This window comes from Thunnus thynnus, chromosome 1, assembly GCF_963924715.1.
Source record: "Thunnus thynnus chromosome 1, fThuThy2.1, whole genome shotgun sequence".
Classification (NCBI taxonomy): Eukaryota; Metazoa; Chordata; class Actinopteri; order Scombriformes; family Scombridae; genus Thunnus; species Thunnus thynnus.
Window position 1 is genome coordinate 5,186,701 of NC_089517.1, and position 72,089 is coordinate 5,258,789.

The 72,089-nt window shown below is 38.5% G+C and overlaps 3 protein-coding genes and 2 long non-coding RNA genes across 5 annotated transcripts in view; 2 read left to right on the forward strand and 3 right to left on the reverse strand.

Annotated features, from left to right (window-relative positions):
• Positions 1-1,780, reverse strand: part of drd4b (dopamine receptor D4b) — a 15,735-nt gene extending 13,955 nt beyond the window's left edge. The window contains exon 1 of the mRNA XM_067607054.1: positions 708-1,780. Coding sequence (XP_067463155.1) covers positions 708-956 — 249 coding nt within the window. The 5' untranslated portion in view covers positions 957-1,780. The remainder of the gene's footprint in view (positions 1-707) is intronic.
• Positions 1,781-9,775: 7,995 nt separating this feature from the next.
• Positions 9,776-10,719, forward strand: LOC137189112 (uncharacterized). The gene is made up of 3 exons (XR_010929588.1): positions 9,776-10,019; positions 10,099-10,195; positions 10,323-10,719. It is a non-coding gene; the product is annotated as an uncharacterized lncRNA (long non-coding RNA).
• An 11,301-nt stretch (positions 10,720-22,020) lies between these two features.
• Positions 22,021-34,642, forward strand: cdhr5a (cadherin-related family member 5a). The gene is made up of 14 exons (XM_067607095.1): positions 22,021-22,429; positions 23,823-23,995; positions 24,162-24,221; positions 24,396-24,485; positions 24,570-24,656; positions 25,883-25,987; positions 26,072-26,257; positions 27,620-27,710; positions 28,705-28,802; positions 28,938-29,144; positions 29,248-29,361; positions 29,481-29,547; positions 30,505-30,665; positions 31,705-34,642. Exons 1-14 carry the CDS (start codon positions 22,339-22,341, stop codon positions 32,293-32,295), a joined length of 2,121 nt encoding a protein of 706 aa, XP_067463196.1. The 5' UTR covers positions 22,021-22,338; the 3' UTR covers positions 32,296-34,642.
• Positions 34,643-35,848: 1,206 nt separating this feature from the next.
• On the reverse strand, positions 35,849-45,991 carry ctsd (cathepsin D). Its single transcript, XM_067607195.1, has 9 exons — positions 45,830-45,991; positions 43,016-43,172; positions 41,194-41,317; positions 40,343-40,461; positions 40,054-40,253; positions 38,617-38,739; positions 37,901-38,045; positions 36,742-36,840; positions 35,849-36,424 (listed from the first exon to the last, which is right to left on the reverse strand). Exons 1-9 carry the CDS (start codon positions 45,889-45,891, stop codon positions 36,263-36,265), a joined length of 1,191 nt encoding a protein of 396 aa, XP_067463296.1. The 5' UTR covers positions 45,892-45,991; the 3' UTR covers positions 35,849-36,262.
• A 20,581-nt stretch (positions 45,992-66,572) lies between these two features.
• On the reverse strand, positions 66,573-69,939 carry LOC137189119 (uncharacterized). The gene is made up of 2 exons (XR_010929589.1): positions 69,097-69,939; positions 66,573-67,081 (listed from the first exon to the last, which is right to left on the reverse strand). It is a non-coding gene; the product is annotated as an uncharacterized lncRNA (long non-coding RNA).
• Positions 69,940-72,089: the final 2,150 nt, after the last annotated feature.

The following is a 72,089-nucleotide window of genomic DNA, read 5'->3' on the forward strand; positions in this document are numbered from 1 at the left end:
ATCCTCTTGTGCTTTCACCACTGCAGCTCACTGTTAAGACAAACATTCCTCCTATGAAACACAACTCTGTCTCTATCCGGCCTCTCTTCTCTTCTCCTTCCTTTTTCTTCAGGTGGCAGGTGTTTAACTTTCAGACTGACTTTTTTCTAATCCAGTGAGTGCATGTGGACAAACCACCGGTGTGACACTCAGTACTGTGGCCAGATTAACTGGCTGGCACAGGTAACAAGATCACAAAAGCGGCTAATTAAGGAGGATTTGTGGGGGGGGGGGGGGGGGGGGGGGAGGGGGAGCTTCAGCAGGGGCATCTCTGCGCCAGAGATATTTAGACAGGCAGGCAGGTGGCTTTTAATACCTTAATGAGGGCCAGGTTACAGCCTTTAGGCCTTTTTTATTGCCTGGAAATATTGTGATTTATGAATCATACCTCTTCTATCACCCTCAGCGTCCCTCATGTCATTAATTACTCCTTATTAAAGAGAGACAGGCTGGCCTCTCCTCTATGTTGTGTCATGATGATGAAATAGTTCTGGTGGGTCTTACTGGCGACCGTCCCTGATCAGATTAATCAAAGCGTTGATCCTGTTTATAATTACAACCAGGGTGAAATAGGCCTAATTGCTTTTTCTTGAGAATTGTGCAAACTTACGGTTTTTACGCACGAGAAAAACACCACTGTTAGTTAACATCTCCGCAGGTGTTCTTACCTCTGCGTAAACGAAGAGCGGCAGAACCAGCACCGCCAGCAGCAAATCCGCAAACGCCAAACTGACTATGAAGTAGTTTGTTGTCGTTTTTAAAGCCTTCTCCAAGTACACGCTAAGGCACACGAGCACGTTCCCACCGGCGATGATCACAATCAGTAAAATCCCGAATATAAGCGCCGGGAAGTTGTAGTGGGTGACCGCAGCCGAGGGCAGCGTGTCGTTGGTGAAATCAGTGAAGTTGTCCGACATGGTCGCCGGTGTTGCGCCGTGCGCCGCAGACTGACGGGCTCCTTGTCCGACGGAGAACCGCTCTCTCCGGAGCAGCTTTCATCTATGAGCCGTATCCAGCAGCTCTGATAAGTAGGAGCGATAGAGGTGAAGTCGGTGTGAGTTTTCCCGCGGGGATGAACATCTGAAGCGGTGGGTATCCGCGCTGAGCCCCGTGCGCTCTGCTCTCCAAAACGCAGCGGATCCCTCCTCTCACTTTTTTCTCCCCTCCTTTACATTCAGTGGACTGTTATTACTGCCAGATGTGGATCCGTTTCCCTCTCTGCAGTCCTCTCAAACTGCTCGTTAGGGAGTAAGGTAACAAGAGTGGATGAATCAGAAGGCAACAGCTTAAATCCATCCGCACAAATCTGCTTACTGAAGCTCTGCTGTTCGCTTTGTGTCAACAGTCACAGAGGCGGCGGTGAGCTGTTTGACCAGGACGACACACAATAAATCAATTGCTTTCAGGAAATAATCTCTGAGGAATATATAGAGCATATATATTTCTCTAGAATAAGCTATTGTATATTGTCACGTGACCCTGCTCTGTCAGCATGGGTTTATTGATTCGCAGGTTATAGGCGACATGTAGTTGGCAGGTGTTTTGGATCAAATTGGGCTAAATTTGGATGAAAGTTTACTTTTTTTTTTACCTTTACATTACATGATAACCTGCTGTTTCAACTTTATTCCAATTACATGTCATTGAGAAGCAGATTACACATAAAAAATATACTAAATATATATGAAACATGACTCATTTAACTACACACTACACTCTTCACCTGCAAATTGCCAAATCAGTGCTTGAAGGGTGGGTAATAATAATAATAATAATACTAATAATGATAATAATAGTCATTTTTACTCATATAGCACTTCTCAAACAGGTTACAAGATGCTTTACAAACACATAAAATACCAGATCAATGTGGAATTAAACTAAAAACATCAATTCAAACAATTTTTAGGAAATATTAAGAGAGATTTAAACATTATTGGATGTAGAAATGTTTAAATGCATCTTATGCTACATGCAAATATGGTCAGTGGTGGAAAATGAATCATGATTGGGATAATTTTAGACTTTAAGTTGAAACAGTTTTTTTTTGTTTTTTTAAAGATGGATCAGTCGTGAGTGAACTGGTTCTTGGCTTTGAGTTTTATGGTAATTTTATGATGTCATTGTTGTTTGTGTTTTGTGCTGTTTTGTTAAGTTTTTTGTCTTGGCACCAACATCACAAACAAGCTGGGGGTATAAATGCTGTGTATGTGGTTCATACTGTAGGACTATACCTTTAAAAATAAACTTTAATAATAATAAGTATTGACATCTTTTCCTTGAGTAAGAGATCACACAGCAAAAGTACCCAATTAACTATTTAGGTTTATTGACAATATTCAAACACAACATATCAGACTTTGTCAGGAATAAAATGATAAAGTCATGGACTCATATATTTACATAGATGTCCTTGGTAATTTCACAGATCATAAAGCATATGTCCCACATTTGCATTTATTCATAAAATATCAAACAACAATAACATCTAAAAAAAAACCCAAAATGTCATCAGTTCAAACTAGATGAAAAAGCAGCCGCATAAATACGTAAAGACAGATTGACAGCTCAGGTAATATTTCATTAATAGCCTGTCATCATCTTGTTTTTGTCAGCTTCATATTTAATGTCAGGTTGTTCCAGCAGCACAGCAGCAGTATTAAAAGCAGAGCTTCTACTTTTATTATTTACTACGCAAACACATTCCTGCCCTTCTGTTCTTCTATCCTCAGCTGTGCTGGAAAATATCACACACTTATGAATTTATCACCACCAAGATGAACTCAAGATCCACTCAGTAAATAAATATATTTTGCATATATATGTTGGAAAATTATACTTAAGTACATAAGTATTATCAGCAAAATGTTCTCATTTTGCATAAATGCTTTTCAAGAGTGTTACTGTTATATATTATTGTAATATTATTGATTATGTTTATGTTCATTTTGTAGATGGAGCTAATTTTATTTCTCCTATACTGTTGTGCATAATATTTTATAAGTTCTTATGTAGTTCAGCCTGACCTGCAAATTAACTACTAAACAGAGCAATAAAACAGTAAAGTAAAAAAAAAAATCCCTAAAATGTAATTAAATTGCTAATTGATATTTGTTTTTTCTTTGTTGCTCAGATGCAGTTTTGAAGTTAACATATTCTGCACATTTCCAGGTCTATATTTATATTCTGGGGCTCTACTGGAATATATTTGCATGATTTACAGTTAAAAACTCCTTATTTATCTTCTACTGGTCCTTTATGCAGCCCCTCAGTTCAGCCTCTGTCTGAAACAGGCTCCTGATGAGCCCACTCTGTTCTGATTGGTTCAGCTTCAGGAAGTTTCCTCCCAGCAGACTTCTGTTGGCTCCAGAGGCTACACGAACAAACTGTAGTAGCAGGATTTCACTTCTTTTTCTCATTCTTGACTCGAAATATAAACTTCTCAAATACATCCGTTGGAGCTGGAATCTGATCTGAAATATGTGAGTGGACGACGCAAACAACATTGCTGGGCTGTATAATCACAACTTCCGGGTCTGTCACGTGATGCACACTGGCCCAAAAGGCAGTTTTCCCCACATACAAACATTAGAAGTGGCTGTAAAATGGTGAATACATTTTTCTGAGCATTACAACCCCTGCAAAATGATTCATTTTACTATCAGAATTTGATCCAAAACATGTGGAAAGGCTAAAAGATACACATGATTACATTATTTTATTCAAGTGAACGAGGAGCCAACCAGAAGTTGGCCAGCAGAAGTCTCAGACAAGCCAGAGAAGGACTCTAGTGGATGTGCTGTTTGGGTCTGAAAACGTGCAAGTGTGAGGAAGCAACATGGAAGCACAGATGACTTTTGGAATGAATGGGCGTTATCTTTCTCGGTATCTAGTTCTCCTCAATTCATCCATGAGGCGGCTCGAGTCCATCATATTTTGGAACTTGAACATGTTTAACATCCAACATCATCACAGTATAAAAATAATCCCCCTTTAAGACAGCAACCTTCTAATGAATCTACTGAAATAAAGCCTTCTCATTCTTCTCTGACTTTTTATTTTTTATGAGACGATCACATTAAAAATTCCGTTTGCGATACATGAAACCCAATGACTGCACAGATTTCCCTTCTTCAGCTCTCAATACTTTCAGGCTTTTTTCCCATTTGAGGATAAATCTGTTGCAGCTGTGGACTCATTTATGGTGAGTGAACATGCAGAGGTACAAAGCTTTTGGTTCAACAAACAGTATGAATTTACACATAAAGTGTTGTTCACGTTGTTCACCTACAGCGTCAACAAGGGCGGCCGAGGGAGTGAATGTGTGATTGATTTGATCTTTATTTTGGTTTATTAAAATATGTGAAAAAACAACAAAAGAAATACAACAAAGAAATAAAAACAGAAAGACGTCTACATATGTTTACTGCAAACATAATATATCTTTACTCATAATGCACAAATGATGATATGCAACGTGTGAGAGGCAGAGAGAGTGAATGTCACTGTCACTGTGATTCTACTACAGTATTAATACCTTGCAACCCGGTCGCCAGAACAAAACGTTGGCATTGAACGTTTCTGCAAACCACAGAAACATTGAATATCTATGTTTCAACACGTGTAATACATAGCATATTAACATTTCAACAAAACGTGTCATCTCAAAGTTTCTACAAAATGTAGCATATTAACATTTCTATCCGTTGAATAATGATGTTTTATGGTGTGACAACGCTGTGGTTAATGTCTGGTTAGGTTTAGGCACAAAGACCATTTGGTTAGGGTTAGGGAAAGATCATGGTTTGGGTTAAAATAAAATAAAAAATAAAATGAAAACGGCTGCAAAGGTCCTGATGTCGCACTAAAAAAATCCACTTTTGTTGGTTGAAACGGGAAGCGGACATTGGTTTTGAGGACGTCTCGAACCGTGTTCTCTGCTGATTTCCGACTTGCTGCCAAGAAACTTACTAACCATCCACCAACCCCTCCTCCCAATAGGAAAGTCAGCATATGAACTATGTCACTTTAGAAATGTGTTTTAGAAATGTTGATTTGATACGTTTTGTTGAAATGTTAATATTCTACGTATTTCACGTGTTGAAATGTAGATATTCAACGTTTCTCTGGTTTGCAGAAACGTACAATGCCAACGTTTTATTCTGGCGACCAGGCTGCACCTTGTGACCACTGATACAACTACTACTATGACTACCATTCTTCTACCAATGCTTCCGCTGTTGTACTACTATTATGACTACTGATACAACTGTACTACTGCTACCACTACAACTTCTACTACTACTGATACATTCTACTAGTACAACTATTATGACCACTGATAGTACTACCACTATGAAACTGACATTACTATGAGTACCATTCCTCTACCACTGGTTACTTCTTCTACTACTACAGTAGGAAACTGCTACTACAACTACTACTGCCACCATTCTACTAATACTAACCCTGCTAGTATTTTACTACTACTACTATTAGTACTACTATTCTATTACTGTCATTCTACAATAGTTCTTTTATTACTTCCATTATTATTCTACTACTATTTTACTAGCTTTACTGCTACTTTTACTACTGCTATGCTATTAGTAATATTCTACTACTACTAACACTATTTTACCACCAATGCTGCTACTACTATTCTATTATTATTGTGACTGTTACTACTTGCACTAAAACTAGTATTACTTCTACTGTTACTTCTACAGTATTACTGTATACTGCTAATCCATCTTCTTTAACTTCTTTCTTTTACTACCACTATTCTGCTGCTACTGCAAGTACTATTACTTCTATTACTACTAATACCACTACTACTACTACTATTCTACTACTGTCATTCTACAATAGTTCTTTTTTTACTGCCATTATTATTCTATTACTATTCTACTATCACTGCTGTTACTATTCTACTAATATTGTGACTGTTACTATTTGCACTACTACTAGTGTTACTTCTACTGTTACTTCTACAGTATAACAACCGCTAATCCATCTACTTTAAGTACTTCTGCTGGTACTATGACTGCACTTGGATGTAGTTTTCTGTCAGTGAGTTTTCATCACTTTTTTCAACTCCCTCAGGGACAGAAAGACATCCTCCATCTCTGAACGCCTTCTGGTGTAAAAAGTAAAAGTGTCTCAGAGAGAAAAATGACACCCGGCTTCACTTTGATCCACAAAACAGTCCTTAACATCATACTATAATTAAATATACCAGAATGAAAAGTGTCACACACAACTTCTGACAACTTCTCATCAAGTTTGACAGTCGTGAACCAGCTGGTTTTGATGTGACAGCGAGGAAGAGGAACTGAGAGGAAATGAAGTTAAAATGTAAGATCATCTTCACCAGTGATGAGTAAGTTTCCAATGAACAGAGTCACACAGAGTCAAGGTGATAATTATCAAGAGAGCTGCGACGATTAATCAATATGTTGAAAACTATTAAATTAATTGCCAACTATTTTGATAATCAATTAATCGTTTGCATTCATTCTGTAAGAAAAAAAAATGGTTGCAGCTTCTCAAATGTGAATATTTTCTGGTTTCTTTAGTCTTCTAGTAAGTAACACTTTATTTAGCATCTTTTGTAATGCAGGTGCTTCACATTGACATTTGCTCACAAAGAAAAGAGGAGAAGAAAACCATAAAAGACACGTTCAAGAACACAAACAGACATCAGGCACATACGAACACAGAAAGCGTACAATCATCACCCAGAGCACACATTTGAATTTATCAAATATTATCAAGTGTTTCTATGACAGTAAACACTGTTGCTGTGGAGCCATCCAGTTTGAGTCTGACAGCCGCTCTGTGGACGAGGACCTGCTCCCTCTGTAGATATAAAGGACTCATTCTAATGTAATAAAAACATAATGATTGTTATTTTCAGGTGATTAAACATACTTAAGAATATTATATTCCATTTCTGCCAATCCTGCACACTTGTCCTTTACGAGTAGGCTTAAAACTTTCCTTTTCGATAAAGCTTATGTTAGGGCCGACCAGGCTCACCTTGGACCTCAGACTGCCGGGGGACTTCCCATGATGCACTGAGCTCCTCTCACCTCCTCCTCCTCCTCTCCATCTGTACACATTCATTAACGCATGTTACTAACTCGGCATCTTCTCTCTCCCGTAGTTTTGTGCCTTCTCATCTCTTTCCTCCTGTCGGCTCTGCAGGTATTTCTGCCTCCAGACCTGTAGAATCTGGATCTATGATTGCAAACCACCTGCTGCCTCTGTGATCCTGCTCAACACCCACTGCTACAATTATTATTATTATTACTATACATTTCTATGTGGAACTTATATTCTGCTAGGCTCTCTTTCCTCCTGCTCTCTCTCCCCCCCCCCCCTTCTTCTTCTTCTTTCTCTCTCAACCCAACCGGTTGAGGCAGATGGCCGCCCACCCAGAGCTCGGTTCTGCTCAAGGTTTCTTGCCGTTAAAAGGGAGTTTTTCCTTGCTGCTGTCACCAAGTGCTGCTCATGGGGGAACGTTGGGTCTCTGTAAAACATATTGTAAAGAGGGAACTTCTATATAAATAAAATTGACTTGACTTGGTGGTAAATGGACTCAGTCTGCTTCTTGAATGCAACAAAACTTATGACAATGAACAAACTAGTATAACATCACCCAAACCAAATGACGATTAGCCCTGCGGTCCTGTCAACTAACATTTGCAGTTTACGTTAGCATACAAACACACTGTTAAATCCATTCCTTACAAATCAGCCCTTGAGTTTTTGGATTTGGAAAGCACCTCACAGGGAGCAGAAGTCCTGGTGTCATATCCAGCCAAGCCTTCTGTCAAACCAAGATGGTCAAGGGCTTGTGGGAAACGGGGTGTGTTAAAGGGTGCTAAACAACTAAATATGGACTAAACAACAGTATTAAACCATTTTTAAAACAAATACCATCCTTGTTTAAACCTATGGAGTGAATAATGTCAATTGTCAGTGGGATTTCAGAGGATAAGGCTGACAATTTTCTATATTTTTTCTGTATTTTTTTCTATATTTTTCATCACATTTTGCACAAACTGTTCAACACCCACATGTAGCAATGAACCTGACACTGGATAACCTGGATAAAAATAATAAGAATAAAACTATGACAGTAATGACACTTTATTGTTTATTCAGCCAAACTCATGGACTCAAAACTTCAAAGAGCAAATATTTTTATACTTCTGAAAAACTAATCTTAGCTCTCGAATTTGGTATCAACTGAGGGCAGAAATGCTTTTTTATTCCAGGTCTAGTTTTCACCCCACAACGTTATAATCAGACATCACATGCAGCAAACAGCTGACAAGTTTTCTAACAACTGTTACTTTTGATCTCAGTGTAAAGGTGTTTGTGCCACGGCTGCTCCTGTGGCATGAATATCATTAGAATAAAGTCAGCAGCAATTAGCTTTTCACACATTGTCACAGAGCCTCAGGAGGAAAAAGAGAAGAAGAATAGCACACGAGTTTAAAAATCACAGCGCAGATGTTTAACTCGCCCTAAATCCCTTCAGGCAGAAGATACATAAAGACATAAGGGAAGATCACTGTGAGGTATCATCCCTCGAATGTGAGCTGCTCTTCTTCTCCTCCTCTTGAACTCAGTGATTAAATGAGAGCAGGGAGGTAAACTGAATGGAGTCAGCTCTTTCCTCTGAAGCACATATTAGTCATCCTGAGATAAAGCTACAGCTAAGACTTCCTGGCAAAAAGTTGCTTGTTATCACAGTAAACAGCATGTGAGCATGTGATTACAGGCCTGACTCAGAGATGAGATAAGTGTTCGCCGTTTTAAGAAATCGGACCAAAAAGTTGTGTTCAGAACAACATTTAGGAGAGATACAGTAAAGATCTAATTTGATAAAGATTTGTAACATCCTCATGGTGAAATGTACTCAAAGATAAAAAGCGTGAGGTTTTGGTCTTGTTGCTACATCTCATCATGGATGTGCACAATGACTAAAAGCCGGAGCTTGAACAACCCGATCGCCAGAACAAAACGTCAGCATTGTACGTTTCTGCAAAACACAGATACGTTAAATGTCTATGTTTCAATGTCGGCCGTTATCCGTTGAATAATGATGTTTTATGATGTGACAACGCTGTGGTTAAGGTCTGGTTAGGTTTAGGCACAAAAACCACTTGGTTAGGGAGAGATCATGGTTTGGGTTAAAATAAAATAAAAAATAGAATAAAAACGGCTGCAAATGTCCCGACGTCTCACTAAAAACACCTGGTTTTCTCGCCAGGAAAACAGGAAGTGGGCATTGGTTTCTGACAACAAACTTCCAAATCATCCACCAACCCTTCCTCCTCCTAATAAGAACGTCAGCTCAGGTAGATGTCATGTGAACTACGTCACTTCAGAAATGTTGATATGATACATATTACACGTATCTGTGGTTTGCAGAATCGTACAATACCAACGTTTTATTCTGGCAGGTCGGGCCTGAAACAAACTATGGAATCAAATAATGGTCATTAATATTTTGGGCTTATGAAATTGTTTGTGAATATGTAATAAAGTTTTGCAGCTGTAGAAATATTTTGTGCTTGTGTGAGAAAGTTTCATGTGCACAGATATAATTTGCAAATGTATAAAAAGTTTTTGTAGCTGTAGAAATATTTTCTGTTTGTGTTCAAATTTGTGCAGGAATTTTTTCAACAGTGAGGTTTCACAAAGTCTGAGAGAGACAGAAAAACAAATTTCCTTCCTTTGTGTGCGACACTGAAGTTACAAGCTGCAAACTGAAAGTTATGAGTTACGAATTTTGATCCTGTTTTTATAACTGAATCTGATTGGTCAATCAACGCAGAGTCAATCTGTCCAATCAGAAGGCAGATGGTTCCGTTGCGTTCGTCTCCCTGCAGGTCCTGAATTTTCGGACTTTCCTGCGACCTCGGTGGGTTTAATTGGACTTGAGGATGCTTTAGATAATAATGGTAAAAAACAGAACTTTATTACACATTCACAAACTGTTTCACAAGCTCAAAATATTAATGATGTTATTTGTTTCCATAGTTAAGGGCCAATATAATCCTTCAGAGGCAGAATACAGCTGTCTGGAACAGTTGAGCCGACATTCACACCAGACTTCACACAGCGCTGCTCTGCAGAGGTGAGAAAGAAGCCAGAGGTTCATCTTCTCTCTGTAGCTCTCCTTTTCACTCTTCACACTTCAACTATTTCTGTCACTTTTATTTGTGAACAACAAAGTGCGACACTAACACCACGTTTCCTTTAAGCCGGCTAAATGCCGTTTTCGAGCAAAGACGACACGCGTCCGCAGCAGGAGTTTCAGCTTGTTTCTGAAAATACTCCTCCTACTGAGCATGTGCAGAGGACAGACGAGCAAGTCAGCCACAGAAAACCAGTGAAGAAGAAATGATGTACTGTTTCCATTTTCGCTGTAGCTTCCTGACATTTTGTTTATTGCAAGCAGATTAAAACAATTTCAGTGAGAGAAATGTGGAGGATAGTTACGTTAAACCCTAAACAAGCTGTCAAAGTAGACAATAAAGAGAACAACACTTGCATGAAACCATCCGCCATCGTTTTTATTGTTGTTCTGTTTCTTCTTCTTCCTCTTCCAATGAAATGCAATGATTTACACACTCTGGAAAGCTCCATTTTCGGGGGAGAAAAACACCATTTTAGCCTGGACAAAAGGCCAAAACAGAGAGAAAAAGATGCGTTTACGAATGAAGCCGTCTTAGTGCAGACATGGTCTAAGAATGTCTTACAGGAGAGACTGTCTGAAAACACGCCGTTAGTTCTGTATTAAAACGAAAACCCTCTTCTATGAAAGTTGGCTTTTACTGCACCTTTGAGTGTTGCGTTCAAAACAACTATAAACACATTTGATTTCCGATGTGGTCGGTCAGCATGTTGTATGATCCGGTTCTGATCGACCATAAACCAACTCTCTTATTCTACAGCTAGTAATCAGACTGGATTTATTTACTATCATTGTTTAGTCTGACGTTGGGTCCGATACAGGAACATGCTGGGATTATTATCCTCTTTTACTTTTTTCTGAGATTTGCTTGTACAGGTTTTCTGAGTCAGATTCACCAAACTCTCTTAACTGCACAAAATTGTTCATTTTAACTTGATGAATTACACCTGTTCACGAGTAGGTGTCCGTTAATGAGATGTAATTATAATAGCATAATTAACGCCAACCCTTAACTGCTATGAACAGTAGTTGATATAACACTGTCTGTGCAACAGAAGAGGCTTTCTGTGCTGAAACTTTGCAAATAAAATATACAGAGTATTTTTTTTTTAAAACTTTGAAACCCCTTAGAAAGCCATGATGATGAGAATACGGTGAACAGGTTAATCATTTGGCATCAAGCTTATTTTAATCATACATACATCATTTAGCTCCAAATTTGTTCAGATGAAAGCAATATGATTCTCAAATGTTTTTACCCTGTTAAGGAAGGTTAGGGAGTGTTCATGACTTGTACGACAGGTCTGGATCACTCACACAGAAAAAATTAATATGACAAAATTGGTGAATGTGACAAGTTAACTTAAAGGTATAATGTGTAACTTTTCTGCATTAAAAATGTCTAAAAACGAGTGGGCCAAAGTTGTATATTTTGTTGAGTTGTGTGCTCACATTATCCCAAATGTTTCCAACAATTTTCAATCCCAGAGAAATCTGTCATTTTAATCAAGGTCTGTTTCAATGGTGTCATACCCCCTTTACACATGCATCAGCATCATGGCTGTCCGCCAGAAACTGTTGTAACTTGACTTTTTATTCAGTTTTAAGCCACATTTTTATGATAAACCTTTTAGATTTTGGTCGTTTTTAACTGTATCTTTTAACTGGATGAAGGATTTTAGTCATCAGACGTCTGGATCTTAAGTTATCAGAGAAACAAGCTGAGCTAACGCTAGCAGCCCCTCGGCTAGCAGCCCCTCGGCTAGCAGCCCCTCGGCTAGCAGCCCCTCGGCTAGCAGCCCCTCGGCTAGCAGCCCCTCGGCTAGCAGCCCCTCCGGACATCCTGTGTCTGCTGAACAGCGTCGGAGAAACATTAATCATTAATGTAAAACTGCTTTATTCAGTGTTTTATGTGTCCAACCTCATTAAACTCCGTCTTTTGTTGTTCTTTTGAATGAAAGTGGCAGAAAATTACATATTTTGCGTTTATATCTCTCGTCCATGAATGAATCTGTTCTTGCTTGAGACCCAGTGTGTCCATATTAGCCAGTCTCTGTTGTGGGATGTGGGTTATTTTGCCGTAACCGAGCAACTGGTCAGAAACAACTGATGTATCCGTCCTCTGTATCTCTGTTTCTGCTGAATCAGTTTTTTATCTAAGTCTAATTATATATTTCCTGTACACTGTGGCCTTCACACAAACAGATACTGTATCTTCTGATCACTTATGCAAACACAGAGTAGAAACACCATTTGTGTGGTTGTTTTTACATACATACAGTACACACGTATGTCAGAGATATGTGGAGAAGGAGGAGAGAGGCATCTCAAGGATTAAAATTGACCAGTGAACTTGTGCAGATGAGGGAGATGGATAGAAGGAAAGATGAAAAGTATTGTACCTTCCCACCCTTGATAGAACTTTTAAAATAAAGCATAAGCTCTTTGATCATGTTATCATTTTCCCACCAAAATGTCAGCAAAATCTGTTCTTTGACATATCTTCATAACAAAAACAACAGAATACAGTAGATAACAGGATAAATCACTGAGCCTGGGTTGATTTTTCCCTCTTTTATGTTTTTTAGCAGAGATATAACTTATCTCAAATAAAAGGCAGTGACATTTTATACCTGCATGGCGAATAAATGTTCACATGGTGGTGAAAATGTGACGAAAAAGACTTAAATTGTCCGTAACACCCGGTGAGATTTTCTTTCACCTTAAACTCGGCTGGATCCTCTTTAAGTGCTTCTCTGCCACTTGACCACAGCTTTTATAGGTCAGTCTGTCCTTAAATGAGCCTCTGATGGCTTTGTAACCCTGCAGGTAGTCTCACACACACTCACACACACACACTCACACACACACACACATAAATGAAAGATAAGCCCTTGATAGAGCGGTAAGAGTGAATGGCAGCTCCCTCGGATTTCACCGCGGTGTTTTAAGAAAAGGTGGGAGCTCCTCGTTCCATCTGGTACTTTTTGGAACAGGATTAAAAAATTCATAAGAAGACAGGAGTGCTTTGAGATGTTGCTGATTGATGGGATAAGGCTAATTACTGAGGGACAGTGTGTGTATGTATGTGTGTATGTGTGTGTGTGTGTGTGTGTGTGTTTGCTTCCCAACCTAAAAGAGGAGTAAAAGAGTGATGCAACCTGACCATCTAATGAAGATTATTGATGCAGAGTGGCTGCAAAGAGAGAAGAGATGAGGATAAATAAAGAGAAATAGACAAAAAGTGATGGATGAAGACATAAAAAACATAAAGACAGAGATGTATACAAGCAGAAAAAGTCAAAAATAAAGACAAGAGCCATGTTAGAGGTAGATAAAGACACAAACAAGAGATTTATAAATGTTAATTAAATACAGAAGGCAGCACAAGACGACTACATCACCTCTCGTCGCTGAACATTGAACTCTTGACATTTCACATTTTCGCTGCTTATCTTTCCTCCTCCGGACGCCTGTAGCACCGTGACACCGTTATTTTGCCAAAAAGTGTTTTAGCAGCAGCAGCAGCGTCGACTTGGAGCTCGCCGCATGACGAAACCCGTCCAAGCTCACTTTCACAAGGTTTAAAAAAAGAAACCATCATTTATTTATGACTTCAATTTTATGACTCAGCCTTTATTTTAGAACTTAGTTCTGTTGTATAGACGGCAGGTTTGGATTTATGAGACTATCCAACTATCCAACCACCTGGAGATAAACTACCACCCACATATAATCTGACACCCTATAATTTGTCAGATTATGGGAAATAGAGCTCCTCCATAGAATTATATATATATATGATGATATATCAATTATATTAATACAACTGGATAATGTTTAATAATTATTTATATTGTGTGAGATCACTTTCTATGGCAATTTTACTGAAACTGACTCAACAAACAAACAACTTCAGTAGTCATATCAGCAAAAACTGAACTAATAAGAAAAGTAAATATTATTTATTGCAGTTCAGTTTGCATTACATCACCTTGTATAATATTAAAATTCAAACTGGACAGTGCAGCAATAAATACAGAATCAAACATTCATTTTTAGCAGCTTTTCTTCTTTCATTAAATTATTGTGTAAGAAAGAAGTTCTGTAAGTGAAGTCAAAGCTAATCACACAAACTCAGCAGGTGGACTCTGGTTCAGATAACATTTATAACAGTTTAATCCGGACGGGGAACAAAATTTCACTGCGACTCGACCTGAACTGCTTTTGAGTGACACATCGCTGTCACATGACCTCACCTGTCTTCATTCAGCCGCCTGCTAGTCGCCACAGATAGCAAGGTTGTTGTCAGCTGTAGGAGCTTTATCTGCTTTATCAAAGCTAGCAATTACAAAAAGAGAAAGGTTGACAGTTAAAACAGTGCAGTGAAGTATTAGTCGACTGAGAAATATGTGTTAATTTGAAGAGGGTGGTGTGAAACACGACTACGACACCAAACATGTCAATTTTGAACAAAACTAAACAGAAAAACCACAAAACTGAACCAGTTGAGGTCGTGATATCGAGCCTCCTACAGAATAAATGTAAAATCAAACATTTTCAACAATGAATACAGTGAAGAATTCATTCATCAACACTTACACCAGTGTTTCCAGTGCTCTGGTTTAATGACCTGGTCATACAACGGAGATGCCACTTCTCCCATTAATAGAAATACAGTTCATGTAGAGTTCTGGAGTTTTTGTACAGAAATATCATCATTTATTTCAACTTTGCTGGACATTTGATGCAGAGAAAATTTGGTAAGTGAACCTTTAAGACTTGTGTTTGAAAACCTCTGAGGTAAGCTAATAGTTAGCATTTGAGTTTCTGATGAAACCAGTGCAGAAAACTGAGGTACAGTAAATAATGTTTATCTGCTAACCAAGTTTAGATCATCTTATCTCTACTTCAGCTGCAGAACCTTCACTGGTGGTGTCACTGGTTTCAGTGGGCTGTGGTCCTGATTCCAGTCTGCTGCTCCTGCTGACACCAACAAAGCTGTAAATGCAGAACTAGTTGTTTTGAAACATTTAGACGCTTTTGTTTCTGGGGATTAAAGATTCCCTCCAGACATGTTTTATATAATATAAATATAAAAATACTTGACTTTGAATAATAATGTCCAACATGGTTTTTACACACACACACACACACACACACACACACACACACACAAATTACCTCATTCAAATCCTTAAAATTACATCTACTTTTTCTCTTTTTCTATTTAAAAATCCAGAATATAAAGAACATCGAGTCACAAACTGGCATGTATGAATGGAGAGCGACAACAGGCTGCCTGCTCGTCCCGAGGCATCGGCCAACTGTTCAGTTTGGATAGTTTTAACCTTTAGCCGCCATGTGGGTCAAAGGTCAGCAGCGCTGTCCCGGTTTCAGAGTGCGTCTGTAAAGCCCATCAGACTCCACAGCAGACACTCTGTTCACCATTCACACTTGTTTTCTATTGTCACGTCCATGTGACACACCTACATCCCATAATCCTGAGCTGTGATGTCACAGTGTCGACCGCCTGTCACACCAGGAGATTCATCCTCACTGTCAACGCTGACGTTGAATACAAATGTCTGGACTTCACCGCCTTCGCAGACTCGTGGATTTAACGGACACATTTCCAGGAGGTCTGTGAGTGTCGAGGTCTGGACCAAATCCATTATTCATCAAGTCCACAACAAGGGGCCTCATGTGGCTGTCTGCTTGGGGTGCAGACTCACTTTTACCCATAATCCACAGCAATATGGAAGTGACGATGTTTAATTAGTAATCAAAATAACAATAACATTGATCATAATAATGTATCATATTTTCTTTTGATGACAATTGCTTTTTTCAGTTTTGTGTTATTTCATTTATTGATGTAGGTTTTATAATGCTATAGGCTTAAAATATAACATGCACATTATTATATTTATATTCTGGGGCTCTACTGGAATATCTTTGCATGATTTACAGTTAAAAACTCCTTATTTATCTTCTACTGGTCCTTTATGCAGCCCCTCAGTTCAGCCTCTGTCTGAAACAGGCCGTTTTAGCTGCTGTCTCTTTAAGCCCCGCCTCCTGATGACCCCACTCTGTTCTGATTGGTCAGCTTCAGGAAGCTTCCTCTGGCTCAGGAGGCTACATAAACAAACATTAGTAGCAGGATTTCTTCTTTTTCTTGTTCTTTACTCAAAATATAAACAATGAATATAAAGATGGACAGATGGGGGGGGGGGGGGCTCAGTGGATGATGACTGGCAGTCATTGGTGATGCAGCTTTATTTCTCACTTTAACATGATGCCATTGGTGCACAAATCAGTACATAATTCCACTTACACAGAGGATGTCAGTTTAGTAGGTGGTCCTTCAATGTAACTCAGAACACATTCACGTACAGACTGCTAAAAGAATGAGGTCATATGCAGCCCAGACCACCTCCGGATGTGGTCTGAGTGATCGGATCTCAATACAGAGCTTCACAGCTGTACTTAGAGGTGTTCACTTGTGATCGGATCACCAAGATACATTTTAATACCAGGTGTGAACAGGGCCAGTGTGACAGTGAGGCTGCATGAACACTACCAGAACCCTGAAACTGAAGCAGCTGAATGGGATTCAGCCATCATTACTTTCATTGTTTACACCTTTTCTTTTCCTACCGTCACATGTCAAAATGTCTTCTGTGATGCAGGTCAGCCAGGAACAAGATGCATTAACTGTCCATGTTTCATCAGAACTGGACAGCTTTCACAGGGTTTTAGGTTTAATCACAGCACCTCCGTCAGGCCAGTCGGTGTAGCTCACCAGATCTAAATAACAAAAGCATCTTTTCTACAGATTATGTTAAAAACAGGAGAAGTGAGGCTCGGATGTCAAATGTGTCTCTGATATTGAATCAGAACAAGTTGCAAATGTGCAAAAGTTGTTTGAAAGAGTCGTAAACCTGTATCTCAGTTCAATAAAAAGTTAAATAAATGCAAACTCAGACTTGTGAACATGTCTGGATACTTGTCAACAAAAATGCTGAAAATGTAAATGAAGTTTTCAGAAAGACTGAAATTGGATTTTTTTTAGCTTCAACTACTAGAAGAAGAAAAGTTCTGAGATTTACAACAAGCTGATCTGTTCACACTCCTGTCATGACTGAGAAATCTGAAAATATGTGTGATAATCTGTGCATGTGTGTGTGTGTGTGTGTGTGTGTGTGTGTGTGTGTGTGTGTGTGTGTGTGAGGGAGACTTTTCTGAAGTTTTATAAACAAGCAAAATCACGATCACAAACTATAACAGCCAAGCTTCACGTTTAGCTTAAAGGGAAACTCTGTAAACCGAAGGTGAAGCTAAATCCATTTTCTCTTCTTTGTCACGTCTCAGTAGCGTTAAGGGTTTTAGGTTGCGGGAGGTCCTGAGGCCCAGTATGAATTAACTTTTCATTTTATAGTTGTTTTTTTATATAAAAAATGTCATAATTCTGTAAACTAACATTGAACAATTGTCTTGTCTGCGGCCACAACTCTCTCTCTGCTTTAGGCGGAACAAGAATGCTATTAAGTAGGTCTCTAATGAGATTAGCTTCTCTGCTAAAACCCCACCAGCCCCAAGTAACGGTTACATCACCAATACCGCCCAAATTATTATATAAAAGGGTCAGAGAGAAGTCCAAAGTTTAACAAAAACACTAAACTCAGACAACAACTAAACTGAATGTGTCTGAGCGCTCCCATGAGGCCGAAAGCGTCATTACACCCCAGAAACAAAACTGTCGGGTGAATGAAAAATAAAGACAACTTTGCTTTTTTATCTTTAATCAGTAGAAGAAGTGAAAGCAGCACAATGAAAAAATACTCAATTACAAGTAAAAGTCCTGCATTCAAAATCTTTCAGTAAAAGTACAGAAATATTGGAAGCAAAATGTACTTAAAGTATCAAAGTTAAAAGTGCATTTAGGGTGTTATATGTATGATACATATATTATTATTATTAGAATATTAATACTGATTCACTGATGTGTACATGTAAGCAGCATTTTAATGGGGTCCATGTAGAGCTAATTTTAACAACTCATACTATTTTGTGTGTAAAATATTGATATGAAAAGTAACTACAGGTGTCAGAGAAATGTAACATACAAATATCTCAACATTGTACTTCAGTGCAGTATTTGAGTAAATGTACTTCGTTACATTCCACCACTGTCCTCAGTCATGTAAAATGTGGCATATCTGCACTTTAGCATGTAACACTGGGCATGTTAATATGCATGTTGTTAGAATAAAGTTAGTGCAACACACCGAAGTTTTGAGGATGAGGTTGAATATGTTTGTGTGTGTTTATTGTCTGTTTCACAGTGTGAACAGTACAGACAAGTCAAACCTGCAGGTGAAAAACATCATAAACAAGTTGGAGATACACTGCAAAACATAAGTTATCACATTTCTCAATGCAGTTTTTTGAGGGAAATGGCTGCTTTTTCTGTTTTTTGGTTTTGTTGGAGGGTTTTTTTGCTATGAATAAGTTTAAAAGGCTGTAAATTCAGTTTAAATCATATTACAAATGTAGTTAATCGAAACACACAGCTGTGATTTCCTGTGTTTATGTCGAGCTGTTTACTTCACAATGTTTGTGCTGTATTGTTCACAGCTGAAGCGGGTGGATAACTTTGATGTGCAAATGATAAACTAAAACATGTCTTTATAATTTATATGCATGTGAAATATTCATTATATTTATTATTCAACTATTTTTTACTAAATATAAAGTGTTTCTCTCTCTGATGAAGCTCTGGAAGGAATTCAGTGTCAATATAATGAAAGAACAGATGGAAAATAGTTTCTAACACACAGAAATCACAAGTAGAGCTGCAACGATTAGTCGATTAATTGATTAGTTGATTGACAGAAAATTAATCAGCAACCATTTTGATCAAATTATCTTTTTTTTTTCAGTAATTCAGTAACTTTTTAAGAATAAAAACAAACATTTGCTGTTTTGCAGCGTCTCAAATGTGAGGATTTGAAACTTTTCTGTCATAAATGATGGAAAACTTAATATCTTTAAGACATTTGAAGGCGTCAGTTTGAGATTAATTGGAAAAATATTTGGCAGATTGATTGATACTGAGGATGATTGTTAGTTGCAGGACTCTTCGGCGCATGTTAAAGTGGACCAGCTGCTGATCTGAGCAGCTGAGGCTCCTCCCGGTGGTCAGAGGGGAGAATAACAGCTTTAAACACTCAGCAGAGTTTTCAGCAGAGTTTCACTGATCAACTGTGCGTTCAGTGTTAGCGAGGAGCATCTCCGCATGGAAACATGTAATGTAGGAGCTTCATGTGACATCATGACACTGTGAGCTTGTTGTTCCCACACAGAGGAGACGGGGGGGGGATATAAGAGTGTGTGTATGTGTATCAGCACTTAAATGTATTACAGCCGTGTGTGTGTGTGCGTGTGTGTGTGTGTGCGTGTGTGTGTGTGTGTGTGTGTGTGTGTGTGTGTGTGTGTGTGTATGTGTGTGTGTGTGCGCACAGTGCTGCCTTGTTTACATGTGAAACCATCATGTGTCCTAGTTTGTGCCATTGTGACTTTCTGTCATCAGACAGGAAGGAGAAGGAGAGGAAAACATTTCACACCCTTCCAAATAAATGGGATGTTTAAAAAAAAAAAGTCCATCATGTTTTTATAAATCAGCACAAATACAGAAACCAGTTGAAACTGACATGAAACTCTACATCCTGTTACATTTTATTTATTTACTGAATTATCCCTGTAATGTTTGTAAAAAGTGTTATTCTATAATTTAACTATAATCATTTAATGTAATCCAGATTGTCTTCTGCCACACAGTAAGTAAATATGTGATTGTTTATTTGCAAGCTAAAAATGGATAAATAAGTTAATTTTGTGTGCTCTCATGATAAAGTTTGAGTCTTCTATTATGGTCTAAATGAGACTTTTCCACTCTGAAAACAATGCCGTCTGGGAGAAAAGATTTACTTTTTAGTCAATAAACCTTTTTTAAAACAACAGTCAGGAGCCTAAATGAACATTAAACATGTTTTTCTTGCTGTAATCATTCCTCCTGTTCATACTGACCATCAGAAGATCCCTTCATAATGACCTTACAATGGAAGTGATGGGGGACATCTGAAGCTAATATGAGGCTTCAGTTGTTCAAATGAGTCAGATCAAGTAGATATCTTTCCAAAGTTCCTCTTTTTGTTACTATACTTCCACCGCAGCTCAACAGGGAAACACTGTCCGAGGAAACACAAAGAGGGAATTTGATGCTAAAAAGACTGTAAATGTGTCAGATATCCACTAGATATGACTAACTCAGACTGATGAAGCTGAATAAAAGCTTCACATCAACTTTTAAATGAGTTTTTTCACATAGATTTGAAGATTGTTTCAGCTCTTAATTGAAGCTCTGTGATGTTTTACACTGAGTGAAATAGTCAAACCCGAGACTCCAGGTTTTTATGTCTGCACTGTTCCTTCAAATAGAAATATTCTTGATGTTTTGTGTATCATTTTATACACATTTCCCCCAAAATTCAGCCTGATATATTTTATGTATTGTGTGCTCTGTGGGTTTGAACAATGTTTGGCTGCAAAGAATCAGTTTGTAGTGACTGACCCACCAGATAGTCAGTGAGGTCTCAGAAGATTCATGTATGAATTTGCAGTATGTATTTATATGTATGTTTATTTGTATGTACTGTTTGTGTGTACATATACAGTGGTGGAGAGTAACTAAGTACAATTTTGAGGTATTTGTGCTTAACTTGAGTATTTCCATGTGATGCTACTTTATACTTCCACTCCACTACATTTCAGAGGGAAATATTGTACTTTCTACTCCACTACATTTATTTGACAGCTTTAATTACTTTTCAGATGAAGATTTGACACAATGGATAATATAACAAGCTTTTAAAATACAACATTGTTAAAGATGAAACCAGTGGTTTCCAACCTTTTTTGGCTTTTGGCGTCTTATAAAAAGCAGTGTGTAGTCGGGGTCACATTTCACATGTCTATGAGTTGTTAACAGCTCCACCAAATAGTGATTTTTCCCTCTAAACTTCTCACATGCTTTCATTTCAATAAATGTTCAAATGATCCAATATTTCAGCAAAAATCAAAGATTAGATAAAAAGTCCAAAAACTGAAAACAGATTTGTGTATCAGAACTTTGTTTTTTCTTCTTTCCTCTCCCATTAATCATCTTACGACCCCTCAGATTTATCTGCTGACCCTTTGGAGGGGCCCGACCCCTAGGTTGGGAACCACTGGACTAAACTAGCTAACTGTATATAAAGTAGTGTAAACTAGCTCCACCTCCAGCAGCTACAACAGTAACATGCTGCTCTAACACTGATGCTTCACTATTAATAATCTAATGATGTCATATATAATAATATATCAGTCAGAGGGACCAAACCACTACTTTTACTGCAATACTTTAACTACATCAAGCTCATAATACTTATGTACTTTTACTGCAATACTTTAACTACATCAAGCTCATAATACTTATGTAGTTTTACTGTAGTAGGATTTTTCATGCAGGACTTTTACTAGTAATGGAGTGTTTTTACATTGTTGTATTGGTACTTTTACTTAAGTAAAGTATCTGAATACTGTACATATGTATATATGTGTATGTATGTATATGCAGGATGTAATGTATCATCACCAGTGATTTCACATTAACAAACAGACTAATATACAACTTTAAACAGGTCTGTCTAACCTGAAGAGTGTCAAGCATGTGAGAAATTTTTCCAGCTGCTAACATTCCTCTACTGGATTCCTCCCAGAATGCAGCAGGGCCACCAATACAGAGTGACCCGTCCAGCTAAAACAGATGCAAGTATTTTTGTGGGAGGCTGCAAGTCCTCTGCTGGCAGGCGCTTAATGCAATATGTGCCCGTAAGATGAAGTCACAAACATTGCAACTGTAGTCGACTCCCACTCGCCGGGCAGCACAGACAGGGCATTATGTGGACGAGTACCAGCTGGTACCACGGGCTCCTCATCCTCCTCAGGACTTCATTTGTTGGTGCGTCTGAAATCAGGACATGGAACTGAAATCAAAGAGCAAACCTGTGAACGTTCTCCTCGGATGCGTCGTCGCCGTCTGCTTTTGTACAGTTTGTCCGGCTCAAAGACGTGAGTAGAGCTCTGATTTCTGCTGAGGGCGTCATCGGTTTGCTGGTGAGGGCAGGAGGGGAGCGGTGGATGTTGATGAGGCTGCTGAGAGGGAGAGTTCATGTTTTCAGTTTTTTGGTCTCTTAAAGCAATGGTTCCCATGAAGCTTTATCTGTTTGTGACCCTGTCATGTTAAGAACTAAAGAGTATTTTTTCTCCTGAAGAGAAGAAAATATAAACATAATTTCATGCAGTAGAAATCTTAATTTTCTCTCTTATTCCTTTAATCATCTGGTGACCCCTCAGATTTTGGGCCCTTTGAGGGGGTCCTGACCCACAGGTTGAGAACCACTGCTTAAATACTCACTTTTTCAGTGGACTGGTTTATGTTTAGCACTTGATGTTGACGTTAAGATTTGATTTACGACTAAATCTAGATTAGGTTAAGTATTAAGATGAGAGTTATTCGAGGCTCATTTCATAAACAGATCACCTGCACACTGACAAAAACAAACAGAAGAGGCTTCAAAGATCCAAAAGATTAAATTTATTTCATGTGTACAAAGTGACACAGTGAAAAAATTTGACAAAAAGTGTTCAGTCAAAGGACCACAGTAAGCAAAAAGTGTTTGACATGAGCTTATCAGCTACCACAACTTGTTCTTAACCATTTATTCAAGGTTTCCTGCTTTGCTCAGGCAACTGCTCGGGGGCCACAGACCCCTAGACGCCCCAAAAAGTCTATGGTTCACAGCATGTCAGTTGGTTTTTGGGGGGAATTTGCACGACTTAAACACAATAACTAAGACAGGTTGAGCATTATTACTCAATTTTTTGGGTCCTAACTTGGGACTCTGTGTCAAAATCTACATTTAAAACCTTTTTTATTTCAGCTACATTACACTCACATGGTGCATATTCCTTTATAAAATTGTATTTAATCGAATTACCACAAAGTGACACACAGAAAACTTCATGTAAGGTAGTATTGTTCCAGCACAGGAGCACTGGTTAGTCTCTGGGTCTCTCTGGTGCTGTTTGTATTGCACTTAGTGGGAAGTTGGAAGGGACACAATGTACACAATAGAGTCAGGCAGTTAACAAGGGAACAGCAGCAAAGTTATACCTTGGAGCACCCAAACAGGTTAATCCAACGATGGATGTTCTGCAGTCGGTTTAGTTTTAAGGTTAAGAAAAGCGTTACAGCATTTAGTAGAGAAGTTAGGATATAAACCTCGTCAGTAAAGGCCCTAAAAGGACAGTTTACTCATCTGTGTGGGTGCATAGGCATGAGTCAGGTTTCACAATTGGTCTTTAAGGATTGTAGAGGTCAGTTGTATCCCACTTAATGGTGTTCATTGTTACTCTTCTGTCTAAAATCTGATTTTTCTGACTCCTCTCACCTCTCTTTCAGTTTGCACGGTGCCTCCTGGTCCTGTGACGGTCGCAGAAAACAACACGGCTGACGTCCAGTTGGTTAAAATCATCTCCAACAGTGATGTAATACTGACAGTCGACGTGAACCCCGATGATCTGTTTTACCTGAAAGGGAACGCCTTGATGGTGAAGAAAGGACTGGACTATGAGGTAACGAAGCCCAAACAATACTGCAACTATACATATATACTGATATTAAAGCAAAAGTGCTCCTTGAGTGTTTATGTATCATCATATGACGATGTAATTATCATCAGTATTTGTGTTAAACTTGAGATGTTTCTTTAAACTTCATGTAACTGGTTTGTGTTTTTAGTCATTGTCCACTTCAACTCTGGTGGTTTGGGTTAAGTGCAGCAGAGCAGGATCCACATCAGTGAGTACATCAGTCGCAAACACAAAATCACCTGTTAGAGAAGCAAACAGTAATCTAACGAACCAAGCAAATGCATTTTAAACAGCTACCATGAGTATTTCTTGGTGCTTGGATGATTTAAACAATTTATCCTGAGCATCAGCTCTGATCTGACTCTTCTTCTCTCTCTTCAAGGTGAGAGAGTCTGTTGAAGTTTTGGTTGAAAATGTGAACGATAACCCCCCGAACTTTGCACAAAACCACTACATACTAGAAGTGAATGAGGTGAGCAGCGTTCCAGATGTTCACGTATTTACAGTTTGTCTCACTTTGTGAGCTGATGTTGACTCTGAGTTTTGTCTCCTGCAGCTCACTGCGGTCAACACCAGCATCGGACTGATAGAAGCTACAGATGTGGACTCAGAGCCGCTGTACTACCGCTTAGAGTCTGCAACGGTGAGATCATATCTGCTGTGACCATATAGTGATTGATCTCACTGGTTTTATTCTTTTAAAGCAACACAGATGAGTAGAAAGTTATTTTGAGTGATGGACACATCAAAACGTATCTACTGTACGTTTATTTGTTTATTAGTGGGTGACAATGCAACATTGGTGCATTAACTCAACAACTAATTTGTTCCTGTAGTCCCAACATAACAAACTAATTCTGTCCTTAAGATGTATTAAAGTCCTCCTCCACTCAAAAATGTTTTCTTCCTGTTCCTTCAGTTGGATGTTGTGCAGAGTTGGTTTTCATATTCATCTGCTGAAGGAGGAAAGTTTCTTTGTGCTCATCAACAATCTCAGTCTATAGATCCCTTCCAGACATGTTTTAATACAAAGCTCTGCTTGAACTAATAATTTATGCCTGATGTGGTTTTTCCACACACAAAAAAGTTTGGTTAACAAATTAAAAAATCTTAAAATCCTCCTTCTCTCTCATTAAAAATGCAGAATCTATAAAAATGCAAATATCTTTCATTTCAAAAGTTTAACTGCAGGATACAAGATGTCTCCTCCTTCACTGTAAAGTCTATTCTCAGTGTTTGTGCTCTGGAGGCTTCAAGTTTCCACATCACACTTGTGTAAGTCGCATACTGGACCATGATTGGCTCCAAACTAGTTGTGATGTCACAAATCGTGAAAACTGAGATTTAAAGTGAGCACAGAGAAACTTTCCTCTTCCAGCAGATGAAGGTGAAAACAAACTCTGTACGTACGGCACCAGTCAAAAGTCTGGACACATTCTGATTCACTTGAATGAGAAATTGTGTCCAAACCTTTTTAACTGGTTTCTGTACAGTGAAGAGGACAACGTCCAACTGAAGGAACAAGAAGAAAAACATGTATTCGACTAGGGGGGGACAACCAGTTTGGAGCTGATCCTGGTCCAATATTCAACTTAAACAAGTGTGATGTGGAAACTTGAATCCTCCTTTATATTTAGATGGAAAAAACATATTAGAGAAATTATTATTCAAAGTAGAGTATTTTTAAACATCTTTACCATTTTTTACTCAGATGACAATCAAATCTACAGTATGTCCCATTAAAACCAGTGAAGAAGGCAATTTACCGATCATGTTTCTCAGAAATCAAGTGTCAGATGCTGGAACACTTTTTCTTTCTCACTTTTTTTAAAAAGCCTTTTATTTCTCTTTTTCTGTCTGTTAAACCAGGATAAATATTTCCGCCTGGAGAACATCAACACTCCGAAGATACTCGTCAAAAGCATCATAGACTACGATGTCGTACAAAAGATCTCTCTGGTTTTACATGTGCAGGTACAATTATCATTAAAAAAAAAAAGCATCAACGTCCAGGTAAAGTCTGCTTCTCTTTGACCTTTGACCTCTAAAATGTTTCAGGACACGTTCAACGGTTCAGCCTCCAACGAGCCCTTCTTCACGTCCGTGGCCTCCATCACGGTGCACGTGAAGGACGTCGATAACCGGCCGCCGTGGTTTCAGCCGTGTACGAGGACCAACTTGGGAATCGCCAAACTGTGTGTGAGCGGCGGCTACAGAGGCAAAGTCAATCTGACCGAGAAAGAGGTGAGTCTGCTTTCAAAGACGCTTTATGGTTAGAGATTCATGAAGGGAAGACCCAACATTAAGTGTATGAATAACTTGTTGTTCGACCACAAGCCTCCAGAGTCTGTGAGTCTCTACTGGAGGGATGAACACGGCTGGATTAACCTCCTCTGGGGCCCTGCAGCAAAAGTTTGTTGTTGGGCCCCCTTGAACTCCACTACACATGATAGTACTCTGAGCTGGAGTGATTAGATGATAAATTAATTTGTCAACTGACAGAAAATTAATTGGCAGTGATTCATTATTAATTGATATATATATTAAGTCATTATTTTAACACAAAAATGCCAAAATTCTCTGGTAGCAGCTTCTCAAATGTGAATATTTGCTATATTCCCTCAACAGCTTTGGGCTCTGGGTTAATATCTTAACTTGGGCTTCAGGGAATAATGATCAGCATTTTCCACAATTTTTTGACATTTTCATACACTGAACAATCAATCGATTAGTAAAGAGGATAATGGTCAGACCTATTGATAATGCAAATAACTCTTGGTTGCAGCCATACCGTACTCCTATGCCCTCAGTTTTGTGTGTGCTGTTTGATAAAACACAACCATGAAATCTTGTACACACATTCATCATCTCCAGAGGATCAATCGTACTGACTGATCCCCTCTAGCGCCACTAGCAGATTCACATTTATGGTTTTTTGAGTGAAATGTCTCAACAACTATTGGATGGATTGTCATGAAATCTGGTACAGATATTCATGGTCCCCAGAGGATAAATTGTAACAAATTTGATGATCATCTGACTTTTCCTGTAGCATCATCAAGTTAAATTTCAGTTTTGTCCAATACTTTGGTTTATGACCAGCCTCAGCTGTACTCTGTGCTTAGTGCTAATTAGCAAGTGTTAGCATGCTAATGGGCTAAACAGAGATGGTGATCATGGTAAACATTACCTGCCTAATCTGTGCAAACATTGTTGTTTTCTACATGTTAGCATGTTGAGGTTAGCATTTAGCTCAAAGCACTGTTGTGTCTCAGTAGAGTCTCAGAGATCACTAGCATGGCTGTAGACTCTTTAGTTTAGTTGTCAGCCATGTGTTGAAGTTGAACATCAAATGCTGTAACCTCCAGTATCTTGGAACTTGAGCCACTATCGAGGACAACTTCTGCCCATAGACAGTGGAGAGAGGTGTTGATGAAATGTTAAAAAACAGTGAACACACTTCATCTATAATCACCCCTGGGGTGACACAAGCTGAGAGCTCATCAGATGTTTGCTTTTATAGGCCTGCCAGTGAGACATACCTGTATAAATGAATACAAATGTGAGCTAGGAGAATCAGCGCACGATGATGATTTTAATCCACAGGAAGGGCCGTTGGTGCTGGAGCCCGGCCCGGTGTTCGCCAGAGACGGAGACAAGAACAGGAGCGAGCACATCAGCTACAGAATACTCAGAGGTTTGAACTAACAAACAAACTTTTATTTCCATCTGTTCATTTGATTCTAGTGGAGATTAATTGGTCATTTTTGTTTATGATGATATCAGGTTGTTGACATATACCCACCAATGGCCGTCCGTTCTGTAGCCTTTGTTGCTAAGGTTGTTGCTAAGGTTGTTTGCGTTGTCCACTCACATGTTTTGGATCTGATTTGCGATCGAACATGTACGAGTATGAGAGACATTTGGAGTAAAGAACGGGAAAAACAAGTGAAATGCTGCTACTACTGTTTGTTTATGTAGCCAGAGGAAGCTTCCAATCAGAACAGAGTGGGCTCATCAGGAGGCGGGGCCTTAAAGAGACAGGAGCTAAAACAGCCTGTTTCAGACAGAGGCTGAACTGAGGGGCTGCATAAAGGGCCAGTATATGTTCTCCTTAAGAATTAATCCCCCATATCCATTGCCAAATACAAACAGGTAAAAGAGGAATAATAATAATAATTCAAAATATTATTCAAATTAAGGTACAGCTAAAGATACTCCTATTCCTATTATATTTATTATTATTATTAATAATAATAGTACATTTTATTTATATTAATTTAAGATGCTTTACTCAAACAGTAAAAAAAAACCAACAAAAAAACAAAAAAAACCTGAAAATGAATAGCTCTGTTTTGATTAAGCTAATGGGGACTATAATAAATTAAATTAAATCTATAATACATTTATTCACTTAGTTGCCATTTATTAGTTACACTGAGCTAAACCTGACGCTGTCTAATACAACAACCCTGCTATAACTCTTGTTTATTTGTGATTTAAGGTCATTTTCCAGACTGTAGTTGGTGATGCTGTTTGATTGTTTGGACTTATAAGTTGTATCAGTGAGGACAGAATAAATATTAGAAAATATTCTGATTGATGCATTGATATGTTCATGTTCTGGCTACAGATAATCGTGTTGCTTTTCTTTTTATCTGTCTCTTATGATGTTTTTCTTTCATACTCAGGAAACGAGGGAAATATATTCCAGATTGATGAGGAAACAGGAAACATCACCATGGCTAAAGCTGCTGATATTGTCGGTCCAATATCTCTCACTGTTCTGGTAAATAAATCCAGTCTGGAGCATATTTTCAGATGAACAAAACGATACAACTTATAGATTTTTCTTGATTGATCAGGCAAATTAAGACTTGAACATTAGTTTCTAACACACTTCTCTTGACTGTGGACTCGTCAGGCGTCGCAGGTGACCAACAGGGATCAGTTCGCAGTGACGCAGGTGACCATCGATGTGATGAAGAAGAGCAGGAACCCTCCTCGCTTTGAGAAGGAACGATACGAGGGATTCATCTACAGCAACTCCGTCCCTGAGAGCATGATCCTCCGAGACCGCAGCACCAACCGGCCCTTCAGGGCCCGAGCCCGAGACGAGGACTTCGCCACTGTGAGTGCTCTCTATGTGGAACTGTGTTACATCTCCCATAATAATAAAATAATAATAAAATTCTTCAATAATTTTCTTTTGTGCATTTCTCTGTGTGTGTCAGGGTCTGAATCCAGATGTGAAGTACGAGGTGCAGTACAGCAGCTACGTCAACGTGACTTCAGATGGTTTTGTGATCCTGAAGAGAGTTGTGAAGACGGAGTCCTTCGCGCTTCAGGTGACTGACGTGAAAACTGACAACTTTTTAGAAGACAAGCAGAGTAAATCATCTCTGTTTGCATTTACTGACACTTTGCTGCAGTTTTCTAAACTGTTAAACTGTTTTTATGAACGCAGCTCAGAGCAGTGGACTCGACGACGGGGGAGTTTGGTACAGCGGCCCTCTCTGTTCAGGTCATACCTGGTAAGACCATCAGTTCATTAGATCACTGCTGGTCTCTGTGATACTCAGTGCTCAGTTACAATAACATTAAAATGACATCATGTCACTATAGCAACAATAAACATTACATATATATGTCTTTACTATCACTTTCTAAAAAGCAGGATATATTTAGTAGTGGTATCTTGCATCGACTGTATATAAAGATGGACGACATGACAGATCCCCAAAAGTGAAGCCAAAACATCTGGATCCCCCCCTGGTGGCTGGCTGCCGTATAGGTCATAAGTCCCGCCCCCTCCATGTTAGCGGATGAGACATGACCCAAACTAAAAAATCTAACTGCATGTCAAATACATTTTTTAGGTCGTTCTTATCATGCTGATGTTTGTCCAAGTGCTCATTTTTCAGATAAGTTTGTTTTTAATTAGTTATCTGATGATATAAAAGGGGGGGGGGGGGGGGGGGGGGGGGGTGACATCATGATTGACAGCTGTGACAGCTGCTCTCAATTATATCATATCTTACACAGATCATACTGACTATTTACTTTTAACATTCTTGCTGTTGTCACATTATTATTTTCTTGATTTGTCCTCAAATAAACTCAAACAAAAATGCACTTTAGCATTTTCACACACAGTAAATTAGAGACGACATTTCACACCAAACTTATTTTAAATTACAAACCCTTAAATAAGCAAGAATCAGAAGCAACATATCTAACATCACATAAAAGCAACGGATCAGTGAATCTTTGGTGGGAAATGTCTGCACAACTACATTTTAAATGTCACACATTTTGTGTTCCCACATAAGAATGATCAGTCCTTCTATCACAGGTTGTCAATATGAAATTAGATTTTCCTAAATATCGTCAGGTTTATACATGTATGCACGTTTTGTCTGTTTGTTTGTAATTCAGTATATTTAGTATATAAATTCTGCGGGTGTAATTTTCACCTGTCCTCTCTGCAGCGGTCGCCATCCCGTCACCTTCAAACGTCGGCTACCGTGCGGGGGACATGGCGCTCCTGGGGCTGATCATGGCGGCCGTGCTGGTCCTCTGCTTCATTGTGATTGGCTTCTTGATTTCCCGCTTGTGGAAGGGAAACACCAGCATGGACAAAATATGTGAGGTCAGTACCCTTCATGTTGCTATATGAGCTATAAAATCCAAACTTCATTTAGAAACACTGGCATCACATCAGGTCTTTAAACAGCCATGAATATAATTTAGTTTTTCTTTTGTTTTGTTCACGTCTTTCAGGTCCTATTTTATTGTGCTGTATGTAATTGTTGACTGTATGCGTTCTCATATTAAAGGAACAGTTTGACATTTTGGGAAGTACGCCTTTTCACTTTCTTGTTGAGACTTAGATGAGAAGATTTGTACCAATCTCCTGTCTGTGTGTTAAATATAGAGCCAGGAGGAGTTTTATATTATTATATAAAAATACACCTACCAGTACCTCTAAAACTCACTTAAATGCTGTAACTTGTTTTTTTTTTTACTCTTTACACAAACAGAAATGATAATATGTGGTTTTTGAATGGGTGGTGTAACTACAGTATTTCTTGTTTTGTGTAGCATCTCCCCCTAAAAACACTATTTTTTTACATTAGTTTGTGTGCAGGTAAAGAAATGACATTTGTATTAATTCTATTTTAGAATCTAATTGATTAATTGTCTTAGATTGGTCTTATTCATTTTATTTCACTTATTTTGGGATTTAGACAGACAGATAGATTTTATTCATGGTATCACTCTGGTATTGTGATGTTGGTTATATGGAGTTATGAAAGTAAAAACACTTTCAAATTATTAAATAACTTTCAGCAGTCAATAACTTGTTAAATAAAACATTTTTCCCCTTTGAAACTATTAATTTATTATTTATTCCTGCTGTGAAGAAGGACACAGACGCACCTCCGTACAGTCAGACGTCAGAGAAAGCCTCAGCTGTTTAATGCCTGCATGTTCAGAGCTCCTCCTGTGTGGCTTTGATGAATATTTATCAGCTGAAATCCACAGAAGGGCTCTGTGTTAAAACAGAACAAATGAACCTAGCTCACTCTTGGGAACCACGGTGGCATCTGTAACATTGAACAATGCCTCAATATCCTCTATGCTTCATTAACTGCTATATTAATGAGGGGTCTCTCTCCTGCCTGTAGTGTTTTGGCTCCTGTCTGAGGTCCGACCAGCCCCGCACCGGCCACAGAGACTCCCTGCAGTACACCAACGACGGCTTCCAGAACGAGGCCGACCAGAGCCGCGGGGGATCCAGGCGCTGGAACAACGCTATCCCCAGACGGAGCACCTTCCCCCAGGGCCGGAGCCGGGTCATCCCCCTGGAGAGACGGAGCCGCCACTGCTCCTCCTGCGGCGTCTTCACCAACCACGTCCCCAAGGGGAGCCCCTCGGTGAGGCCCTCCAGGAGAGGCAGAGGAGACGGGGACGAGTACAGCATGAGGTCCATCCTGACCAGGAAGAAAAGGAAGGAGGGGCAGAAGCAGGTGTGGTTCAAGGAGAGCGAGGACTCCTCGGACATCGAGGTGGAGATTATTCCGGACACTGTGGGCCGGGTGGAGGAGGAGACTGAGGAGGAGTTGGAAGGGGAGGTGGAGATGGATGGAGTTGTCAGAGACCCGGCAGCCCCACGGAGAGAGTCTGACGGCGGGGAGGAGAGCCAGGGCACAGAACCCAATGACGATGGAAATACCAACTCAGACAGAGAGAAGAGAGGCCAGGAGCAGGAGGGCTGACAGCAGAGGTCAGAGGTCAAACTCGAGTCAGAGGGAAATGTTCATGAAACTGAGCAGAACGCTGTTTGTTTTCTTGTCACTTTTTGGATATTACAGCCTCCAGCAGAGGTGTCAGCAGTCCAGGATGAAGATTCAACATCTCGGGATATTTGCCAAACCTCAACAACAGATTCAAGCATCCAAAAAGTATTTATTTGCTACTGTGAGTATCTTAGAATAGTGTTTAAAAATATATAGGTTTGACTAGCATTGGCCGACATGACGATATATTCTGTGAAATGATGAACAGAACTTTCTATGACTTTTATACCAAGATGACCCTTTAAAGGATAATTGCAGAATTATACAACTTGGGTCTTATTTTCATAGTTTTGGTCTCAGTTGGTAATAACAAACTCATCAAGTTAACTGAAGATATTGCAGCGACATCGCTACAACAAATTTAAACATGGTAAAAAACACAAGCAGTCAGACGATCAGACAGGTTTTAAACACACCACAGGTTAACCAAAAAGGTGGAAAACAAAAGTGAATGTTATAACATCCATCACAATTTACAGATGGACATCCTGTTTCAACTTTCCTCAACTAACTGGCATGAATTATTGTCCACACACCCCATCAATACACACACACACACACACACACACACACACACACACACACACACTGGTAGATAAAGATGCATTTTCACAAATCATAAAAACGAAGCTTTTTGTGTCAGTTAAGACTCAGCAACACTCAGAAAGTGTCGTCACACATATTTCATGTAGTGCTGAAGGAAAGAACTTATGAGGTAAAACACAGTACAAGATGCAGCAAGTTCCAAAATAATAATCTGTAAAGTTAAACTGTATAATTATTATTCAGCTTTTTTTGCACATCGTATCATTTGAATGTGTTTGCTGGCCTGGTGCTGGTCTTGGTTTATTTAAAACTTGCCAGATCGTCTGACTATTAGTGTTTTTGCCCCTGATGACATCTTTGTAGGATGTTGCTGTGATCTCAACAATAACTTTGGTGAGTACAATGTTATTATAACAGACAAAACAAAAGTAAAACCCAAGTTACAATAAACCAGAATTATCTTTTAATAGCTCTGGTTTCATTAGACCTGTGGGCAATGTCACAAATTGATAAGAACCCTTTTTTCAAGTTCTAACTAGCTTTATTAGTGGTTAATAAATCATTTATTAATGCCTCATGGATACAGTATTAAAAGAAAATACTATTTTGGTTGCCAGGTTTCACTTTCTAATAAGCCATCAGCAAAAGTTTATATTCTAAATGTATTATAAATGTTAGTAAGTTATTAATAATCTACTCCTACAATAATCTATTAAATCTGCAGTTATAAATGTTAATAAGTTGTTTAATGAGAGCTAGCAGCTCTGTGAAGCTGTATATAGGCACAGTGATGCTTTCAGGTAAGAATGCTAACATGCTGATGTTTTTTAGTTAATGTTTACTATAATGTTCACCATCTTAGCTTAGCGTGTTAGCATGCTAACATTTGCTAATCAGCGCTAAATAAAGTACAGCTGAGTCTGATGGGAAACTAAGTGCTAGCATCCTCTGCAGCTCTTTTCCAGAAAGTCAGAGGTAAAAAGGTCCATTAAAGAGATTTTATTTTAAACCTGGCAACCCAAAAATTGTTCTTATTCATACCTTATACCTGATTTATAAAGCATTGATAAATTATTTATTAACCATTAATAGGAGCGCCTTTCTAGAAAGTGTTGGAGTCATTTAAATGTTTTGCATGTGTTTAACTCAGTTTATTATCCAAAAACAGACATTCCCATTTTCTCATGTTATTGGTTTGTTTATTACTTTTTTTTTTAATTGAGTTCCTTGGAAATTTACTACATCACAATATACAGTAGCCTGTCATTATTACTACATAAAATGACATGGACCAAGATAGATTTTGTCCATATCACCCACTCCTACTTCCAGTCAGGTCAGGACGACAGATGACAACATGAGTCAACCAAAGGGCCCCAAAACTGATGGATGTTTCTGTCTGCGGTGACGGCGGTCGCTGTAGTGCTGTTATGATTTCTGTCTCACTCTGCACATATTCTGTACAAACGTTACTAAACTGAACCAGTAGTGTTTGGATTTTACAGTGAGAGAAATATGTGAAGACAAACTGTATCTACTGAATACTAAACAGCTGAGAAGACTTTTATATGTGGACTGTATTTTATTGAGCAGGTTAAGTACAATAACTACTGTTATGGATAAATCTTTGGTTAATGTATATTTGACTTTTTGTACATTAGAGTGATGATGATGTAGAAAGAATAATAAAGTTTGAAGGATTTGTTGAGTTTATAAGGAATCGCTGGTTATAAATTATTTTTTTCTGTGCAAATGATTCACACCCGTCACCTTTAGGATGTTTTAATATTTAAAGGAATAGTTTGATAATTTGGGAAATATTCATGTATTTTCCTGTTGATACCACTGTTTATTCTTTATTTGGATCCTCATTAGCTTCCACATAGCGGTCGCTAGTCTTCCCACACTGATAAATAAAACAAGAAAAAGAAAAAAACAAGTCAAATCTAAAGATCAGGACATGAGTGAAATAACTAGACAAAAGTAGACGATACAATCTTAAAAGCACTCTCATTTGTGTCTGTTAAATATTAAGTTAGACAGTTACAGTTAGCTTAGCTTAGCATAAAGCCTGGAAACGGGGGTAAACAGCTAGCCTGGCTGTGTCTGAAGGTAACAAAATCTGCCCGTTTCTAAAGCTCACTAGTTAACATGTTATATCTTGTTTTATAAAAGCTGTGTTTTAGATTTACAAGAGGGTTACGAGCAAGACTAGTTCTTAGCTGGCACAGTCACTTCCTGGAGTTTCCACTGGTTGCCTGGCAACCTCCAGGAAGTCACTGCTACTGGTAAGGATCTTAGTTTGGCATATAAACCCCTGTTAATCCACATCATGTTGTTTTTACACTGAGGTTCTTGTAAAAGGAGATAAAACGTGTTAATTAGCAAATTTCGTTGCCTTTAGACAGAGGCAGGTTATCTGTTTCCAGTATTTGTGCTAAGCTATGCTAACTGGCTGTTGGTGGTGGTGTCACATTACAAAGTGAGTAAATGTATTTCTAAAAATGTTGAACTGTTCTTTTCAACATTAGGTTTGAACACATTATCTCATGTCATTAATGTGTTCAAAAACCTGAAGTGATATGTTGTGGTTTTTTAGGCTTCTGTGACTATTTCTCATCAGTGAGCAGTGACTTCCTGTCGGCAACTCTGAGGTTGCCAGGCAACCAGCAGAGGGTCAAGGAAGTTACCATACTTGGCCAAGAAATTGTTGGGAAATATGCTCATGACAACAGTGTTTATGTTAAACTAAACTGGTGCTGGCTGCAGCTTAGATATGAGAGAGAAGTCAATCTTCTCATCTAACTCTCTGCAAAAAAAGCAAATTACAGTATTTCCCAAAATGTTGTACTATTCCTTTAGACAACTAGGTAAAACTAATTGCTTTTTACCCATTATTAAATCAAAATAACACAGAAGACACAAATTATCTTTTTAAAAGTGTTTATTCAGGCCGATCACATTAACATACATCCCAAAGGTCCACAAGCTTCACCCTAAAATGCAAATTAAAATCGTTAAAATCTGTTTAAAACAGGTCCCTGATTTAAAAAAAAAAAAAAAAAAAAAGTTCACTAAAAGATGTTTGATGTTTGAAAAGGTCACTACCGATACAGTCAACTGATCCCTGATCAAATACACACACATCACACAACGTATCAAATCTGCGGTTTCTCACTCTCTGCAAGAAATCGTAAAAACTTCAGATCAGTGCATTTCGACTCTACACAAAATCTATTGCTAAATACTGTTTGATTGCAAAGCAACAGAAAACGTGTGCAGCACAGACTTTCGTCTTCCAAAACTTGGACTTTTAGCTTTGCTCGCATGCAGGATGTGCTTATTTGGACTTGGCAAAGCCCACCCTGTTGTTCTCTCGGTCAAAGACGGTGTAGTACTGGCCGATGAATACATCTCCCAGAATCCACAGGGGCCCAGCGGGGGGAGGGATGTCCAGACCCATGAAGCCACTCAAACAAATCGTCTTTCCAGCCTGGGTCACCTGAATACATGGAGGGAGACACACAGTCAGAGACAGGTTGGCTATAATGTTACAGTCATATAAAATAATAACCTTTAACATAAACCTGATAATCTGAAAGTGGCTGTGTGACAAATCAGGAAAAACAAACATGGATCTCTGTAATCTCTCCTCAGACAACAAACCAGCCTCCTCCTGGGTTTTGCCAAATGAAACAAAGCTGCACTTGTTTGGTTTCTCATGACGCAACACACAGTCACAGGGTTGTATTGTTTACTGCAGGAGCTGACTCTCTGTCGCCTCCTGCTGGATAATAATAAAACACACACAGTTCTCACCTTGAGGACGTACTGCTCTCCGGTCAGAGTGTAAGGCTTTCCGCCCAAGTTGAAGGTGATGACGGGCAGCGTCGGGATCTTGTCACAGTTCACCATGTACTGAAACACAAACGGCGTTCACCTCTTAGTACAAAAGAATTTAAACTAGAAACCGACATGACTGGAAAATAAGGCTGCAACATAAACACAGTAAATAGACAATGAAACCAACACTTTTTTATTTAATCTTAATTTATTGTATTTTTCCAAACTTATTTAAAACTTTTTTTACTTTATATGTCCTAAAAATATAAAGTAAATCTTATTGTATTTACTGCATATGTCTGGTGAACCAGGTGTGACTCTTTCAGTGTGAGGTAGACAGTAAATTCAGCTAAAACTCAACTTGGCTAAACGAGGATTTCTCTAAACCTGCAAAACCGACTCAACATGTTTCTGAGTCTTGTCTCTGCTTGTCGTTTCCTTCCTGGGAAACAAGGTTGGGCTACTGAATCTTTAGTGAATTCAAATTTGTGCTCAACTTCTTATTTGCTACAACTTGGGAGTAAAATTAATGAATTTACATCATTAATTGTTCTACCATACATATTTCATAGTGACATAAAATACTGTTATTTTGCAAATATGCTACAGCAGATCAGGTTTTAGTGTAGCTGTGAGGAGATAAGGCTTCTTTATTTTTTATTATTGTCGACAAACTCAAACCATCAGTGTGTTAGTGTCTCTCTACCCAAACCCGTTGGTTCCTACTGAAGACTTAAATCTCACAAATGTCTTCATTCACTTTTAGAAAAGGTTCAGTAGTTTCCTCAAACAGCTGCCTACTGTAGTTTTTAATAAACAAAGAGGAGCAAATGCATCATTTTCTCCTCTTAACAATGGCTGGTCTACTAATCCTGCTGTCGGAAATATTCACTACAGCACAGCTCTTGTTTTTATGGATGAATAAATGAAACCTTTGAACCTTTGTGGGAAATAGATTAGTGTGTCACCCAGTGAAACAGTGTGACTCAGTGACATATTTAACAGCTGTCGGACAACAGAACAAAGAAGTAAGTTATATCAGACTTTAGATACACACTCAGAATGTGTTAGAAACCCACAGGAAAACCACAGAATACCAGTAAAACTGTTCCTTTAGACAGCAGCACTATCTCACCTCTCCCTGGATGAGAGGAGTGGCTCCGATGGCCTTCTGCAGGGCTCTGACCTCCGTGGCGGGGCCGGTGATCAGAGACGTCCCGGTGTCCACGATGGCCTCACAGCCGCTCTTACACAGACTCAGCTGGCTGCCCACGGCCATCCTGTCATAAAAACACACACATCAGTATCCAACATGTAATCTCTGTATCATGTTGGGTTTAAGACATTACACACTGAAGCAGACCTGTGATTAAAGCTGCAACTAACATTTATTTTCTTTATTTACTAATCTGGTTGTTATTTCTTCGACTATCTAGTCTATAAAAAAGTGAAAAATGGCTCCCAGAGCTTAAGGTGATGTCTCCAGATGTCTTGCTTTGTCAGACCAACAGTAAAACACCAAAAGATGTTCAATTTAATATGATGTAAAACCAAGAAAAGCAGAAAATCCCACATTTGAGAAGCTGCAGCCAGCAAATGTTTAACTTGATGACAACTACTGTCTATGAACGACTGGTTGACTAATAGTTTTGTCATTTTCAATCTCCAAAATAAAAAAAAATAAAACGGTTTTTGTTTTTAATAAACCATCTAATAGCTCAACAGTCTCTTAGAAACACACTGATGTTTTTGTCCTCAGTGTTGCAACCTGCTGCTGTGTTCGTCATTGTAACCAGGCAGAGAAACTATGACAACATCACCAGATCTGAGGGTGTGGAGTAACATTCTCACCCGTCCATGTGGATCTGCCAGTAGGCCTGGCGGGTGATGTTAACGTAGTTAAATTCTCCGGTGTAGTACTTGGGGTCGGTTCCTCCCAGCAGCAGCTCACCGCCGGGCTCGGTGTCTGGGTTCCTGACAGACACAATGAGGTTAGAGTGTTGTTCTACAGAAATTACCAAAAAAAAAAAAAACCCCCAAAACATTTCCTTGTTCAGCCTCGGTGGCGTCAAGCCGTGCAGATAGTTCTGTTTTTTAGATGTTTACAGTATCTCTTGTCTCCCAGTTACTCATTTCCTCACCCAGCAGTTATGGAGCAACGTTATCATTCATTTGCAGTCGTGTTTCTGTCCTCTTACTTGCTTCAAAGTCATATTAAAAGTCAAAGTTAAATTCCAATTTTAATGCCAAACAATCATGACATAATAAATTGTCTTCTACAGCATCTATCTATGTTAAATTTTGGTCAACACCTACTCTGGAGTTATACAGTAAAGGTCGAATCATAACTTTAGAAGAGCAACAAGAATATTGGAACAATAAATGTCATCATATGTTTTCTACTCTGAGTGTAATCACCATGTTTGTGAGAATGAACCACCTGCACATTAGTCTCATCTGTTATCAGTGACCCTGGTCCGACACCACTGATGGCTGCTTGTGTAAGAACTGACAGATTCATGTTCCACACTCCAAACCAACTGGCGGCAACATAGCAATTAAGTTATGCTACGTTAGCGCTGAATCAATAGTGCGTTATCAGTTCTCTGTTAGCTAGAAAACGAGCTAACTAGGACTTTGACTAAGTATGATAGCGATACCAATACAGTGCTAACGTTAAGCTAATGTTTGTTTAGGCAAAGACTGAACTGCAGATGGAAAAAAAAAAAAAAAAAAAAAAAAAAAAAGAGGATTGTAATGAAAGAAGTAGCACAGGTTCCTTCAGTGTGTTTACAGTTTAGTGTTTCTCCAGTAAGCTGATTTCTTAAATGTCATGTAAATGAGAAACCTGGTTTCAGTAATCTGGGTAGAGGATTAGAGAAACCTTATTTTTCTCTGCCATCTATACACATAACCAGGTTTCTGATCTGCTTTTTTATAAATATGCATGTTCAGGACAAAAGAGTGCAAACAGAGAAAGCACAGCGGATCATCATCATCATCATCATCGTCGCATTTTATATAATTCCATCCAAAATTTAACTAAAACTACCAGAAACTAACCAGTAGAAGTCTAAATAAGTTGGTTTCCACCTCTGAACATCTGACTATTTCAGTCGGAGAGAAACCTGGTTACTGATCAGCTGCTTGTATAAACAGATTTACAGTAACCAGGTTACCACACGTTCCCATGGTTACCAACGTAACTCGGTTTCTCTGAGTTAACCCGGTTACTTAACTGCATGTAAACACACTTAGCAACATGCTACAAGCTTTCTGTTCTCCCACCTGTTCAGGTAGAAGGAGAAGACGTTCTGCTCCACCTTCTTCTGACTCATGATGTTGTCAAAGACCGGCGCCACGCCGTCCACAGAGATGCGTGGGTAGGCCATGCCGAGGATCCCGTCGAACTTGGCTGCAATAAAGGCCACGCCAGGCTGCTTAATGGCCTCCCCGAAGAGCTGGCTTTTAACCGATATGTCCCCGATCTAGAAAAACAAACATAAGTTAGACAATTTCACATAAAACTCCAGTGAAGCTACAGTTTACTGTGACGCTGACGTGTGATGAAGCTTACTGTGCATGTGTCCTGACTGAGGTAGCCTGACAAACTGCCGGTTCCATACTGGATGGCGAAGGCAGTACCGTTCTTCACGTATGAGCTGGACTTGGCAGAGTTATATTTGTGGTGAAGCACTGCAAAAAAAAGCAAAGAAAGAAATGGAAAAGATGTTTTATAATATTAACCTTCATTTAAGCGGGGAGAGTCACTGTTGCTGCCTGACATAATAAATCAGATAATGCAAAATATATCTCAAAATATATCACAATATCAGAGTCAAATATGCTGATAAAAATCACTAATAATATTTCTAAGACAGTCATAAAATATTACATCCTCGAGTCACTTAAGACTCCTTAAAATCAACCTAGCAGCTGTCCAGATCTATAAACTAAGTGAGTAGGACTAATCTTAAACAATAACTCAAGGAGACACATCCAGAGTCTGAGATGTTACAGTTAAGTCAAAAAACCAAACTAGGGCTGCAATGAATGACTAGTTTCATGATTTCTTATTTTCTAGATGAATTGTTTCGTCCAAAAAGTGTCAGAAAACAGTATAAAATGCTCGTTAATATGTCTCTAGATGTCTTATTTTGTCTGATCAACAGTCCGAAATCCAAAGATATTCAGTTTATGATCATTTATGACACATAAAAGTCACATTTGAGAAGCAGAAACCTGCTAATGTTCACATTTTACCTTAAAAAAAAAAAAAAAAAAAAAAAGATTATTCAATTTTCAAAACAGTTGCCGATTAATTTTCTGTTGATCGACTAATCGTTGCAGCTCTAGTTTACATTTTACTGAGACTGACTGCACTTCACAAATGTTACTCTACAGCTGACATGTGTCTGCAGGACTCACAGCATGCGATGTCTAACAGGGAGCAGTGAACGGAGGGAACCCACAGGTTGGAGGAACCGGTGTCAAACACCACAGTGAAGGGCTGAGGGGGGGTTCCCAGGCCGATCTCACCGTAATACTGAGCCTGGTCCAAAAAAAACAAAAAAACAGAACAACATGTATATAATCATCAATAACAACAACCATCAGTATCTTGAGAGCTTGTAGAGATTTAGTCGTATTATTCTGGAGCTAATCTTACCCACTCAGGAGAAGAGATTACAGTAATCTGTCATTTTTACCCCCAAACTAAGCAGGTCTAATTATTCAACAACGTCAACAAGGTCTGATTGTACAAAGCGAGTTAACCAGACAAACCGAAGAATCTGATCTATTCTCACCAGCGATACGAGGCCTCACAGCTGCTGGTGTCAGTCAGTCAGTGTCAGTGGGACTCAGGTCAAATTGTTTCTGAGTCATGTCAATAAATCAGCCGTTTAAGTTTCACAATTACACCACAAAAAAAACAAACGATTACTTCATACGTTTTAAAAAAAAGAGGAAGTTAAGTTTCACTTCCTGTGACTGAGAGCCGTCGTTTCTAAACGCTGTGTGAATTTTGTAAAGTCATTCAAGCTTCACTGAACTTCCCTTTTTAACAGCAGCGTGTGTGATTTGTGCTGTAATTAGTGGCTGATTTGAGATTATAGCAGGAAACACATTTTTTCACATATGTGTGATGGTATAATGGTGTTAAAAATGACTTTAAAGTTACATTTATGTCTGGAAACTTTACGTATCAGCAGACAGTTTCAATAGGAACTACTTATTTGGTAGAAAGTAATTCCAGTAAAATGTGTTTAAAGTGAAGTCTGTGTATTATTTAGAATAAAGGAAACACTGAATCTGGAAGAAAACGTTGCTGTTATAAAGCTTTGAATATTTAAAGACGGACAAATAAAACTATCTGCATGTTTAGATTCATAGTTTTTTTTTTAAAATTCAAGTCGGGTGAACTGACCCTTTAAACAGCATGTTTATGTGATTGTGAGACCTTCAGCAGAGATCTGAGTCACTATTTTTCCCCAATATGGCCGACATCTGGATGAAGGCGACAGTGTGAAGCCAGTTCTTTAATATTTGTTTAGTATTTCACCATCGAACCAGTTATTTACTAGACTGTTGGGAAACCTGTTGAAATATATCAGCTTGAGAAAAGATCATCACATGTGTTTGCTCTGTTATTTTCACTATCAGTTCATCTGTCTTGATTAACAGAATAGCTGATTAGTTATAAAAATGTCAGAAAATGGTGAAAAATGTTTCCAAAAGCCTGAGACGCGACCTAAAATATCTTATTTGGAGTCCAGAGCTCATGTTCCTCCCCTTAAAATGTTTAAAGGCTGACTCAGGTCATAACTGAAGATAAGGAGGTATTGCCTGATAGTTTAGTAACACTGAGCAAATAAACAAACAAACAAAGGTCTGTCAGCTGACGAGGATCAACAGGTCAGGTGTCGACACTGAGTCAGCTGTCACATGCTGAAGTTTCCTGTTTTATCGGTTTCATCACTCAGGAGGTGATGTTAGGATTCATCAGAGTGATTCAGCCTTTCTAAAAAACAGCTGTGTGTGCAGAAGATTTACTTGTCATGACAGGCAAGTCCTCCGTTCATCTGAGGAGGATTTACAGAAAAAGGCGGTCACCACACAACAGGACCTTTGTTGCGTCCCCCCCCCCGCCCCCCCGCTCGGCTTTTAGCTTCCGAACAGCGTCATTAGAGAAAGTGAAGACTTATAAAAAAAGTGGACAGGTCAGCAGGGTTTGGAGAGAGATGCTTACATCAAGGTAGTTCTTCAGGGTTTCTGGAGTGGGTCCATTGCTGCTCGGGAAGCCGAGGTTGTACTTAAGGGACTGTTTGTCGGCCAGAAGCTCCTCCGCTCTCTTCCCCGAGTCTGTCAGCTCACGTCTGATCGAACGGAATTTCTTTAAGGGGATTCTGCATGAGAGGAGAAACGTTGAGAAGATACACTGAAGTTAAACTGAAAACTGAAATAATCAGCACGACCTGCAGCCTTGAAGATAAGACTTGACCCACTTTTTTAAACACTTATCAGCACACAGTATCACTCAGAGTGTTGCAACATGAAAGCTGCAGCAACACAAGTTAACATAACTTCACCGATCTGATCGTTAAATCTTCTGTCAAGTCGTTTTAATGCTCTAAACTTCAGCGACTTGCAGTATCAGTGCAAGATTCATTAAGCCTGATAAATACCGGAAGACTCTTCGTCGCCGTATTATCACTCTTAAGAGTTAAAAAACAGGAAGCAGAAGAGTCATACGAGAGACCACAGACTGAAGGGAGGCTTCACTTTTATTTTTAGCGCGTAGCTCGATCTGCAAAGTCACAAACGAAAGCTGCAACTCTCGATCCTTTCTATGAATTTATCACGTTTTTTTTTTTTTTTTTTTTTAAATCAAAATCACAGTGTGTGCGACTACAGTTATCAAATCACAGGAGGTGCAATATTTGTTAAAGGTGAAATATCATTTTAAATGAAACATCGTGCTGCAGAGACTTCCTGGACTACACATCATATTCTACAGACTTCAGGAAACATCTGTATTTGGTGCAGATCGCTGCAATAATCCAACCATAATCATTTTAATGTGTTTTTTAATGAAAATGTGAATAATAATGTAAAAATGATCATTCCCTCTAATATCACAAATCATATCACAGTTGCAATTTCAGTAAAAATAATTTAAATTGCTTACTTACATAAAAATGAGTAAATATTTATTCATATTTATGCACTTTTTAAAAACAAAAGTTGCTTCGTGTGCTTCACAATAAAAGCACAAAATATCAAACATGCAGGAAATGAGCAACAAAATATAAACAACATTAGCAAAAAAAACAGCAAAATATCTGATTTCAAAGTTACGCAGCAAAGACAGAAGAAGACATTTTAAGCTGAGTCTAAATCATCAAATAGACGATAGTTAAGAGACATTTTAGCTCCTATATGGACAAAACAATTCAGATTCCTGATAAGTAATAATTCAAAATGTTTAACTCCGCTGGCTGAGCGAAGGGAGAAAGTGCGACACTGGAGTTATTTGCTCCAGATACTTTGACTTTACAGGACAGGAAGCATCATTTTTGGCAGTTTGACTGAAGTATAATTCACAACAGAAGTCTTTGCTCAAAGACACAAAAACATCTCCCAGTATTTTGGAAATACATATTTGTTGTTTGCTTTAAATTCTGCCTGATAAACGACTAAAATGGGTACATACCATTATAATTAAAGTCTATGTATACGTGTTGATTGACAGAGAATTCATGTGCAAATAACTGATGACTCATTTCAGTCATTTTACAAGCAAAAATACCAAAAAGTTAAAAAATTTGCTGTTTTTCTTCAACATATTAAACAGTCAAGTGATTATCTGAAGATTTTGGCCTTTTGGTCGGACAAAACAAGTGAATCAAAGTCATCGCTGTTGGCTCTGAGAACATTTTTCCCACTATTTCACAGATAAATGATTGATCAATAATTAAAGTGATTGATAGTTGCAGCCTCTAGTCTTGTGTTTTATGTTTGACTGGTTCTGTGACTGGAAAGCTGCAGGAGAGCAACAGTTAACTTGGCAGCTACGGTTTACAGGTGTGATCAAGCCTCACCCTTTATTCTCCTTCACTATAACACACCGTTCATGTTTGGATAGTAAACACGTATGACTGCGAAACCCAATGAGCAAAACAAAAGCCTTATATTAGTCACTTTTATACTCCTTCCTGTCACAGACACTCGTCTCAGTAGTGTGAAAAAAACACACCAGTATAATGAATGGAAACATGTTGGGAAACATTTCTTTTGTCTGCTGAAAGAGACGGTTTAAAGAAGTGCTGGGATCAAAGCAACATGCTTAACTAGATGTCACAAGATCAGCTCAGTAGGGATTGTTACAAAGAGAAGATCACATGCACTGAAGAGACAGAGACTGATTTAGTATTACTGATCATTAACACTGTGCTGATAGATTTACTGCTCATATATTTTATTATTCAGGTCGTAGTGAATGGCGATGGCGGTGTAGTTGAGTGCATTGTATTGAATGGTGTTCCTGATATTTTGTCCACTCCGTTAACATACATGAGGGCGAAATATTATGAACACTTTTCAGTATAATGCACTCCAGGAAACCAGCACTACGACCTCAATAATTAACATAAAATAGATTTATACAATTACATAATTTACACATTTCTTCATTCTAGTAGATCTTTACTTATAACATATGCATTTTTTTGTATTTTACACTTGCTTTGGCAATGTGTTCCTCATGCTAATAAAGCCTCTTTGAATTGAATTAGCGATTATTAGTAGAAGAGACAATAAACTAGCAAACGTTAGCTAGCTATAAATACAAAGCAAAAACAAATGATTACTTTAAAGCTGTGGCGCTTCTACATTAAAGACACATTAGGTTTTATATGTGCAATTTGACCCGTTTGTCCGTCGTAAAGTGTTGGGTAACAGAGTTAACATGGTGTAAGTTGCAGGCTCGCTAACGTTACTTCACGTAACTCGCGCTCACGTTGCTTAAAAAAAATGTATTAACGGTAATATATATTTTTCTTACCGGACAAGAGCGTCGTTGGTCAGAGCCAAAGCCGCGAAAACGAACAGGAATAAACTCCTCATTGTAATAGTCGCAGGACCACAGAAACCATGAACAACTACAATGACTGAGCAGAACAGCTTCTTGTCGACAAACAACCGACTTTTATCAGCTGACTGGAGAGGAGTCACCGTCACGTGAGCCTCAATCTGTTCAGGAATGGCGTCACTTCCTGATTTTTTTTAAGCTTCCTGTTTTATTTGTGTTTTGAAACAACAGTCAGGTGTCTGTACGAACAGTGAAAGAGGTTTCCTCGCTGGAATCGTTCCTCCTGTTCATACTGGCTGTTAAAAGATCCTTCAAATGTGTTTTTAATGTAAATGATGGAGGACAAAATCACAGTGTGTTTAAAAGTTAATGTGAAGCTTATATGAGGCTTCAGCAGTCTGAGTTAGTCATATCAAGTGGATATCTGACACATTTACAGTCTTTTTAGCATCAAGTTCCCTCTTTGTGTTGTGGTGGAAGAATAGCAACAAACAGAGGGACGTTGGCACCAAAAAGACTGTGACTCATTTGGACGGATGAAGCTTCATATTAGCTTCAAAAAACTTTGAAATACATTTTTGTCCTCCATCATTTACACTGTAAGTGCATTATAAGGGGATCTTCTAATGGTCAGTATGAACAGGAGGAATGATTACAGCAAGAAAAACATGTTTCACAGTTCATTTGGGCTCCTGACTGTTGTTTTAAGACAAAAAAATAAAAAATTGTGAACCCGTCCTTTAGGTCCTGTATTGAAAATCCTACTTAAAAAATACAGAAATAATAATTTGATTATCAAAATAGTTGCAGATTGATTTTCTGATGATCAACTAATTGATTAATTGACTAATTGTTGCAGCTCTAAATTTTGACATAGGAAATAAAATTTATGACTTTGTATCTTAACTTTTACACGTTATCTCATCATTTTAACTTATGAATTCAAAATATTGGCTTATAATCTCACTTTTGACTCAAGATCTCTTGACTTAGTATTTCACAAATTTGACGTTTGACTTAGAAAATGTATTATCTCATAATCATAGTATCTCATAAGATGAACTTAAAAGATCCAAAGATTTGACATTATCGCATTATTTTGACTAAGAAAGTAAAATATTTGTATCTCATAACTTTTGATTCAGTGACTCATTAGCTATATAACCATAACCTTCACTTAGTACCTCATAATTTTGACTTACCATCAATACTTTTATTCATATCATCTGTTTTTTCCTCTTTCTCTGCCAGAAATGAAAATGAAATCTATCAAACATTTTTGATAAAATGAGATGTCTTGTTTTTAATCATATTTATATGACTGGTTGTTGTTTGTTTATTATTCCAAACAGACACAATGACACTATTGAAACAATGAGCTGCCTTTCTTTAAATACATTTAATGGGTAATTAGACATTTAGGTTATTATTATCATGCATCATATACTTCAAACACGATATGCTGTTTATATTCCTGCTCCTGTTGTTTTTGTTACAGTTTTCTGCCTCATATTTACAGTCCAAATAAAGCGAGAGGTCAACAGCTGACACTGATTCATCAGGATATGTACAGTCGACCAAAAGGGGGAAGAACCTTTGTGACAAGTACGCTTTTGAAGTGCAGGTGTTTCTCTTGAATATTTCTATTTTGGTAGATTTTATACTTTTTCCTCCACTACAATTCAGATGGAAATATTTTACTTTTTACTCCACTGCAGATATTTATCTGTTGGCTGTATAAAAATCTTGTAACCAACTTTTCAGAAACTGAAAGACCGACTTGTTTCAACGTGATGTCAGTGACTTTTAGACAGAAAGAAACTTCAAGCTTGTAATCCTTCAACTGATCAACACTCATTCATTCATCACAATGAGTAGTTTTACTTTTTGATACTTGAGTTTATTTCAATGATAATACTCACTGATTTAATTCCACAAAGCCAATCATCACTCATTATCTGCCAGTTGAAGAGTCTTAAGGTTTCTCTTCTTATTATATCAAAATCAAACTCTTGACTTCCTGGTTTTCAGATTTCACAAGATCACATAAATAAAACAAGTGATTTCTGGTCTGCAGTGGGGTTTTCCACTGCAGAAGATGCACTTTGAGGACTTCATTCAATTCAATCTTTGTTCAGGAAACTCAATCAAAAATATACTTTTCATCTAATTTATGATTTTTATCTGTTAAGCAAATTATTTCTTCCACAAGTTAAAATTCTCAGCTTAAAAATGTTTACTATTAAAACCGCCATTATTAAAGACTGTAGGTGTTTTAGGAGACATGCATGTAAATAAAAGCTGCAGGGATTTCTGCTGCCTTGTAATGACGAGGACTGAACACCTAGTGGCTGCCTCATCCCACAAATCAGAGATCACCATCCGGCGCTGGAGTGTTCGAGTGGGTGTACAAATTATATTCAAACCTTTCTCTCATAATATCTCAAGGGAAAACTCTGAGCTATTTAAAGATCACAATAACAAACATGCTCTTTGTTATTTCTGATACATTCACAACATTTGCTGGGAATGAAGATCCCAGACAATCAGATATTTAACAGCATGATGACAGTTAATTATTGCTGCTGGATGAAGGCGCCACGAGTAGATTTTATGAAATTAAATGGAAAAACAGAAATGTAACAAAACCTATATATGATTCAAAATTCAAGACCTTGAGCCTTATGGTGAAGATTTAAAAGTGTGACAACTTCCAGTAGATTTCCTGGCCTGTTTTATGAAATCTGCAGTAATGGCTCAACTGTCGCATGACTGAGCTAAAGATGATGAACTCTGAGTTGTTATAATGCATCAAACATATGAAACTTACAGTGCGGTAGTTTTGAAAGCTCAATCTGTAATTCTGTAATTTCTTGTTCATATAAATGACACATATATGACTAAAGATTTTGCAGTTAGACAAAAAAAAAATCTACATTCTGTGTTTCTGTACAGAATTCAAAATATAGACCTGAGTCAACAAACATTACATCAGAAAACATTTGTTTTAATTGATTTCTTTTAGGTTTTGTCCCTTTTATGATACAGAAACAAACTCTGAAAAATTTATATCTTGCAAAAGCTGTATTTGTAATTTTATTCCAGGTTTGAGGTGACAATCGGACAGAATGGTAACGGTCAGTTATAACAAAATAGAGAGCTTTAATCTCAAACACGTGAGAACTCAGTATGTACTAAATTACGCACTACTGCTATTACCACCAGTTACCACCAGTTACCGTTACCGTTACCACTCACCATGACTAAGGCGTATTAAAAATATCTAAATCAAACTAATGACTCAGTCAGGATTGAAAGTGCTGTATGTCACATGGTAGCACAGCTGTGGTGCTGATGAAGCTCTATTGTAAAACTGTTGAAGAGCCATTTTCCAGCAGTGTCACATGAATCAGTGGTGATCCTAGTCAGAAAATGCAGCGACTGAAAGAAACAAGACTGAATGAGCTCAGTAATATGAGGTTTAAAGTTCAAATGTTGGTCTTGATGTTAGCGAGGAGGCCAAAATAGTGACCGACCTCCTTAGTAAAATAATTGGGGCCGATCACAAGGATCTTAGTTTTGTCAGAATTGAGATGAAGGAAATTTTGAGACATTTGTAACAGAAGCTAGTCAGTCATGAAGGGTGGTAAGGTTATTGAGGTTATAAGGTTTAACCGTGAAGTAAAGCTGCATGTCATCGGCATAGTAACAGTAAGAGATACCGCTGGAGGAGATAAGCAAATGGCCCAGAGGTAACATATATAATAAAAACAGAATAGGTCCAAGGATCAACCCATGTGGGACCCAACGTAAGAGAGGAGCAGAGGGAGACAGGTAATGTCTGTCAGACAAGTAAGAGGAAAACCACTTGAATGAAGGACCAGAGATACCAACCCAGTTCACTAGTCTATCAATTAAAACAGCATGATCAATGGTGTCAAAGGCAGCAGATTAGTCAAGTAAAACTAAAACAGTATATTCACCTTTATCTGCACACATAAGAATGTTGTTAGTTACTTTAGCAGTGCCTTTTCAGTGCTATGTTTTGATGTAAATTTATCAGATATTGTGTCCTTGAACTAGTTGGAGAAACTGGTGAGCCACAACTTTCTTCTGAAGAATTTTTTAAATGAAAGGAAGTTCGGAAATGGGCCTGTAGTTAACTAAATCAGTGGTATCTGGAGAGGGTTTTTTGAGGAGAGGAAAGACACTTGCAGTCTTGAAATAGACAGGTATGCAGCCAGAGGAGAGAGATTGATTGACAAAAGAGAGACGGCAGGGAGCAATGACTGGTAGGACCTCTTTCAAAAATTTGGATGGAATTATATCAGCAGGGCAGGATGATGGACGGATATGAGAAACTATATCTAAGAGATCTTGCATGGAAATAGGGTTGAACCCAGACAGCAGAACAGGGCAGGCGACTCGAACAGAATGATGAACACCAAGTTTGAAATATAATCCGACGCCACTGATCTTCTCAACAAAGAGATTTAGAAACTTTTCACAGTCGTCAGAGGCCAGAAACCCAGAATGAGCAGGATTCAGAAGTTAGTTAATAGTATTGAACAAAAACCTGGGGTTAGAGAAATATGTTGCTCTCACATCCTTGATGAGTTGATTGAGCATGGTTAATAGCTCTGTCATGTGAAGGTATTGAACATCAACAGCCTTCTATAGAGTCTTCTATGGCGTCGAATGGGATTAGTCTGATTTTATTTGGAACAACATATCAAGAGCTAAGGAGCACAATTCATTAAACCAGTTAAGAGAGTCATTAATATTGGAAAACTTAGGAAATGTATTGGACATATCAGAGAAGAGAGCTGAAAACATACGCAGGGAGTTCAGAGTCAGGCCAAGCCTAAAAAGAAGATCAAGGGTGAGCCCATTGTTATGTGTAGGGCCAGAAACATGTTGCATTAGGTTAAAAGATGCAGTGTTTAGGAATTCTGTGGTGAGGGAATTACAGGGATCATCATGTGAATGTTAAAATCACCTACAGTAATGATCTTGTCAAATATAAACACAAAAGAAGAAAGAAGATTGGAGAAATCAATGATAGAATTTGTACAAGATCTAGAGGGTCGGTAGATAACAATACAACACACTGGGATGTCACACTTGATTTTGAAAGTTAATAGCTCAAAACTATGAAAAGATCCAGCAGTAAATGGGACACATCTGAGGTGGTTCTTATAAACCACTGCAATGCCCCCACCACGGCCTTGTGGCTATAGTCAGGCTGGCAAAGCTCCACCAGGGGGCAGCAGTCCCTTGATTTGAGCCAAGTCTCAGTAAGACATAAGACCAATAGTACCAGTGACAAAGTCATTAGGAATAAAAGATTTGTTTGACAGTGATCGAGTGTTAAAAAGGGCAAAAACAACTGGAGAAATGGACTTGGGAGGCTTTGACTTGCAAGAGACAGTAATCAAGTTCTTAAGCCTGGCAGCAGAATGACAGTGAATAAAGCATTTCTTTTTTCTGTTGCTACTAATCACAGGGATTGAGAGCAAGGAGGTAACATTAAAAGATAAGACTGGAGAACTAGGCTTGGTGGGGATATAACAGTGATTGCTCAAATTAACAGATCTGGAGTTAGAAGGGTTAACAAGAAGATGAGAGACGGGACTTACAGGGTGTCTGGTTTTATAACTTTTTATAGGAGTGCAGAGTCAGTTCAATGTTTGTAGACAAGAGATCCATAAACATTGAACAGGTACTGACTGTCCTAACTAATGGTATCCAGGCCAGCTGTCATACAGTAGCTAGAAGGGGGGTAATAGTTGTTATTGCCTATATGAGTGGCCATCGGGGACCTCTTTTCCCCTATTTTTTCCCCAAACATTTGCCTGGTTTGCCTCTCCTGATGGTGCGCCCCTGGTCATTATTAGCCTGCTGTTGTAGGAAGTAATAGCACCCTTTGAAAATACTGAGTCATGTTTTTGAACCACAGATAACCCTACGGACAGTATCATGCAGTTTCACATCCTGAGTTTTGGTGCATTCCCTGCTATGAACCACCGACTCTAAGATGTTCCAAAAACTATCCTAAATCTATCTCCACTGTTCCCATCAAACCTACTTATCATTTAATAATTCAGCCATGTCTGCATCTAAAGATAACATCCTAATCCTAATTTGCATGAATCACCCTGTCATGATGACATTCAGGGTGAAGTTACATAAAGGCTGGTTGGGCTGTTATACTGCTTCCTTTTGCAGGATCAATAACAGCTGTTAATGTGAAATAAATAAGTGAATGGCTGAATTGTAAATGAAAACTGAACCGCTTGTAATAAACACTTTATTTTGCTCTGTCAGTTAGTCCAACACTTTGGTTCAGACTGAAATATCTCAATAACTACTGGATGGATTGGCATGAAATTTTGTACAGACGTTCATGTTCCCCAGTGGATGAATCCTACTGACTTTGTTCATCCTCTGACTTTTCCTCTATTCCTGCAATGACGTTGACATTTTTGGTTTTATTGAAATATCTCAACAACTATTGAACTGATTGTCATGTAATTTAATACAGACATTCATGAAGCCCTCAAGATGAATTGTAATAACTTTGTTGATCCCTTAACTTTCCTATTAAAACCATTACCAGGTCATAAGTTTAATTTGTCCAGTACTTGTTTGCTTTATACTTGAAAATTTAATGATATTCCCATCAGTCTCAGCTGCACTTTGTGTTTAGTAATTCACAAATGTTAGCATGCTAACATGCTAAACTAAGATAGCAAACATGGTAAATATTTTACCTGCTAAACATCAACATGTTAGCATTGCTACTGTGCGTATGCTAGCTTGTTGATGTTAGCATTTAGCTGAAAGCACTTCACTTAACACTTAACCAAAGCTTTGGCTGTAAACTTAGTCTCGTTTATTGTTAACCCAACTGTTGACTATATCACTGTCAATGATAGACAGACTTTATCTCTACCACAAATCAAAATGATCTTCTTCTACTTAAATTTGAGTCTAAAATAGACATGAAAATAAAGTTGTTTTTTTATACAGTATATTGTCCATTATATGATAGATTTATTTACAAGAAGACAAAGTTTAAAAAAAGACCTCAAGGAAAATGTCAAACCTCAGTGACACGTTACTTGTCCTCCTGTTTAGCAATAAGCAGTATATAAACATTTATTAAAGTTTATACCATGTTATAATGTAGTTATATAGTATATGTAGCATCACTAGACAAACAGCGTCTCCTGATGACTGTGTCCAGTGAAATAAAGAATTATTACATTATTTAATCAGCACATTTGTACAGTAGCAAGTTAAAACAGCATATATGTGAGAATTCACACAGTCCTACCCAAACCTGAAATCAAACAGGTTTGTTTTAGTGATGCACTTTCCTAATGTTGCCAGAATCATAAAAACTAAAGAATGTTAAAAAAATCAAATCAAGGACTTTTAATCCCTGGTGTGGGTCCAAAAACACTGGATCTCACAGTTCCCTAAATGGCCACATCATTCCAGCCCCTTACCTCCACTTTGTAAAGCTTTCTGTCAACAGTGTTTCAGCGTGAAGCCCAGAGGCACAAAATATATTATGCAAATGTTTTCACAGTAGTACTGAACTTCAGGTGTAAAATGTGCCCCATTAACATAATTATCATTATGCAACAAAGGTGTGTCATACAGCCCGAGGCTGAGTAGCATTTATCAGCATTATGATGTGAATTTTCAAAGCAACATGAGACAACAGCTGTAAAAAGGGAACATCATGTGAGCCGAAATTGCAAGAGAAGCAATCGAGAAAAAAAACTGCAATGTAATTCATATGCTGAGGGGAAAATCATGAGAACAACAAAAAGAGGAACACGGATCACAAGTGGAAACTAAGCAGCAGGGATATGACTCAGCTTTATGGTACTTGACAAAAACTGATCTCAGCAGGGAATGACTTTATCTAATCTCCGTATCTCATGATTTGTGGATGCTGTGACCAACTGTTCAGAATCAAGTCAAGCCAAGTCAATTTTATTTGTATAACCCAATATCCCAAATCACAAATTTGCCTCAGTGGGCTTTACAATCTGCACAGCAATACAACATCCTCTGTCCTCAGACCCTCAGTTCGAATAAGGAAAAACTCCCCCTTTAACGGGGGAAAAATGGAAGAAACCTGAGACTTTATTAGAAACTGGATAACTGTTGAACTGAACATCTAAGTCACAGTGATAAATAATTAAAACCTGCTCATCCTCCCAAAGTCAGGGCAAAGCCACTAACTTGTCGGCCTTGTTCTTTATCAATACTCTTACTGGTTCTTTTTCTCTTTTTCATTATTAAAGAATTGTGTTTTTTTACACAATCATTTTTGAAAAAGAATAAATTCAGAACAGGATTAGAATTGATTTATATTTTAAATACAACTAAATACTGTTTCTAGAGCTGCAACAGTAAGGTTTACAACAGCAAGCTCACTATATAAACTCAGTGATATCTCACAGGAAACAAAACTAAAATGTCAGTCAGTGTCCTTCCTGCTGTCATATTTTAAGATTTGTGGCAAAGATGAGCAGTTAGGCTACATACAGACAGCTTTTGTTTTAGCTTGTTCGTAACAGTTCACTATGACCTTAACAAGCGTGCTGTGGTTGTGTAAAGCATGCCGGGAGACTGCGGACAGAGCAGGTGGAAATATCACTTTTCTAAATGTTTATGCTTGTTGAACAGGTGGTTTGATAAAGAACTTATTGGCTTTTTAGTCGCAAAGGTTTTACTGCACTTACAGCTTAACTGTCATCAACTTGAGTAATCTTCAAGTCATCGTCACTTCACCTGGTTCACTTCACTACCTCCAACGCGGCCTCTCTGCTCTGCTGTTCACTGTGTGTGTTTGTGTGTGAAACACAGAGAGCAGAGGAGAGGACAGAAAAGCAGAACTACCATAAATGACAGCAAAACACAATAAAGACTCTCAGCATAGTTTTTTCTGTTCATTCAGCTTAAGCGCTGTGAAAAAACATCTGAGTCTTAAAATGGGCGGGAAAACCCTGACGTTGCCTTGACTTTGTATATGGAGCCTCCACGCAAAACGCTGATGTACGACCCCGCATGACCGGTGGAGGATGAGCAGCCGTCGGCCGCTATCGAGGCAAGTTCTGCTGATTCTGATAGTTTGTAAAACGTCCTATCAGCATCGATTAATTGGCTAAACTGATTAAAAGGTTGACCTCTAATTCACACACACAGGAGAGACAGGACATCATTCACACAGGACAGAGAGAGAGAGACAGAGAGACAGGACATCATTCACACAGGAGAGAGAGAGAGAGAGACAGGACATCATTCACACAGGAGAGAGAGACACAGAGAGAGACAGGACATCATTCACGCAGGACAGAGAGAGAGAGAGAGAGGACATCATTCACACAAGAGGGAGAGAGAGAGAGAGAGAGACAGGACATCATTCACACAGGAGAGAGAGACAGAGAGACAGGACATCATTCACACAGGAGAGAGAGACACAGAGAGAGACAGGACATCATTCACACAGGAGAGAGAGACACAGAGAAAGACAGGACATCATTCACACAGGACAGAGAGAGAGACACAGAGAGAGACAGGACATCATTCACACAGGAGAGAGAGACACAGAGAGAGACAGGACATCATTCACACAGGAGAGAGAGACACAGAGAGAGACAGGACATCATTCACACAGGAGAGAGAGACACAGAGAGAGACAGGACATCATTCACACAGGAGAGAGAGACACAGAGAGAGACAGGACATCATTCACACAGGAGAGAGAGAGAGAGAGAGAGAGAGAGAGACAGGACATCATTCACACAGGACAGAGAGACAGAGAGACAGGACATAATTCACACAAGAGAGAGAGAGAGAGAGACAGGACATCATTCACACAGGAGAGAGAGACACAGAGAGAGACAGGACATCATTCACACAGGAGAGAGAGACACAGAGAGAGACAGGACATCATTCACACAGGAGAGAGAGAGAGAGAGAGAGACAGGACATCATTCACACAGGACAGAGAGACAGAGAGACAGGACATAATTCACACAAGAGAGAGAGAGAGAGAGACAGGACATCATTCACACAAGAGAGAGAGAGAGAGAGAGACAAGACATCATTCACACAGGAGAGAGAGAGAGAGAGAGAGGACATCATTCACACAGGAGAGAGAGACAGAGAGAGAGACAGAGAGACAGGACATCATTCACACAGGAGAGAGAGAGAGAGAGAGACAGGACATCATTCACACAGGAGAGAGAGACAGAGAGACAGGACATCATTCACTCAGGAGAGAGAGAGAGAGAGAGAGACAGGACATCATTCACACAGGAGAGAGAGACAGAGAGACAGGACATCATTCACTCAGGAGAGAGAGAGAGAGAGAGACAGGACATCATTCACTCAGGAGAGAGAGAGAGAGAGACAGAGAGACAGGACATCATTCACACAGGAGAGAGAGAAACATGAGCTGAGACTGAAACTCCTGGAAACGACACAGACAGCCGGGGAAGCAGAGCGGTTTCAGGATGTGTGATGATGGTCCAGCAAAGAGAGACACCTGAGAGAAAAGAGAGAACAAGGAGGAGAAAGAAAGGAGAAGAGAATCCCTCTGCTGGCTGCTCTGTGTGTCCTGAAAATAAACTGAAATAAAAAAATATTTGAACAGTTTGACTCAGCAAGCAGACAGTAATTAATTTAACAAGATACTCCACTGATGTTCACCTCACGTCAGAAATGACTGTTTAGTTTTGTAAGACTTTGATTGTTTTGCAGAACATTAAATTTGTTTTTGAGGACGTTTGTCGTTTGTCATGTTTGAGGAAGACCCTCTTATGTTTCAACATGATAATACGTCCGTGCACAAAGCCGGCTCCATGCAGAAATACTTTTCCCAGTTTGGTATGGAAGAACTTGACTGGTCTGCACGGAGCTCAGATCTCAACCAATGAAAGAGTATAAAAGCAAAAGAAACAAAACTCTGGTGCTTTTTTTGACACCCACAGCTAGATGGTGCTGCGGTAGCGCTGCCGCCATTTTGGACTGAAAATGCACATCACATTCATTCAAATTCATCACATCTTACGCACCCAAAATCAGCAAATCTCAAAGACACATCAGAAGTGCAATTGAAAACGTCTCAAAATAAGTCATCAGTAAATTGTCTGACACTTACAGTACATGTACTGGTGATGTCAGCATGCTAGAACTACCGCTGAAGTTCCACTATTCTCAATACCTGATTTGATACCACGGCAAAACCAGAAACCCCATTCAGGACACACTGCTTTATTTAAACACTTTTTATAAACATTAACAATTGAACAGAAACTGTGTATGTTTCATTATTCAATAGGGATGTGCATCTCCATCACTGAGGCCGACGGGAAACGCATCTTGATGTATTGCCAACAATCCGAAGCATTAAAGATACATATGAAGCAACTACCAGAGCGATTTGAGATGATTTGATTCAACTCAGTGTGATTTTATGCAATACGATGGGATTCCACATGATGCAAAAGAATGATGCTATGCAATAAAGTATGTTACAGAGAGTCTGGTTTAATTTCTTGAGCATACAGATAATCATAAATTAACCAAAAAGGTGCCATTTTTACTTTACATATTTGTTTCTTTAGTACTGCAAATCAGTAAGCATCTCATTCATGCTGTTTCTTTTTGATCCCTAGGGTTAGGGTCCTTTGTAGTGTATTGTTCTCTGTCACCAGCCCACATGCATAAGCTCCGTGACCCAAACAATTACTGTCAAAACAGTTTAATAATCCACTTACTCCGATGTGTGGAACAATAATTCTAAAGCTCAAGTTCCACTTAGCTCACCACTTAGCTATAGTCTGCTAGCGTGTTTGAGAAACAGTTTAGCGAGGAGGAATCAATATAAATATCAAATTATTGGTCACATTTCTAAATAATAAAGGCACAGGGTCTCTACTAATAATTATATATGAATAAATTGGATTTTACCAATGCAAAGATGTTAGGAATGATGCATCACAGGTTCATCCCAAACTGTATCCGGTGACCACTTTTTTAATTGGGGCAATAGTATCGTGAACGTTTATGCCAGTGCACCGATGCGAATCGGTGAATCTTTCCATCCCTATTAATAAGCATACAGGCTGCATTAGAATAAGAGTTACAAATTAAATATTGGCCTGTAGCCTTCATATAGAAAGCAAAGCAAATGGAAAATAGTAATTTCAAATTAGAGGAACTGCATGACATGTCATTCTATAACAACAAATACAGCTGTGTGATTGTGTGCTGTGGTTTTGGTTTGCAGTCTTGTGTGTTTCAGCATTTAAACAAACACACTCTGGTTATATTAGAATAAAGACACTGAGTTTTAGAGTGAGGTGTTGCTACTTCTTGTGACATCCCTCATTTTATCCACTTTGTAATGTGGTTATCGAGTTGTTTAGAAGAATAGTTTCCAAACTGGGATGTGAAGACCACCAGGGGTCCTTGAGAGGGCTGCAGGGGTTCCCAGCAAAAGAACAAATAGATTTATTCCACTTTTATTACACTAATTTCCAGGGAATGTATTTTCTCAGAGGGGATTCTTTCAGACAAAATCCTCTTAAACACAGTCTGTGGTCTGTTGTGCATCTATTTTGGAAGTTCTTGACATGAAAAAGTTTGAGATTTCATGGTTTCTCAAAGTTCCAACAGTGCTGGATTTTTCTAGCTTCCATTTATGCCCATGGCTCACTTTTTGCTAATCTGGGAAGCAGGGCAAAATTTTCTGTTCAGTTATGTTCAGTTATGCTATGCTATGTTATGCTATGTTATGCTATGTTATGCTATGCTATGCTATGTTATGCTATGCTATGTTATGTTCAGTTATGCTATGTTATGTTATGTTATGCTATGCTATGCTATGCTATGCTATGTTATTTTATGTTATGTTATGTTATGTTATGTTATGTTATGCTATGCTATGCTATGCTATGTTATGTTATGTTATGTTATGTTATTTTATGTTATGTTATGTTATGCTATGTTATGCTATGCTATGTTATGTTATGTTATGTTATGTTATGCTATGCTATGTTATGCTATGTTATGCTATGTTATGTTATGCTATTGTTATGCTATGCTATGTTATGTTATGTTATGTTATGTTATGTTATGCTATGCTATGCTATGTTATGCTATGTTATGTTATGCTATGTTATGTTATATTATGCTATGTTATGCTATGCTATGTTATGTTATGTTATGTTATGCTATCCTATGCTATGCTATGCTATGTTATGTTATGTTATGCTATCCTATGCTATGCTATGCTATGTTATGTTATGTTCGGTTATGTTCTTTTTAAAACACTGGAAATTCTGAATGAATGTTTTACAAATTTCTGCTTTGATTCTTTCATAAATTTAATAACTAAATAAGTTATAATAGTATGCATATTTATAATCTGTTTTCATTCTTCAACGCAGGCCATTTCGATAGAGGCATTAAATATATGACAATAGAATAGAGAGAATTTTGTTTTACTTTTGTACAGCATTTTGTTATACTGGCATCATTAAATTCTTTGATAATAGAGTAGTCGCCTTCAGTCCAAAATGGCAGAGGCGTAGCTCCTCTACTGCCTGCTGATGTTGCAATGGAATGACCAATTAGCTTTCACTTCTTATCAATGTAAGTTCTTTGCCTCAACCACATCCGACACCCTCTGAGATGAACTATGCCTCCGAGGAACTAGTTAGTATGAAGCATCGTCTCACTGACGTCTCACTCACATTACTGGCTGTCAGGCGGTGAAAGGTGTGAGCGGGTCAATTACTGAGAGAGCCCGAGGTAATAAAAGAGTGTCATGATTGTGACGTAGAGAAGAGACCGACGTTGAGAGCTGGAAGTGGCCGAAGGAGAACACCGGCGGCTGGATGTCAAGTGGGTCAGGAAGTCTGAGCGTGGACCGTTTTGCATAAAGGCTTCGAGACAATCTGTATCGCTGAACAACTCACACTTTAGATAGAGCTCCATTCATAAATTATTCAAGGGAAACTCAAACGTCCTGCAGAGCTTTGCAGTCTGACTGTTGAATGCCCACAAAACAATCAGAACCCCTTCATGTTGTTATGATTTGTCCTGAAACAGGTGCTGAGGCATCTTGTGTTGAATAAGAGAGAATGAGAACAAATGATCCAACGTGTGGAGCGATTGATCGGGCTTCAAACACAAACATGAGAGCAGAAGAACTGTCACGGTCTGAAATTGGATGTTGGCCTTTCCTGGTATTGATCTTATAATAGAAAACAGAAAATAGACTGCAGACTTTGTGTGACTTCTCCCAGTTTGGACATCTATAAAAAGACCACCTGCACCAGAAATAGTTCAAAGTAAGTTTTTTGGTGCTGCTGCAGATGCTGTTACTTCTGCTTCTGGGCTTAAAATTGTCTTAAAGGGCACATGCACATGCTCTTTGTGATTTTCTGTCATTTTTATACTGTTATAATGTCAGATATCTATGTCAAACATGGTCAAAGTTCCAAAACTTGAGGTGAAAATTCTCTCTGAAAGTCAAAACCCAGTCTGCTCTAAACACTTCATCTGCAAAGTTACCTCAACTTCCTTCTCGCAGTGACATCAGATTGTTTGCACATGCCCACAAACAACCTTCTGTTTCATAGTTTTTGTTGCTAAGGCTCTTCCATTGGATGTTTGAATTGTCCCACTGCATATTTTGGATCAGATTCGAGAACGAACATGCATGGATGCATTTGAGAATTTGACATTTTGAGTAAAGAATGATAAAAATCAAGCAAAATCTGACTACTATTATTTGTTTACGTAGCCTCTGGAACCGGAAAGAGGGCCTTAAAGGAGACATATTATGCTTTTTGCTAAGGTTTTTCAGTGTGTTGCTTGTGTCCACTCTCATATTTCAGATCTGATTTGGGCTCCAACATGTATGGACGTATTTGCAACGTTGACATTTAGAGCAAAGCGCAATAAAAAGAAGTGAAATCCTACTACCACTGTTTGTTTCATGATTTGTTGACATAGCCTCCTGAGCGGTCAGAAGACGGCTATGATGCAGCTTCCTACCAATCAGAACAGAGTGAGCTCATCAGGAGGCGGGGCCTTAAAGAGACAGGAGCTACACAGCCTGTTTCAGACAGAGGCTGAACTGAGGGGCTGCATAAAGAGCCAGTATAAGATGAATAAGGAGTTTATTGAACTGTAAATCATGGAAAGATATTCCAGTAGAGCCCAAATTAAAACTTGGAAATGTGCATGTTATGTCCTCTTTAATGCTTTGTAGTTAAATTGTTATCTTCTCCTTTTATGCACAAAATATCACATCACAAGACAGTTATAGACAGACTCCTTTGTCAACATATTACAACACTTGTGTCGGTCTCTTTTTATTGCTAAACACCTGAACACTTAAACTTTTAATCAACTCAATATTTCCCTCCAATGCGCAGATGACAATGAAACTATAATGTGCATTTTCTCTGTGGGTGTCTCACAATGTTCTTTACTGACTTACTCATGAATTCAAAACCCTCCACAGGCTCTTCAGCAGAAAACACCATTAGGAAAACGAGTCATACATATAAACTGCCACATAATACAGTTCTGTGGCAGTTCCATTAAAGGCAATAGAGCCAAGGCTGGTGGATAATTACCCTGCCAGAAAGCATCTAATTAAAAATCCATCATATAAGGTCAGAGATCTTTAGTTCTCTGTCTGAACACCTTGTTGACTAGTACCTGTTTCTTTCAGCGCACGCAGCTGCAGTCTTGCTGTGTTGAATTATACTCTCAACTTCATGAAGTGGAGACTCACTGCGAGAGAGAGAGAGCGACACTCATTTCAGATTCTGACCCGCACTTAAGAGAAACATTTTTGCTTCTAAATTAAGTGACCAACAGTGTTCATTTTAAATTCATTGGTCTGTGAAGCGGGTTGATGTGTCATTATATGAAAGTGCTCTTTCTCTCCCGGTCTTCTGTTTTTTCTCATTTCGTGTCTAACTCTTCATTTTCTCTCTCAGCTCGTCCTTCAGCTCTATAAATACATAAATTGCGAGTCATCTTCGATTTACTCGCACAAAAAAGCCACAAACAACATAAACTAAATATCACAAAAAAAAAGCACAAGGCCCCCCGTCTGTCAAATTGTCAACTAAAATGATGTGTTTTTTTTAACTCTTTGTGGCTCAGATTTGATGAAAAGATGCAAACTTGACTTAGAATTCAGGCGTTAAAGTGTTCTTATACTTCCTGTCTGAATGTATCCCAACAGAGACGCGACGTGGCTCATTTCCTTTCATCAAATATTCCAAATCCACCTCACTGCTTTTAAGAGAGCTTCTTCAAAAATCAACGTCTTTGAAGGGACTGCGTCTATATTCACTGTTGAAAAGTTCATCTATTTACTTGTTACATGTAATGAAACAAGCCTGCAGGTGCATGCTGACTGTTTTGAATCAAGAAACCTGCCTGTGCAGACTTGAACCTCAACCCAGATACCCAAAGTAATTAGTTCACCATTGAGATTCTTCTTCTTCTTAAAGTGATCTGCATGTTCTCATCATTTACTCTTTTGCACTGAAAGTGGTGAAATTCAAACACAGCCAGGAATTGTTTGACATCATGAAAAAAAAGCAGGAAGCACAGTTAGATCAGTTCTTCCGTTGCAAAACAAGACTAAGCCGTGCTAGTTGCTCCGTGAGGCTGAACCAGTGGCGTAGGCAGAGATTGTATTCTGAATGGATCAATACAAAAGTGGGTGGGCTATCTTTTCCCAGAAAAACTTATCAAAACTTAGAATAAGAAAAAACAAACAGACAAACTGGAAAAACAGCAACCAGTTAACAGAGCATCAGGCTATAAAGGCTGTACACAACAGTACAGACAAAAAGTGGTCCTTTATAGACTAAATACAGTATATTTGCATCGGCAAGACCGGCTGCTCATCAGCTCTACAGCGCACGCATCCCGATGTTGCTTCAGTGCAGGTCAGCTCACGAATAACAATAAGTCTGCACATTTTACAGAAAACCGCGTCTTTACACTCTATTCTATCAAAAAAACTGTCCATACCTCTGTGATGAGAGGCACCATATAAATTTGACTGTGAAGGTGGTTCATAAATTGCATATAAATCAGCAGGTGAGCCAGCGTCAGGCTGACTGGGAGAAAGCGGCCTGACTAACATTGTTGTGGGCTGATGAATCTGTCGGACTCAGTCGACGGAGGCGGTGGTGTTTTGTCTTTTTTCTCAGGTTTTTAAAATAACTTTATTTAGCCATTGTTTTAGCGTTAACGTCACATCTTCTAAAGGCCAGCTAGCTAGTTGGAAGATCTGTGTCAGAACCAGAGGAACCAATTACGTTCCAGAGACTTCCTACAACAAATTCAACACACACAAGTCAACGCTAAATCAAGTATATATTTATTTATTTCCCTTTATATTCTTTATATATTTATTGTTACAAAATGTATTTCGATTAAACTTGGCTGACAAATCTGCAAGCTCAGTTTTTATTGGGTGTTGCAGATGCGTCTGGTCCCCCTCCCGTTCAGACAGATTTCTAACTGACCAATCGCAACCACATATCTAATATGGGGCAGGTTTAATACAAAGGCTGCACAGAGGGCTACGTCGCTCAGCGCTATGTCACGCGTTTCGTTGCTCTTATTGGTTGTAGGTCTAACCAGTCGTATCCAGAGGCATTTTGGTCTGCACCCGTTGATAATGCCCCACGGAAATCAAAAATGAACTGACTAGTTTGCATTTGCGTATTGGTCAGGCCCGTTACTGGCTTCACGCCTGGGCTGTACTTTGAACTAAATGCTAAAAATCAGCATGCTAGTATGCTCACAATAACAATGCTAACCTGCTGACCGTTAGCAGGTATGTTTACCATGTTCAGCATCTTAGTTTAGCATGTTAGCATACTAACATTTACCAATAAGCACTAAACAAAGAACAACAAAGTACAAATTTATAATGTAAATTTTGAATATGTACTTTAAATGTACATGTAATTTGCTAATTTAGATCATTTAATAAAATGATCGAAATTTAACTTTAATTTCTTAACAACATGGCAGTGGTTCTGAAAACGATGAGTTGCTTCAATCCCTAATTTGTCTTATTTAAACTGTACGTTTGGCAGCAAAGAAAGTAACATCATATTTCGGTTAAATGTTGTTAAATTTTTAAAATGCTGGATGATTTGCATTTGGAGTTTTACATGTTTTGTCCGTATTCTCAGTTTTCTTCCTAAGAGTCTAAAGAAATGCATGCTGGACGAGGCCTCAGCTCTCTGGACCTTGAATTAAAAATGGACGGATTTACAGACGTTTCATTAAAAATCCAATCAGCGGCGTTGGGATTATGGTACCTGACAGGCAAGCAGGAGGACAGACTGTGGCAGACCCGCAGTCCCTCACCTCGATGTCATTATGGAGGAAGAGATAAATCAACAAGGTCAGCTTCCTCTTTCATCCAGAACTTACAAGTCTCAGCTTGCAGTTGATGGATCATGGATAAGACTTTGTTCTCTGAGTTTTCTTGTCCGATAGAGATGTTTTTCTTCACACACGTGAATTGAATATGACAGCTTGGAACCACTGGCACAATGTGAGTTTCATAAATTAAGTGGTGTTTCCCTGTAATGGCAAAGACAGCTGAGTGTGATAAATTGGAGCTAATTGGTCTCCATGCCAACATCCTGAGTCTTGGGCCATAATAATTAACTTCATAAAGTTGGCGGATTGAGACACACACACACACATGTACACAGCAGGTTAGTGAATTACTTTGCAACAGGAGATTGTTATGTAAATTTCATGTGATTTCCATAAGTTTAATTTCATAATGTATATCAGAGTGAGACTTCCTTCCACGCTTTTAAAAACATTTTACAGCTTGCGGTTCAGCATGAAGAAGAGACTGAAGGTGCGCTGAGGTCACAAGTGTAAACTAAAGGTGAAAATACGACTAATTCTAGGTTTTCAACATGAGGTTTTTATAAAATCTCTCCCTTCTTCTCTTCTTAAAGGACGGGTTCACAATTTTTCAAGTCTTTCTTAAAACAACAGTCAGGTGCCCGTGGTTAGGGTTAGGGGAAGACCCCTCCACCTCCTCATAAGAAAGCCAGGTTATATAGATGTCATGTGAAGTACGTCACTTCAGAAATCTTGATATGATACGTGTTGTTGAGATGTTAATATGCTCCGTATTACAGGTGTTGAAATGTACATATTAAACATATCTGTGGTTTGCAGAAACGTACAATTCCAACGTTTTATTCTGGCGACCAGGCTGAAATTTGTCATCTTATGTAGACGTCATCGGTCTCATAGCGTCTATTTCAGATGTTGTGGGAGCTCAACAGAAGTCTATCGGACTACCCTTCACGTTAAAAAATGATGCTAAAGGGGTACCCAGTGCGTTAAAAAGTGACGCCATGGGGTCCTGACCAAGTTGGGAGTGAGAACAGGCTGCCTGTTCATACTGACCATTAGAAGATCCCTTCATAATGCACTTACAATGCAAGTGATGGGGGACAAAATCCACAGTCCTCCTTCTGTGCAAAAATTTATTTTAAAGTTTATCTGAAGCTAATATGAAGCGTCAGGCGTTAAATGAGTCAAATCAAGTAGATATCTTTCAACGTTACAGTCTTTTTAGTGCCAAAGTCCCTCTTTTTGTTACTATACTTCCACCTGCAGCTCAACAGGGAAACACTGTCCGAGGAAACACAAAGAGGGAATTTGATGCTAAAAAGACTGTAAATGTGTCAGATATCCACTTGATATGACTAACTCAGACTGCTGAAGCCTCATATGAGCTTCACATCAACTTTTAAATGCATTTTTGCACTAAATGACTTTGTGGACACACTGTGGATTTTGGCCTCCATCACTCACATTGAAAGGTCTTTAAGAACCAGTATGAACAGGAGGAATGATTACAGCAAGGAAAACCTCTTTCAGTGCTCATATGGACACCTGACAAGAGGGGTTAAAATAAAGTGTGAAAACTGAGGCAGACAGGCGGGCAGTCGGAAAGACAGACTGAACAACCGCAGACAGAAAACAATCAACAGGTAGATAAACGGACTGTTTCAACAAAATTTAAAGTGAGGATATGCTGGAAAGTTATTGGCAAGCAGAAAGAAAGACAGACATCACATATAAATGCAGAAACACACAGCTGCAGACGGCTAGGTACACACTCTGAAATCCACATCTTGTTTCCATGGCCACCAAGTGAACAGGAATCCTTGTTCAGATAAAATTATTTTCCAGTCCAAACTCTTGAGAAACGGACTCTGTGTGTGTGTCTCTGTCTGTATTTCTTTGAAATACACACAGATGAAAACTGTCAGAACTCCAAAAATACAGTTTTTAGTCTCTAAAGAGAAACTGATTTACCATTTTCTCATCCAGGTGGGATTTAAGGATGTTGAGGAGGGTCGGTCAGTTCATCCAACACTCTGGTCCAAACCAAAATATCCACATGTACCGACCAGACTGCCATGAAATTCGGTATAAATATTCATGCTCCACAGAGGATGAAGTGAGCTTGTGTTACCTTAACTTTGGGAAGGAAAAAGGACTACTTTTGTTTGAAACACTGAACTATAAAAACCTTTGCACTTAATATTATATAACTCAAGTTGAAGACAAACCTGCAAACATGTAAACATGCATCACTTATTTTATTTATTCATTTTTATTTGCACACATACAATATGTAACAGCATAAAAAAAACAGATAATAGAGATAAAACAGATGTGACAGGAGAGGTCAAAAAGCCTGACTAACAAAAAAAAGAAGAGAAGCAGTAAATGCATCACAATTTAGCAAAATACAAACAAAATAAATAACTATAAGAAACACACAAAATGAAACGTTCACCAATCAGCAGACAATAACAATAAGAAATAAAAAACAAAGGAATATATGAAAATACATTAAAAAAAATTAAACATCAAGAATAAAATGTGTGTAATGAATGTACCATGTGTGTACATATGATGTCTGAACATGAACATTTATTAAAGACACAGTAACATGTTCAGGCTCTTCTCATTCACTGTTCGTACTTATACCTATGAAAAGTAACGCACTATAATTCATATATAAGCCACGTAATCGTGAGCCAGGAGGCTGTGATCACATGACCTATCCACTGCAGGCTGTTCTTTCTGTGAAAACAAAAAAAATGCAGACATTCCTTTCATTCTCAGTGAAAAATGCAGTACTTTAAGTTAATTTCAGCATTAAAACGCAGTTTTGATAACATTTAGGTTTCTATCGTTGCTGTGGTGGTTGATATGGACGCTGCTATCGCTGTTGCTCATGTAGCTTCCATTCAGAAGGATTTTCCTCATTTTTAATGTCCATTTCGGCTACTTTTTTGTTTAAATCTATTGTTTTTTCAGCTTGATTGCTGAAACACACCCTGGAGAGGGAAGTGTGGGGGTTTTGGATGAAGAGAAGCAGACCTTGAGATGATCGCTGCCCGTGACATCTATCTGAAAACAGCACGTTCTCTTCCAGCGGTGCATGCAGATCCTGCAGCCGTTGTGCTGTAATATGCACTCCTGCTGTGAAATGCAACCCCTCTCATTCGCCTTAATATCGCAACCAAATAAAGAGGGAAAAAGTATGTGACATTTTAATTCTTTGTGAAGGGAAAAGAGGAGAAGAACATTGGTTCACTCTTTAGAAGATTTTTAAAGAGTGTAAATAACTGATGTTCTTCTCAACACAAAATCCTTAAAACATATAATTCATAACAGATAATAACAAATGCAAACCAACACCTTTCTTATTCCACTTATTCCACACTTCATTCTGTGGAAATACAACTTACCCTAGCTACTTTTTATATTTTTTTACATAATTACAAAATGATTTTTTTTTTTTTTGCAAGATGAAAGTACGCAGCGCTTTATGCGGCTAAATAATCCTAGCTTTTCTTACCAATTTATAGATTCAAAAGTATGTGCTTTTAATCGGGTTAGCCTGTGTATAGCATACTCATATAGGTCAAAAACAATAGCCTTCTGATCCAGAATATCAGCTGTCTGTCAAGTCATATAACCATAATCACTTCTATATGTGCAGAAATCCCTTTTGTCATTTCCTCAGTGTTGCAAATGAACAATCATTTTCCTCTTCCAGTAATTCTAAAAGAGAGGCCAGATTTTGTTTCGTCAAGAAGTCACAAGGTGGAGCTGCTGAGTTCATGATGTGTGGGTTTATGCTTCCACCATTTGCCTGGACATCATTCATCTTTTAATACTAAGTACACTTAAAACAAAACTCTGATTTGGACACTAAATGGGAAAGTCTGCATGAATTGGATTGTTTCAAAATTGTTTCTTTTCTGTGACGGTGGTGTGAAGACCAACATTAGCGCTGCCGAATTCTCAACTGCACACACGAAGATAACGTTACCATTAACGTTATGCTATGAAGCAACGTGTAAAGTAATGCTAACACATCCCTAAAGTGTGCTTATGTATGATCAGGTGTCACTCTCAGCAAAGAGCCAGTATTTATTAGCACAGTTATATCAGGAAATGTTATATTATAGCATCAACCAGAGTCATTGCCATAGGCTAACATTAGCATACACATAGCTAACACAGTTTCCATTTGTACAACATTTCAGTGAACATGTTGTTATAAATGTTTCTGACACATTAGAGCACCTGGATATCGGTCCTGATGCCAACCGCTAATGTCAGGACGCTTTACTGTAAATAATTATATATTTTTAAAATGTCGGCTCAATTTGATGACTAACAATATCTATGGCAACACCTGACATCTCTCTGTTCAGCCCACATCCTTCGTCTTAGTGCCCAGTAGAAGCAAAAGTTCAGACAGCGGCGTCTCTACAGGTGTTATGGTGCACCTCTATTCCTAACACAGATGTTAACTGGTCCACTGTACATTCTAATGGTTTAGGTTGAACTGGGCTAATATTAGATCCAGTATCCTACTCGTTATCTGCAGTTAGTTAATAAGTGTTTACCTTCAGATATCTATCTCTACACTCAGTCAGCCAGAAGGTAATGTTTCTCCCTGTCTTTCGTTATTTGATTCTGACACCAAAAATGTTTTTTTGTTTTTTGTTTTGAAACAAATAACAGATTTACTGTTTTTTGGTTTTTGAATTACAAATGAATTACGAATTGTTCGATGATACCTGGACCATTTTGGACCCTTTCTCTATGGATCCTGCCTCAGAAGACGCAGCTCTGTCCGCCGTGTTGGAAAATGAACTGATGGAACCATCATCAGACAGCAGCCTGAAGCTTCAGCTCACACATGTTGACCTCTCGCTTCGTTCTGGATGCCGGCCGCCAGTCAATATCCATCTCTGTCAAAACAGGCAATCAGATTTCTGCTGCCTTTCACCACCTTTCTATTTATGTAAGTCAGGGGTTTTCCATCGTGACTGTCACAAAAATCAAAGGCAAGGAACAAAATGACAGTAACTTTGAATGCTACTCTGCGTGTCAGCTGCTCACCCATCACACCGTGACTTGATCTCATTATTTCCCAGAAGCAAACCCAAGTGTCTCACTAAGGGAAAGCAGAATGTTTTATTTTGGTCATTACAGCTGACAGGTGGCATAATACATATTTACAGCCCAGTTTATTTTTTCTCCTTTTTTTTTTGTCATGTTGTGTTTTTTTTTCTCTCTCTTTTATTTGGGAAGCTGGTCCTCAGAAATTTTTAGTTAAGTTTCAAAAGGTTGAGGACACATGCTCTATGTAGAGTAATGTCGCCTTCGTGATTAGAGTGATGAGTAGCAGCATGTATTTGCAGAAGAGTGAGAGACACACTGTTGTCTATAATATTCCTATAATAATTCTATAATATTTCTATCATTATTCAGTAGCATCTGTGCAGCTGAAAATACACCCCAGACCAGCCACCTCTGTAACAAAATATTTGAAGGGACTACAGATATAGTTTACTATGGATACTTGGTGAAATTAACCTGCACTGACTGTGCTGCGCTCAGCTGCTGCAGTTACATAATTCGAGGTAAAGTTTATACCACCAAAACTACGGTGTGTTTTAAAAAATAAGCATTTTTAACCCTCCTGTTTTCCTCGGGTCAAATTTGACCCATTTTCAAATGTTTTTATATCACAAATATGGATTTCTTTCATCTAATTGCCTGAAAATCACATGGATGGTTCCATACCACACACTTTGCAAGTAAAAGTAATGATCACTACTTTCATTGAATTTTAGGTGTTTTATTAAAATTTATAGCATCTGTGGACTTTTGTCCTCTGGAGTCAAAATTGATCCGGGAGGACAAAAGTTGCATGAAGACAACAGGAGGGTTAAGATGCTTAATGTCCACATCCAGTAAAAGAATCGGCCCTAATAGCAGTTCTATTAAATCAAAATTATAATTGCAATCATAATATCAAGCTAGGCCTGAATGATAATCCTGCAGTCTTTGGCTCCCATAGGACCATCCACCCCTTGTTAAAAATTAATAAATCACCTATGGATACAAGCTTTCAAACTCTATAAGCTGCCAATCATCTTTGTCTTCCAAGAAAATAAACAGTATGTGTTACTCTCATCGCTGCTCTACCCGGCTGATAAGATACTGAATACTTTATTGTTGCAAACGAGGAGCTGGTGTTGAATTCTGTCCCCACCAGCTATTGTTGTGCCTCCTCCGCACACTGCTTTCATGGTGCTGAATAGCATTTTCTCACTTTTTGCACACTGAGCTGATTGTATTCTGTTTAAGACATTGTTTTCTATTCACAACTTTTCAAGAAACTAGGCTGAATCTTTCTCTCAGTGTTTTTTTTTTCTTTCCCAGCAGAGACACATATACATTGTGACTGTGTGTTTTTTCCTGATGCAAACTGCTGCGTCTAACATCCCTGCTCCTCATTAATCTGCACTGGAAGTGAAAAACTACTCGAATAAAGGTGCAAGTCACAACATAAATGAGTCCATGTTTTCCATTATGGTGTAAATAAAGCCTGAACAGCTGTGGCTCATGCTCACGGGTTTCAGGAGGGTATAAGTGTAATTTTTTTGTACCAGAGCTTGCAGGTAATGCAGAGCTAAGCAGCCTGTAAGCCTCTTAAGCTCACCTTGGCAGTCCTAGCTCTCAGCTGTGTAATGTGTCTTACTAATGAGGTTGTGATTTCTCTGACGGCATCCATTATTGCGCTGAAAAATAGCCTTAAATTGGAAATTCCATTAAATCTGGGCCAGCTGGTTTTATGTATGATGGAGTATAAAACCGTGACAAAGTAGCATTGTGAAGCCAGGCTCATAAAACATGTATTAAAATAAATTAAGGTTGCTGATATTTGGACAGTTCTTTATTACCAGTGTCCTTTCATTATTTTGGTAGGAGATTAGTAATATTGGGCTGTGTATTTGGAGGGAGAGATACTGAAAGATTTTACTCAACAGTTATTTGTTTATTTGTTCGTGCGTGTTTCAGTTTTTTTTTTCTTTACAGACAGAGAACAAAATAATTGACAATTATTGTGTATCTCTCCCTCTCAGACAGTTCAATATGTACATAGATACACAATCCAATATCTTATGTAAGGGGTAATGTCCCTCGGAGGAGCGTTATCCTGCTTCTACCACTGTCACTTGCCAAATAAAAAAAAGATTAAGACCATTAATTCATGTGTTCTGCAATCAAAATCTAAAGTTTTTCACAAGTCATATCTCCTTTTCCCTGGTAACACATAAGGGTTTGACTAATACCTGGAACAATCATTACCTTCCCATAAGGTTCTTATGCAATGGAAACATTGTCCAGTAAATAGGATGAACCTTAGATACAACTTGGCAATGGGAGATATTTCTAGTCCGCTTGTCTGTCAAATACTGAATGAGACTTTGTCCTATTTGTTGTCTTCTGCCACACAAACAATAGTTAACATCTACTGGTTAACTTGTTAGTTGTAAGTAGGATGAACCCCTGTTCCTGAGTCAGTGACATCCTGCTGAACTCGTAATTTTAAATAACGCTGTATGGAAGCAGGTTCCTGAAAATAAATCAGGACGTAGCTTGAGAAACTGGAGACGCCCAGTAGGAGTAGCATTAGCTGCTTTCAAACTCTTCAGTTTCTCAACTACGGCAAGCACCTAGGTCACTTTTACACTTCCCACAATATGATCTCCCATTT

Excerpts from the sequence above, each read along its gene's own strand:
- cdhr5a (XM_067607095.1), top strand. The coding sequence starts at position 22,339 with ATGGAACTGAAATCAAAGAGCAAACCTGTGAACGTTCTCCTCGGATGC. Across the intron at positions 23,996-24,161 it reads AGAAAGGACTGGACTATGAG|TCATTGTCCACTTCAACTCT; the intron begins GTAACGAAGCCC and ends TTGTGTTTTTAG. Across the intron at positions 29,362-29,480 it reads CGGAGTCCTTCGCGCTTCAG|CTCAGAGCAGTGGACTCGAC; the intron begins GTGACTGACGTG and ends TTATGAACGCAG.
- ctsd (XM_067607195.1), bottom strand. The coding sequence starts at position 45,891 with ATGAGGAGTTTATTCCTGTTCGTTTTCGCGGCTTTGGCTCTGACCAAC. Across the intron at positions 40,254-40,342 it reads TCAGTCAGGACACATGCACA|ATCGGGGACATATCGGTTAA; the intron begins GTAAGCTTCATC and ends TTGTTTTTCTAG. Across the intron at positions 36,841-37,900 it reads CTCCTCTCATCCAGGGAGAG|TACATGGTGAACTGTGACAA; the intron begins GTGAGATAGTGC and ends TTTGTGTTTCAG.